We start from the raw sequence: 72089 nt of genomic DNA, 5'->3' as shown, positions 1-72089 counted from the left end.
CTCAGTTCAGAGATCAGAGAGAGTTTGATACAGCTACTCAAAGAATTCTCAGATGTCTTCGCTTGGTCTTATCAAGATATGCCAGGGTTGGATACCAGTATAGTGGAGCATCACTTGCCATTAAAAGCAGAATGCCCTCCGGTCAAGCAAAAATTAAGAAGAACTCATCCGGAGATGGCCATGAAAATCAAAGAGGAAGTTCAAAAGCAGATCAACGCAGGTTTCCTCGTCACTTCAGAATACCCTCAGTGGTTAGCTAACATTGTTCCCGTTCCTAAGAAAGACGGAAAAGTCCGCATGTGCGTCGACTACAGAGATTTGAACAAAGCTAGCCCTAAGGATGATTTTCCTTTACCACATATTGATATGTTGGTAGACAGTACAGCAAAATCCAAAGTTTTCTCGTTCATGGACGGATTTTCAGGATACAACCAAATCAAAATGGCACCTGAAGACATGGAAAAAACAGCTTTCATCACCCCCTGGGGCACGTTCTGCTATCGTGTTATGCCTTTTGGACTAAAGAACGCAGGGGCAACTTATCAAAGAGCCATGACTACGCTTTTCCACGACATGATGCATAAGGAAGTGGAAGTCTATGTGGACGACATGATTGCCAAATCAGAAAATGAAGAAGATCACATACAGAATCTGACAAAGTTATTTCAACGCTTACGGAAGTTTCAGCTTCGCCTGAACCCCAACAAGTGTACCTTTGGTGTCTACTCAGGAAAACTCCTTGGTTTCATTGTCAGCAAACGAGGAATTGAAGTAGATCCAGACAAAGTCAAGGCAATTCAAGAAATGCCTTCGCCCAGAACCGAGAAACAAGTTAGAGGATTTCTTGGACGTCTGAATTACATCTCGAGATTCATATATCTCATGACTGCAACTTGCGCTCCTATTTTCAAACTTCTACGGAAAAATCAAAGTTGCGTCTGGACAGACGATTGTCAGAAAGCGTTCGACAGCATTAAGGAATATCTGCTCGAACCACCCATCTTGTCTCCTCCAGTGGAAGGAAGACCTTTGATAATGTACTTAACCGTCTTAGAAGACTCCATGGGTTGTGTCCTTGGACAGCAAGACGAGACAAAGAGAAAAGAGCATGCCATTTACTACCTGAGCAAGAAATTCACTGACTGTGAATCCCGCTACTCCATGCTCGAGAAGACGTGTTGTGCTTTGGCCTGGGCTGCCAAGCGTCTCCGCCAGTACATGATTCGACATACTACTTGTTTGATCTCTCATATGGATCCAATCAAGTACATCTTTGAGAAGCCTGCTTTAACCGGGAGAATTGCCCGTTGGCAGATGTTGTTATCAGAATATGACATTGAGTATCACGCACAGAAAGCCGTGAAAGGAAGCATTCTAGCTGAGCACCTGGCTCACCACCCACTCAATGGTCATGAATCAACCAGTTTCGACTTTCCGGACGAGGACGTCATGTACCTCAAGATGAAAGATTACGACGAGCCACTACCAGACGAAGGACCTGAGATAGGATCCCAGTGGGGCTTAATCTTTGACGGAGCTGTCAATGCTTATGGACGAGGAATTGGGGCAATCATTGTTACACCTCAGGGTACCCATATTCCATTTACTGCCAGATTAACTTTCAAATGCACAAACAATGAGGCCGAATATGAAGCTTGCATCATGGGTCTCGAAGAAGCCATGGATCTAAGAATCAAACACTTGGATGTATATGGAGATTCTGCTTTGGTCATCAATCAAATCAAAGGAGAATGGGAAACACGCCAACCAGGGCTAATTCCTTACAAAGACTACGCGAGAAGATTATTACCATTCTTCGACAGGGTAGATTTTCATCACATTCCTCGTGAAGAAAACAACTTGGCTGATGCATTAGCCACACTCTCTTCCATGATTAGGATAAATCATTGGAATGACATTCCTCGGATCGATGTTATGCGCCTGGATAGGCCCGCTCATGTGTTCACAGTAGAAGCAATCATCGACGACAAACCGTGGTATCACGACATCAAGAACTTTCTTCAAAAGCAAGAGTACCCTCTTGGGGCGTCAAAGAAAGATAGAAAGACTTTGAGAAAGTTAGCTTGTAGATTCTTCCTGAATGAAGATGTTCTGTACAAGAGAAACTTCGACATGGTTCTGCTCAGATGCGTTGACAGAAAAGAAGCAGAAATACTCATGAGAGAAATACATGAAGGTTCCTTTGGTACTCACACCAATGGACATACCATGACAAGGAAAATACTGAGAGCAGGATATTATTGGCTGACGATGGAGTCAGATTGCTACCAGTACGCAAAGAGGTGTCACAAATGCCAGATCTACGCCGATAGAATTCATGTGCCACCATCTCTGCTCAACATACTCTCTTCCCCTTGGCCTTTCTCCATGTGGGGAATCGACATGATTGGAATGATCGAACCAAAAGCGTCCAACGGACATCGCTTCATCTTGGTAGCCATAGACTATTTCACCAAATGGGTTGAAGCAGCTTCATATGCAAACGTTACAAGACAAGTTGTCGTCAGGTTTATCAAGAATCACATCATCTGTCGCTACGGCATTCCTAGCAAGATAATCACTGACAATGGGTCAAATTTGAATAACAAAATGATGAAGGAGCTTTGTGAAGAATTCAAGATCGAACATCACAACTCATCTCCTTACAGACCAAAGATGAATGGAGCTGTAGAAGCAGCTAACAAAAACATCAAGAAAATCATTCAGAAGATGGTCATTACTTACAAAGATTGGCATGAAATGCTCCCGTATGCTCTTCATGGTTACCGTACATCAGTACGTACTTCGACTGGAGCAACTCCTTTCTCCCTTGTATATGGCATGGAGGCAGTCCTACCTATAGAGGTTGAGATTCCATCAATGAGAGTTTTGATGGAGGCAAAATTAACAGAAGCCGAGTGGTGTCAAAGCAGATTCGATGAATTGAACTTAATCGAAGAAAAGCGCATGACAGCTTTATGCCACGGACAGCTATATCAACAAAGAATGAAGAAAGCTTTCGACAAAAAGGTTCGACCTCGCACAATCAAAGAAGGCGACCTTGTACTCAAAAAGATTCAATCTTTTCTCACAGATTCGAGAGGGAAATGGACTCCCAATTATGACGGCCCCTACGTGGTCAAGAGAGCTTTCTCAGGAGGAGCCTTAATACTCACGACTATGGATGGAGAAGAATTCACCCGTCCTGTGAACGTCGACGCAGTCAAGAAATACTTCGCCTAAATAATTAAAAGAACAGCTCGCTAAGTTGAAAACTCGCAAAGAGCGACTTAGGCAAAAAAGAGCGTCTCGGTGAATCGAAAACCCGAAAGGGCGATTCAGGCAAAAATTAGAGACATAAAAAAAAAAATAATCAATCCCGGTAAACTTAAAACCCGAAAGGGGTAGTTTACGCAAAAGTTAGGGATATATGGCAAGTAACTGTGTTCAGGACAAACTTGATCATTCAAAATCCATAGCGGAGTATTCATCAGCAGCAGGTCATCTTCTACAAAGCACGAATACAGCGCAACTCGGAGTGGAAGGGAAAGATAACGGTCGTCACGTTTCATCGTAGCCCTTTTCCCGAAAATTACCAATTTCCAACTTTGTAAATACTCCATGGAATCAAGCATTTGGCTGATTACCATTCCATATATAATAATTTGAGCCTTGTGCTTTTCCTTTGCAATCTAGTCTTATTCAGTTTCTTGGAATGCATTTTAAGTTTAAACAGTCATTTTCTTGAAACAAATGTTTTCATAAAATAAAAATGAATTTACTTGCAAAAATAAAGGTGAAATTTCTTTCTAAGGTTTACAAACAATAGGAAGAATGCAAACAGTTGCTCCGAGAACGGTTGAGACTCCGGGAACCAAGTTTTCCCCATGAGGTCGCTTTGCGAACATCTCCCGATGACGGATCTTTACTTCAATTCATATTACTCATTTCGGACAGCGGACAACTGATAACCAGATATTCCCAACAGAGTTCGAACTACAAGAAGAGGACATCTTCTGATCAACAAGAATTCAAGTCGTATCATAGGATTTTACATCTGCGACAATTCTATTCACATTCACTTTACATTTTATCATTGTCATAACATTCATGCATACATTACATCATAACTGCATAGTCAAGTCAGGCTTTGATCCTGTGAATGCCTAAGTCATTAAGGCATGAACTCAAGTTTCCCCTGCAAGTTCCTGGAGAAACTTTTTCCTTCAAGACAACAGATCCATGTAGAAGAGATTTCCCCAAGCAAGTCAACAGATGGTAGTCTCCCTCAAAGAGATAGTTTGTTCACTTTTGGAATTCCTCAGCCGAGAATCTCCTGCAGAGCGACATTCGACAGTCTTCTTCAGATAAGATAGTCTGCTTCACATTCCGGAATTCCCTAGAGGTTTGGTATTTCCCCAGCAGGGTCAAGAGGTGCCACTTCTTGTCAGAGGAAAATTCAGAATCTCCCAGCAGATCGACAAATGATTCCCCAGCGGAGTCAGCGAATGATAGTCTTCATCCAGAAGATAGTTCAGATTCCCCAACAAAGTCAGCAAATGGCAGTCTCTTTCAGCAGAAGACAGTTTGCTCACTTTCTTTCACAACAAAGTCAGCAAATGGCAGTCTCTTTCAGCAGAAGACAGTTTGCTCACTTTCTATCAGCAGTCAGCAAATGGCAGTCTCTTTCAGCAGAAGACAGTTTGCTCACTTTCTATCACAACAAAGTCAGCAAATGGCAGTCTCTTTCAGCAGAAGACAGTTTGCTCGCTTTCTTTCATGACAGGGTCGACAAATGGCAGTCTCTTTCAGTAGAAGACAGTTTGCTCCCCTAGCAATTGGCAAATGGCAGTCTTTTCCCAAGAAAAGACAGTTTGTCTGTTAAATACTCAAGAGATCGACAAATGGCAGTTTCTTCAAACAGTTTGTCTGTTTCTGGGATGTTTAACTCCCCACAGAGTCGATGAATGGCAGTTTTCCTCTTAGGGAAACAGTTCGTTGATTCCCCAGGCATCAGTTGACGAATGGCAGTTTTCACCCCGAAAACAGTTCGTCCGCCTTCAAACAAAGTCATTAGCCCCTCAAAAGATCATGAGGCCATATGACATTCTTTCAAAGACGTCAAGTCAAAAGGGAAGATGGTGAAGTTTCTTTACAGCCGTCAAATGGCATCTTATCTCCAAGCGCTGATAAGAAGTTTGATGAGGAAACAAACCTTTGAAGTTTCTTTACTACCATCAAATGGCGTCTCGTCTCCAAGTGCTGATGAGAAGTTTGATGAGGAAACAAACCTTTGGAAATTTTCTCTTTATCTGAGATATTGTCCAAACGCAACCGAGACCAGTTTCGAGATATGGACATCCGAAACGAGGAGGGGTTGTTTACCTTTTTCTAAGTATCAGCACTTAGTTAAAGAAGATGGATTGCGCATCCTACATTGCCATCCATTCACCAGAATCCACATCAAGTATTTCTGCAGGAGTTTGTCTCCTCATCCCCCGCCAAGCGCGACAACGGGATCAAATCATGCAAAGACTATGTCAATTACAACATCTCAGGAGCGCCCAAAATTCGGGCATTCTTTGATATTTAAGTCTCTTTTACGCAGGAGAGATCGAGATCTCAATCTCTCTCCCTCCAGATAAAAGAAACTTAAATAGGGGCATCTGTCATACCCTAATTTTTGACCCCCCTGAGATGACATATCTTCAGGATTTTTCATCAGGTCAAGACAAGTACCCAGAGCAGTCACTTCTCCATCTGGTATCCAATCGAGGATGCTCAAAGACAAGAAAGCTCAGGCAAAGGATCAATCAATACAAGGATTAGTCCCTAATACAATCATGGGGCTCAAAAACTTCATTTTTCTCATCTATGATTGATTAGACATCCAGTCATCTGAGTACAGGTTTACTCAGGTCACCAGACTAGGGTTTTGAGCCTATCAAGGACTAAAATCAGGGATCACTTTTGGGAAACCCTAAAAAGCCCCAGGGAACCATTCAAAGACATCAATCATCTTCAAATAACTCATATGACAAGATCCACTGGACATTACACCTCAATTCAAAGTCTACAGTCATTATTTTCACATGGTCGACAAATTAGGGTTTTGACCTAATTCACCAAGATGGTTGACTTTTAATCAGGGCATGAATCCAAAACTCAAGACATGATTCAAGGATCTCTACTACCTCCATATAATCCATTTATATCATCCATTTGGGGAGAAGATCTTATTTCTACACAAAAGCCCAAAAATTCACTTTGTCAGGAAAAAGTCAACTGTGAAGGATCATCATTGACTTTTAAGGTTTTTGGTCAAAAAATGACTTTCAAAGATCAATATCATCAATATATGGATGTCAAAGTCATTTGGCCAAAGAAATTCAAAGAAATTCATCAAGGAGCGAAAAGTCGGGAATTAGGGTTTTTGAAGGCATGGTGAGAACTCAAAATTTCACCTACACAACTCAAAAAACTTCCAACATGAAAGTTGTAGATCTTGCAAAATAAAACAACATCTTACAAAGGAACTTTTTTCAAAAGATCAACCATTTATGAAGTTTTGGAAATTTTGAAGTTTAGGTCATAAACACTTAGAAATTTTTCTAAGTGTTTTAACCTAGTTTTCATCCAACTTTGGGCTCATTTTTCACAAATTTCCCAAATGATTCTGAAGAAGACATAAACTAATGATTTAAAGTAGATGTTTAGGGCTTTCCAAATTGTGTTCAACCTTCTCCAAATTCAATTTGAGCTAGGAGTTATGCTTGTTCAAAGTTGGCCTCATGAAGTGAAATTATAGGTCATGGACACTTTTGGACTTTGCAAATTTTGTGCAAATAACCTCTCTTATGGATGCTACACGACCCATAACACATCTGAAAACATGCCATGCATTCATTTTCACCATGCCATAAGAATTGAAGAAGATTCTAAAAACAAGAACATGTGATTATGTAATGATTACATTTGTGAATTTATGGCAAATTGATGAATCACCCAAGGAATCTTCTCACCAACCAATTAGAGCTCATTTCTGGCTCAGAATTGTCCCCTAAGATCAAGCAAAATCGAGGGCTAGGGGATTGATCAAATGGAATCAAAATTCTCATCATTGCATAAGAGATATTTGCAAACTTCCTTCATGGCTAAGAAAGCAAATCAACTTCACTAAGGAAGCTCACTCCTCTGCAGCTATACTGATCCATTTGCCTATAAATACAGATGCATTCCTCATTCAAAAACACACCAAAGCAACCATATTACTTGCTTTCTCTTTCTCTTCTCTTGTTCATTGTTTTTCAAAGTTCTTTGGCAAGAAGAATCGATTTCTTCAAACCAGAGCTTATCTTTGGGAAGTGAGCATTCTAACATCTCAAGGGAGGTCATTTGAGGTGATCCAAGCACCTGGATCACTTCTGTAAGTGGAGGAACACCATTGTTGCTCTCACTTTGGAGCATTTGCAGTTGGAGGTCCATGGAGTAATTCAGGAGGTTTCAAGCCAAGCCAATCATCCAGGCACGCTCCTCAGGTCATAGTGAAGCTAACCAGATGGCTGCAGCTCATCTGTAACTCAAGAATCAACACCCTCCATGTTCACTTGAAGCTGAAATCGAGGGAGGTCCATAGAACAATTCAGAAGGATTCAGGCTGTAATAAGCATTCAGTTAGCATCATTGAGTCTCAGGGAAGCTATTGAGATCATTCATTCAAGCCCAGGTGCTCTCCATCATCCTCACGACCTCCATTTTCAGAGGTAAGTTTCTGAACTCCACCTCTTTAATTTAAGTACTCTTAGTGATAAAGCTCGATTCTATCTTGTTCAGCATCATCAGAGGATTGAAAACCCTCTATCATCATTCATTTATTCATCTTGTGCATCATTTAATTTTAAAATTAGGGTTTATGTGTTCTTCGTGTTCATAATGAAATTCGTTAGTTACACTTAGAATAAATGAATTCTGAGCCCATAATCATGTTCCTTGTCCAAAAACGAGTGAGATTGATGTTTACATCATGCCATTTAGTTGAGAAACCAGAGAGTTAGGAATTTGAAAATCTGAAGCTCGAGGAAGAAGATGAACATGGCGCGCGTAAAATTTGAATTTCCTGTTTATTTTATTTTGCTTATCTGAAAATATAATATATTGAGGGTATATAGTTAACAAGCTGCGCGCGCAGCTCAGTTGGTTAAGTTTTGAAATGTGATCATGAAGGGCGTGGGTTCGAACCTCTCTAGGGCCAAACCAATTTTTTAACATCCATTTTCATTCTTTTTTTTATACAAACTTCACACAATTAATAAACTTATCAAATTAACTCATTTTCATTTCATTTTTCACACACTTGCTATTTAATATACCTACTTTGTGAATAATCAAAAAAAATCATAAAAATATTATTTATTTCATATATTTTTATTAGGTTTAAAATAGTATGATTTAAGTGTTATATTAAAATGTTTTAAATACATATATTCATTTTGTTTTAACTTAATTACTTTGTGAATAATTTTATGATAAAACCCTAATTGTTTAGGTCTTAATTAAGTAAAAATCTTTATTTTTACTTTAATTAAGTTGACTTTTGTCAATTCTTAAAACTGTTTTCAATCTCTGTTTAAATAAAATGATTAAGGTTTTCAAACAACAAAACCTTGTATCATTCAAAATCATTTTCAAATTGCTCTCATAACCAGTACTGTAAAGTACTGGGCCTCTAATAGAGTGTAAGTCCCAAAAACCTTCTCTTCTTAGCTTGTTTTCAAAACTGTATTTTCAAAATCTTCTTTCTGTTTTCAAAACATTCTTCTGGTATTTGAAGGGCATTATTCCCGGTGAAACTCTTCAGATGCCTATGTGACCTTTGTCCATCTTCACTTCTTCTGTTTTCAAAAACCATTAACTGTTTATCATATATATATATTCAACTGTTATCAACAAAACAACAAAAATACTGTTGAGGCTCTGTACATACTTCTTCAATGGCCTCCACTCCATCCAGGTTAGGCTTTACAAGCTTTCCATTTACAGTCTTTATTTAAATTACTGTCAAATATAAACTGTGCATATATTAGTTTAGAACTACGTTTGAGTATAAACCTTAGGACAGTTAAACTATATATATATATTATAGGAATATGACCTAGGATTGAGAATGTCTTCCCGGTGAAGGCTCTTTCCTAATTAGAGATCTGTAGTTCAAACCCCCAAGATGAATTATTCCCGGTGAAACATCTTGGCAAAAACCTTAGAATCCAAAAATAATAGGACACATCCACCCAAAGAGGAATTATTCCCGATGAAACCTCTTACCCATTTGCTTAGAGCCAAAATAAGTTCAAAACTACATAGCTTTCTCTTGTGCTATAACAAGGACCCTCGATTAGCCTCCTCTTGGGCTTTGTACAAGGACCCACAGGCTTCTTAAAAGCATTTCCAGCTTCCTCTTGAGCTTGTATACAAGGACCCATCAGGTTTCTTATAAACATAGGAACAGGTCTTTAGTCACCTTCTAGCCTACCCTGGTGAGTTTCTTCCAATTTAAACCAGACTTTAAACAAGCTAAGTTTGTCTCAATTTTGCATTGAGTACATTTTTGGAATGAGAGACATGGACAGTCTCTGTCACCCTTATCTTCATCAATCTTCCTTAGCAGAGTCTAGGATCCATGTTTGGTCACCCTCAGCATTGAGTCAGCCTTCATCTTGGGCTTTAAACAAGAAGTCTCACTAGATAATCTTTCTGCCATTCTTTTCAATAAAAATCCCTGGAAAGGGTTAGCTTCCACACATTCTTTCATTTTCAATAAAACCCCGGGAAAGGGTTAGCCTCCAACATCTATCTAAAATGTCAAAACCCCTGGAAAGGGTTAGCCTCCAACATCTGTCTAAAATGTCAAAACCCCTGGAAAGGGTTAGCCTCCAACATCTGTCTAAAATGTCAAAACCCCTGGAAAGGGTTAGCCTCCAACATCTATCTAAAATGTCAAAACCCCTGGAAAGGGTTAGCCTCCAAAGTCAATTAATAAATAATGTCATTTCTCTTAGGAGATAGTTTCCCCAAAAGAGTCAAAACCCCTGGAAAGGGTCAGCCTCCAAAAACATGATAAAAGTCAGTCTTTTAACATACAAATTCACCAGCTGAGTCAAAATCCCTGGAAAGGGTTAGCTTCCAAAGAAAAACAGTCTTTTTAATCTCCAGTAGAGTTAAAACCAACAAAAACAGTTAGCCTCAACCTTGGGCTTCATACAAGGCACCAAACAATAAAACTCCCCTGTCAAGAGTCAGCCTCAACCTTGGGCTTTGTACAAGGCAGATAAACCATACTTTCATGTGTCAAAGATTCCTAACACCTAGGATCTTTCCCCATATAGTCATCCATACTCAATTCATTTATTTAAGAGTCCGCCACAACCTTGGGCTTTGTACAAGGCAGAAAATAATGTTTTTCATAGCTAGAGTCAGCCACAACCTTGGGCTTTGTACAAGGCACATAAATAGAGTCTCCCTCAGTAGAGTCAGCCTCAATTCTGGGCTTTGTACAGAACACCAAATAAAATCCATCAAATAAACACTCTCCAAGTAGAATCAGCCTCAATTCTGGGCTTTGTACAGAACACAAAAATACCCTGTAATTAATTCCCAGTGGAGTCATCTCCCAGAGTCAATAATATTAATTAATCAATCAAAAAGCCTCAAGCTTGGGCCTCATACAAGCCAGTTAAAGTCAAATCTTTTATACAGTAGATAGACATAGCTTATCTCTATAGAGAGATATTTTTACTACTCTACCACATTCAAACAAACAAACATTTCAATTTCAATTTCAATCAAAGTCTCCCATTTAGGACTCTGAAAGACATGCTCTGGCACATCCCCAGACTTGTACACTTTCCCTAATTTGGACGAGCATCTTTCTTTCATTTAAGAGGCATCTGACTGGCATACTTGCACACACAAGTAAGGTCCCCCTCTTGAATGAAATGAATTCAGTTATTCTGTCACTCCTTTAAATGTTTGTGGTAGAATAGTACAAATACCTCTCTGTAGAGATAATTTCATGTCTCTTTACTGTAAACAGAGATTTAATTCCAAGCTTCAACCTTGAGCTTCAAGCAAGGCACCAAAAAACATTAATTTCCCTAGTTAGTTCCCCGAACTACATTAAGCTCTGACTTCCACTAGGGATATGTAGGCATGAGGTTCACAAGGAATCTCAGCGAGCTAATAAAATACCAAAAATAGTCAGTCTGTCTATCTGTCTGTCTTTCTTTAATCAATTCAATTCCTTCTCCTAACACAAAGGAGAAACTTTCCCAATCATTAGCAATAAACACAAACACAATGACACAGAGAAGGTTCCTGTAGAGTACTACAGATATGTAGGGTGTTTAAACACTTCCCTATGTATAACCGACCTCCCGGACTCCAGAATTTCTAGTCTAGGTGTAAATCCCCACACTTAGCAAACTCCTAGGGTTTAGTTGAGATCTTTTTTTCCCTTTCCTACTCGTAGGACAAATAAGAAAGTTCGTGTGATATCGTAGGAAGAACTGAAATAAAATTCATCCCACCACAGGCGCATTCTCCTTCCAAATTTCGCGTGAAGGGTTTAGCGTGCCGTCCTCCCAAGTGAAACGGGGAGGTAAAAGAAAACGACACCACACATGCACATGATATTAGGCTCACTTCACATGCACAGAGTTTTAACACTGTTCACACCAAGAAGCATGTGACACATCCTAAGAAATATCATGCTGACAAACCTAAAGAATATCATGTTGTTCCTCCTGTTAAATATTTTGCTAAACCCAAGTTCAATCAGAACTTGAGGAGAACTAACAAGAAAGGACCCAAGAAATTGTGGGTACCTAAGGAGAAGATAATTTTTGTTGCAGATATCCTTGGCTGCAAAGAGGACAAAAAGCAAAATGTCATGGTACCTGGACTCTGGGTGCTCGCGACACATGACGGGAAGAAGGTCTACATTCCAAGACCTGGTGCTTAAACCAGGTGGAGATGTCAAGTTTGGAGGAGATCAGAAGGGCAAAATCATTGGCTCTGGAACCATAAGTCTTGGTAACTCTCCTTCCATAACTAATGTACTTCTTGTAGAAGGAATGACGCATAACTTATTGTCCATAAGTCAATTAAGTGACAATGGTTATGATATAATCTTCAATCAAAAGTCTTGCAAGGCTGTAAGTCAGAAGGATGGCTCAATCCTATTTACAGGCAAGAGAAAAAACAACATTTATAAGATTGATCTTTCAGATCTTGAGAAGCAGAAGGTGACTTGCCTTATGTCTGTTTCTGAGGAGCAATGGGTCAGGCACAAAAGATTAGGACATGCTAGTTTGAGAAAGATTTCTCAGATTAACAAACTAAATCTGGTCAGAGGACTCCCAAATCTGAAATACAAATCAGATGCTCTTTGTGAAGCATGTCAGAAGGGCAAGTTCTCCAAACCTGCATTCAAGTCTAAGAATGTTGTTTCTTCCTCAAGGCCGTTAGAACTCTTGCACATTGATCTGTTTGGCCCAGTCAAAACAGCATCTGTCAGAGGGAAGAAATATGGATTAGTCATCGTAGATGATTATAGCCGCTGGACATGGGTAAAATTCTTAAAACACAAGGATGAGTCTTGAATTCTGCACTCAGATCCAATCTGAGAAGGAGTGCAAAATCATAAAAGTTAGAAGTGATCATGGTGGCGAATTTGAGAACAGATTCTTTGAGGAGTTCTTCAAAGAAAATGGTATTGCTTGTGACTTCTCTTGCCCTAGAACTCCACAACAAAATGGAGTTGTAGAGCGAAAGAATAGGACTCTACAAGAAATGGCCAGAACCATGATCAATGAAACCAATATGGCTAAGCACTTCTGGGCAGAAGCAATAAACACTGCGTGTTATATTCAGAATAGAATCTCTATAAGACCTATTCCAAATAAGACTCCTTATGAATTGTGGAAGAACAGAAAGCCCAACATTTCATATTTTCATCCTTTTGGATGTGTGTGTTTTATTTTGAATACTAAAGATCATCTTGGTAAGTTTGATTCTAAAGCACAAAAGTGTTTCCTTCTTGGATATTCTGAACGCTCTAAAGGCTACAGAGTATACAATACTGAAACATTGATTGTAGAAGAATCAATCAATATCAGGTTTGATGATAAGCTTGGTCTTGAAAAACCAAAGCAGCTTGAGAATTTTGCAGATATAGATATTGTCATATCAGAAGCTGTAGAACCAAGAAGCAAAGCTGCAGAAGCTGATAGTCTCGGAAGCAATGGATCAGAAGATCAAGTTGCTGCATCTTTAGAGAATCTCAGGATTTCTGAAGAGCCAACAGTCAGAAGATCACACAGACTTGCATCAGCTCATTCAGAAGATGTGATCCTTGAGAAGAAAGATGATCCTATCAGAACAAGATCATTTCTAAAGAATGACTATCAGAAGTGGTGATCAGAATCAGAAGATGTACAATTTTTTTCAGAACAATACAGGTGTCATCTATGAGTTTCTAATAATGAACGCGTGTCTGTACGGTTAGTACTAGCGTGCAGTTGAAAAGACGCCGACCTAGGTAACTGTGTTAAATCATTTCATTTACCGTGTTCTCTCTCCTAATGTCATTTCTCATTAAATGCATAATGATGTCTTTTTCTTGTAATCAATTTCTTTCAAAACAGTTTTTTTTCTTTTTATTTTAATTTCTTTTTTCAAATCGTTGAAATAACACGCTTCATCTTCATTTCTTCTTTTTCTCTCTCTCTCTCCTTTGTGTATCTCTTTCGTTGCAATTGTTTTCAAACCCTAGTTTCTGATTTGATCTCAAAGCATAATCATCATGAACTCATCTTGAAGTTCATCAAACCCAGTAGAAAGACTCACCTCTACTCAGATTCTTCTACGCAAATATGGGTATGCTCCTTTGAAAACATGCATGATTCCCACAGACGAACTGGAAGTTCTTTGTGAATCTGCTGTGGACTTCGACAATCTTAGAGCAAATGGTTTTCAGTGTGACGTCAGAATTTTGGAGCAAGGATGGTCGAAATATCTTGATAGATTGGTTGGACCAATTTATCCTGAACTTGTGAAGGACTTCTGGGTACATGCAACGGTTACCCCAACTGCTATAATTTCCTTTGTGCTAGGGCATGAAGTGGTTATTACTGAAAAACTCATCAGGAAGCTGTACAATCTGAATGATGAAGAAGGTTGGTCTGGTTTTCGACCTGGAACGGTTAACTGGCATCAAGTTGAAAATCAAATCTCTCTTGCCTTCGGATCTGATTCTCATAGAATGGGCACTTTGAGGCCGTTTTATCAAGTATGGGCTGAGATTATTCTGGGTTCTCTTCACCACAGAAAGAAGATGTTCTCACCCTCCGCCTACATCAGTCCGGATCACAAGTACACTCTCTTCTGCATTGGCAGAAAGATAGAACTCAACTTCTCTCACATTCTATTTGAGAATCTGAAGACTTCTATAGTTGAATCAAGAGAAGATGAAAGGGCGAAGTATCCTCATATTCCTAGAAAGACTATTCCTTTCGGAAGAATGATTTCAGACATTCTGATTGAAAGCAAATTGCTGGATTCCATCAGAACACTTGACGCATCCCATTTTCTTGGAGTAGTTCAAGGTCCCATCTTCAATGGTGTGGATTTGTTCAGACTAGAGCTCATTCAGAATGTATCTTCTGTGTGCACAAGCTTTCCTGACATTCTGTCAAGAAGAGTTGCTGTTGAAGGTTTTGTCTCCTTGTTTCATAAAGAACTTCATCAGGCTGTCAAGCTTCACCTGGAAGATTGTGTTAGGAAGCAATCAGATATTGATCCTGCTTGGATCCGTGGCAGAGTTCTTCTGTCCAAAGCCGATCTTCTGAAGAAGGATCAGAAGGAACAACAGGCTAGGCTAAAAAGAAAGGCCCGAGAAGATGAGGCCAATAAAGCCAAGAAGCTGAGGGTCACCTATGATCCTGACAAGGTGTACTCTCCTGAATACAGGGAGCAAAGGATCAGAGACTCTTTTCACACCACCAGATCTACACGTGCTTCTTCTGAATCCGTCTCCAGGCATGTTTTTACTCCACCTCCTTCTGTTCCTAAACCTTCTCTCCAATCACCTCCTTCTGAACCAAAAGTAAACTTCACTATACCAAATCCTTCTCCATCATCTCTTTCCACTCCCTTTCTAAACCCCACACCTCTAAGTATTCTTCCCCCAACTCCTTCTGATAAATCTTTCTCACCAATCCCCTTCAGAATATCTCCATCCTCTTCACAACCTATTTTTTCTAATACTCCATCCACATCAATCATTCCCTCAGATGTTCCTTCTTCTTCATCCACCGCACCTCCACCTTCTTTATCCCATCCCTTACCTATCAGAAAATCCAAACCCTACTGCCTTCTCTACCCTGACTACAAATTCACCTTCAATCCACCTGAACCCGAACCCTATGCCTACCTGGAACTGTTCAGACATGAGGTGATTAGCATTCTAGGCCGTCTGAAGGATGCCTTCCTAAATGGTCTGGATGATGTTTCTACAAGAAATCTCTGGAGAAGCTTTCGCCAGGATTTTCAAGTAGGAGCAATGGGAGTACAGAAGAAACTAGTGGCTGCTGCCCCTGGTTACCTTCTGGAGGGTGATAATGGTATATACTACCATCGTCTCAGAAATTGTGTTGCTGCTGAGGAGAAGCCCTTTGTGGATGAACTGGAACAAGCAAGACTGGCTGCTGCATTAGAAGCAAATCCTTGCAGAAAAATTGTGGTTTGGAAACCTCATTTCTTTATCTTGGTTGGAGATTCTGGGTGCTGCACACCTTAATCATCTGGATGAGTATGCTACCTGCAACCTCTGGGAAGCCTTTCGCCAGGATTTTATGTTTAGGGCTAGGGATGTCCAGAGAAGGATCATGACTGAAGCACCTGGTGCTCGTGGTCGTCTTTTGGAAGTTGGTGAAAGCAGCTATCACCATCTCATCAGGAACAGAAGAGTTTTTGAAGAGAGGATTCCTGCAGATGAGATGGAAGAAGGAAATCCCTGCAGAGACATCGTGGTATGGAGACCATGGTATCCAGTGCTGACTGGAGATTTTCAATGGTTGTTCAATTGGTTCAGAATGAACCCTTCTGAAAGTTCTCCTCACATGGTCTTTCCAGAAGTGGTTTATCCTGCAGAAGTTGCTGGTCCAACTCCTCCAACAAACCTAGCAGCTATTCTTCAGGTGTTGGAAGTTGGAGCTTCTGTGTTGCCTGAACCAAAATATGCTGACGCTGCTTCTGAGTCTGACTCAGATGTTGAGATGGAAGGTGCAGAAGCTGAAGACGTTCCAGAAGATCGCCCTGCTGAGATTGCTGTCCCTGTTGGCAGAAGTTCTGGCGCTTCTTCTTCTGGTGAACCCTCAGCTCTGATGAACACTTTGGAAGCTCTACATCAGAATCAAGCCATGCTAGCTTCTTGTTTGGACATGCAAGAAGCAACAAATGCTGAGTTTCGCTCCTTCATGGCAAGGCAAACTGCAAGCACTGACGAGATTCATGACATACTGGCGCAGATTTTGTCTAGGCTAGGGTCTTAGTCTTTGGTCATTGTAGTTTTCTTTCCTTGTTGCATCTGCTTATTCTGCATACATCTTTTGTAATCCTGTTTGTTCAATCAATGAAAAGTTATTCTGTTTCTTTCCTATTGTCTTTTGCTTTTCATCTGAAGCTTTTATGTTTTTGATGTTATGACAAAAAGGGGGAGAAATATGTGATAAATGATCTGATTAATATTATTGGTTACCGGGTAAAAAGGCCCCACATTACTAACAAGAACTTGTAAGTTCTGTGTTTTTTAAGTGTTTTGCACGAATGAAGACATCTTTCAAAGCTCAACATGAGAAGCAAAACCATGAGGAGAAGCAATTTTAAAGAATCAAGCTCTTGGATTCTTCAAGCAAGCTGAGTGCTATGAAGCTTCAGAATCAGAAGCAAGAAGCAAGAAGGAAGAATGTTCAGATATTCTGATGATAGAATATGCTCTGAAACATTATGTCTATTTGTTCTGATACATATTATGTAGCTCTGATACATATTATGTGTTCTGACTCATTCATGCTGACTTTTGTCGTTTAGCTTTGTTCTGTAACATTTCAGGATGTAGAGATGCTCTGATGATGCTCTGGTACATTCAACAATGTTCTGATACAATCTAGCATGAAGTAATGTAAGAAGAAATTCAAGCTCTGAAGCTGTCCTAATGGAAGCAGAAATCAGAAGCTGTGAATGTTCTGAGGATCTAAAGAAATTTAAGTTCTGAAGTTGTCCGATGGAAGCAGGAATCAGAAGTTGTGGATGTTCTGAGGATCTAATGAAATTCAAGTTCTGAAGCTATCCGATAGAAGCAGGAATCAGAAGCTGTGGATGTTCTGAGGATCAAAGAAATTCAAGTTTTGAAGCTGTCCTATGGAAGCAAGAATCAGAAGTCATGAATGTTCTGAAGATCAAGCACATGTGAACGTCTCTACTGAAATACTCAGGGAAGTCTTTTATTATTAAAATTCTTCTAGTATTTATTTCAGGGGGAGATTATTCATCTCAGGGGGAGAATGTTCATCTCAGGGGGAGACATACTCACATGCTTATGCTATAGCTGTGTAATTGTCTTTAGCCGTCTGCTCTTTCTGATCGCAAATTCATATCATTTATATATGTTTTTGTCATCATCAAAAAGGGGGAGAATGTAAGAACAAGATTTGTTCTGATCAATATTCTTAGTTTTGATGATAACAAGGATATGAATTTTGTATGAGATAATGTGGTACTCTAATACACTGCAATTTCCCTTTCAGGAAATATATAGAGTATGCACAAATCAGCGCTCAGAAGCTTTGACTCAGAAGGTTCAGCATGCAACATCAGAACATGGTCTGGCAAGACATCAGAAGATGGTCAAAGCAGAATCAGAACATGGGACTATGGAAGCATCAGAAGAACTTGAGTTCAGAAGCAGAAGCACTGAAGTTCTCATGGTATCACGCTCAGAAGCACTTCAAGGTCATAAGACAAGAAGATGCTCTGCACCAAGCTGTTTGACTCTGATGATATTCAAACGTTGTATACACAAACGTCAGATCAGAAGCTAGTACAAGATGGCAGGCTTCGCTGACTGACAAAAGGAACGTTAGAAGCTATTAAAGGCAACGTCAGTAGACACAGCGTAAACAAGGCTCGAGGTATTTGACAAAAGAGTGAAACATTAAATGCAATGCTGTACGGAATACGCAACGCATTGAATGCTCCCAACGGTCATCTTCTCAAGTGCCTATAAATATGAAGTTCTGATGAGAAGCAAAGTAACCGAATCTGCTGAGAACTAACTTGCTGAAACGCTGTTCAAATCAAAGCTCAGAAACTTCATCTTCATCAAAGCTCACTACATTGCTGTTGTAATATATTAGTGAGACTAAGCTTAAACTTTAAGAGAACTATCACTGTTGTGATTATAGCTTTTCAGAAGCATTATAATACTCTTAGAATTGATTACATTAATTTGTAAGTAACTAGAGTGATCAAGTGTGATCAGGATACTCTAGGAAGTCTTAGCTTGTGTCTAAGCAGTTGTAATAAGAGTGATCATGTGGTGGTCAGGATACTCTAAGAAAGTCTTAGCTTGTGTCTAAGCATTTGTTCCTAGAGTGATCAGGTTGTGATCAAGATACTCTAGAAGACTTAGTCGTGGGCTAAGTGGAAAACCATTGTAATCTGTTGCGATTAGTGGATTAAATCCTCAGGTGAGGTAAATCACTCCGTGGGGGTGGACTGGAGTAGTTTAGTTAACAACGAACCAGGATAAAAATAACTGTGCAATTTGTTTTTATCGTTCAAGTTTTTAGACTACACTTATTCAAACCCCCCCTTTCTAAGTGTTTTTCTATCCTTCAATTGACATCAGCCGGTTCTAAGGTGCAAGCACTTAACCGTGTTTAGAAAAGATTCAGGAAGAGAAAAACACTTCAGTAAAAGATGGCTGGTGAAATTCCAACAAATCCACCTGCATCTACATCTGGCTCTGCTGAGCAATATAATGGTAACAATGGTTATACTAGACCACCAATATTTGATGGTGAAAACTTTGAATACTGGAAAGATAAACTGGAAAGTTACTTTCTTGGTCTAGATGGTGAACTATGGGATCTTCTGATGGATGGTTACAAACATCCAGTAAAAGCCAGTGGCGTAAGGCTTACAAGGCAAGAAATGGATGATGATCAAAAGAAGCTTTTCAAGAATCATCATAAATGTAGAACTGTTTTGCTGAATGCTATCTCTCATGTTGAGTATGAGAAGATATCTAACAGGGAAACGGCCTATGATATATATGAGTCATTGAAAATGACCCATGAGGGAAATGCTCAAGTCAAGGAGACTAAAGCTCTTGCTCTAATCCAGAAATATGAAGCCTTCAAGATGGAGGATGATGAAAACATTGAGAAGATGTTCTCAAGATTTCAAACGCTAACTGCTGGATTAAGAGTTCTGGATAAAGGCTACACCAAGGCTGATCATGTAAAGAAGATCATCAGAAGCTTACCCAGAAGATAAGGTCCAATGGTGACTGCATTCAAGATTGCAAAGAATCTGAATGAAGTTTCTTTGGAAGAGCTTATCAGTGCCTTGAGAAGCCATGAAATAGAGCTGGATGCAAACGAGCCTCAGAAGAAAGGTAAGTCTATTGCATTAAAATCTAATTTTAAAAAATGCACTAACGCTTTTCAGGCCAAAGAAGAAGATCCTGAAGAATCAGAATCTAAAGAAGAAGATGAACTATCCATGATCTCCAGAAGGGTAAATCAACTCTGGAAAAGCAAGCAAAGGAAGTTCAGAGGCTTCAGAAGTTCAAAGAGATTTGAACGAGGAGAATCTTCTGGTGACAGAAGATCTGACAAGAAGAAGGCTGTCTGCTATGAGTGCAATGAGCCTGGACACTACAAGAACGAGTGTCCAAAACTTCAGAAGGAAAATCCCAAGAAGTTTCATAAGAAGAAAGGTCTTATGGCAACATGGGATGATTCTGAATCAGAATCAGAATCAGACTCTGAAGGAGAACAAGCCAACTTCGCGCTGATGGCTACAGAAGATGATGGATCAGAATCTACATCAGAATCAGATTCTGAAGAGGTATTTTCTGAACTATCTAGAGAAGAGTTAGTTTCCAGTTTAACAGAACTTCTTGAACTCAAGGCTCATCTTAGTATCAAATACAAAAAGCTGAAAAAGCAGTTTGAATTTGAAACTAAGAAGCTGGAAGTGGAAAATTCTGAACTGAAGGAAAAAGTTTTAAATCTATCCAAAGATAGTGGATCTCCTTCTAAAACAGAAAAATCCATTCCAAGTCTCAATCATATTCTGAAAGAATATGACTCGAGCTTCAGAAAGTTCTTATCTAGAAGTATTGGCAGAAGTCATCTTGCTTCTATGATATATGGTGTTTCTGGAAACAGAAGGTTTGGTTTTGGCTATGAGGGTGATACCTCACATAAATTTGCACCTATTGATGATCTGAACATCACATACAAGCCATTGTATGATCAGTTCAAATATGGCCATGCACATGATATTAGGCTCACTTCACATGCACAGAGTTTTAACACTGTTCACACCAAGAAGCATGTGACACATCCTAAGAAATATCATGCTGACAAACCTAAAGAATATCATGTTGTTCCTCCTGTTTAATATTTTGCTAAACCCAAGTTCAATCAGAACTTGAGGAGAACTAACAGAAAGGACCCAAGAAATTGTGGGTACATAAGGAGAAGATAATTTGTGTTGCAGATATCCTTGGCTGCAAAGAGGACAAAAAGCAAAATGTCATGGTACCTGGACTCTGGGTGCTCGCGACACATGACAGGAAGAAGGTCTACATTCCAAGACCTGGTGCTTAAACCAGGTGGAGAAGTCAAGTTTGGAGGAGATCAGAAGGGCAAAATCATTGGCTCTGGAACCATAAGTCTTGGTAACTCTCCTTCCATAACTAATGTACTTCTTGTAGAAGGATTGACGCATAACTTATTGTCCATAAGTCAATTAAGTGACAATAATTATGATATAATCTTCAATCAAAAGTCTTGCAAGGCTGTAAGTCAGAAGGATGGCTCAATCCTATTTACAGGCAAGAGAAAGAACAACATTTATAAGATTGATCTTTCAGATCTTGAAAAGCAGAAGGTGACTTGCCTTATGTCTGTTTCTGAGGAGCAATGGGTTTGGCACAGAAGATTAGGACATGCTAGTTTGAGAAAGATTTCTCAGATTAACAAACTAAATCTTGTCAGAGGACTCCCAAATCTGAAATACAAATCAGATGCTCTTTGTGAAGCATGTCAGAAGGGCAAGTTCTCCAAACCTGCATTCAAGTCTAAGAATGTTGTTTCTTCCTCAAGGCTGTTAGAACTCTTGCACATTGATCTGTTTGGCCCAGTCAAAACAGCATCTGTCAGAGGGAAGAAATATGGATTAGTCATCGTAGATGATTATAGCCGCTGGACATGGGTAAAGTTCTTAAAACACAAGGATGAGTCTCATTCAGTGTTCTTTAAATTCTGCACTCAGATCCAATCTGAGAAGGAGTGCAAAATCATAAAAGTTAGAAGTGATCATGGTGGCGAATTTGAGAACAGGTTCTTTGAGGAGTTCTTCAAAGAAAATGGTATTGCCCATGACTTCTCTTGCCCTAGAAATCCACAACAAAATGGAGTTGTAGAGCGAAAGAATAGGACTCTACAAGAAATGGCCAGAACCATGATCAATGAAACCAATATGGCTAAGCACTTCTGGGCAGAAGCAATAAACACTGCGTGTTATATTCAGAATAGAATCTCTATAAGACCTATTCTAAATAAGACTCCTTATGAATTGTGGAAGAACAGAAAGCCCAACATTTCATATTTTCATCCTTTTGGATGTGTGTGTTTTATTCTGAATACTAAAGATCATCTTGGTAAGTTTGATTCTAAAGCACAAAAGTATTTCCTTCTTGGATATTCTGAACGCTCTAAAGGCTACAGAGTATACAATACTGAAACATTGATTGTAGAAGAATCAATCAATATCAGGTTTGATGATAAGCTTGGTCTTGAAAAACCAAAGCAGCTTGAGAATTTTGCAGATATAGATATTGTCATATCAGAAGCTGTAGAACCAAGAAGCAAAGCTGCAGAAGCTGATAGTCTTGGAAGCAATGGATCAGAAGATCAAGTTACTGCATCTTTTGAGAATCTCAGGATTTTTGAAGAGCCAACAGTCAGAAGATCACCCAGACTTGCATCAGCTCATTCAGAAGATGTGATCCTTGGGAAGAAAGATGATCCTATCAGAACAAGATCATTTCTAAAGAATGACTATCAGAAGTGGTGATCAGAATCAGAAGATGTACAGTTTTTTTTCAGAACAACACAGCTGTCATCTATGAGTTTCTAATAATGAATGCGTGTCTGTACGGTTAGTACTAGCGTGTAGTTGAAAAGACGCCGACCTAGGTAACTGTGTTAAATCATTTCATTTACTGTGTTCTCTCTCCTAATGTCATTTCTCATTAAATGCATAATGATGTCTTTTTCTTGTAATCAATTTCTTTCAAAACAGTTTTTTTTCTTTTTATTTTAATTTCTTTTTTCAAATCGTTTAAATAACCCGCTTCATCTTCATTTCTTCTCTCTCTCTCTCTCTCTCTCTCTCTCTCTCTCTCTCTCTCCTTTGTGTATCTCTTTCGTTGCAATTGTTTTCAAACCCTAGTTTTTGATTTGATCTCAAAGCATAATCATCATGAACTCATCTTCAAGTTCATCAAACCCAGCAGAAAGACTCACTTCTACTCAGATTCTTCTACGCAAATATGGGTATGCTCCTTTGAAAACATGCATGATTCCCACGGACGAACTGGAAGTTCTTTGTGAATCTGCTGTGGACTTCGACAATCTTAGAGCAAATGGTTTTCAGTGTGACGTCAGAATTTTGGAGCAAGGATGGTCGAAATATCTTGATAGATTGGTTGGACCAATTTATCCTGAACTTGTGAAGGACTTCTGGGTACATGCAACGGTTACCCCAACTGCTATAATTTCCTTTGTGCTAGGGCATGAAGTGGTTATTACTGAAAAACTCATCAGGAAGCTGTACGATCTTAATGATGAAGAAGGTTGGTCTGGTTTTCGACCTGGAACGGTTAACTGGCATCAAGTTGAAAATCAAATCTCTCTTGCCTTCGGATCTGATTCTCATAGAATGGGCACTTTGAGGCCGTTTTATCAAGTATGGGCTGAGATTATTCTGGGTTCTCTTCACCACAGAAAGAATATGTTCTCACCCTCCGCCTACATCAGTCCGGATCACAAGTACACTCTCTTATGCATTGGCAGAAAGATAGAACTCAACTTCTCTCACATTCTATTTGAGAATCTGTAGACTTCTATAGTTGAATCAAGAGAAGATGAAAGGGCGAAGTATCCTCATATTCCTAGAAAGACTATTCCTTTCGGAAGAATGATTTCAGACATTCTGATTGAAAGCAAATTGCTGGATTCCATCAGAACACTTGACGCATCCCATTTTCTTGGAGTAGTTCAAGGTCCCATCTTCAATGGTGTGGATTTTTTCAGACTAGAGCTCATTCAGAATGTATCTTCTGTGTGCACAAGCTTTCCTGACATTCTGTCAAGAAGAGTTGCTGTTGAAGGTTTTGTCTCCTTGTTTCATAAAGAACTTCATCAGGCTGTCAAGCTTCACCTGGAAGATTGTGTTAGGAAGCAATCAGATATTGATCCTGCTTGGATCCGTGGCAGAGTTATTCTGTCCAAAGCTGATCTTCTGAAGAAGGATCAGAAGGAACAACAGGCTAGGCTAAAAAGAAAGGCCCGAGAAGATGAGGCCAATAAAGCCAGAAAGCTGAGGGTCACCTATGATCCTGACAAGGTGTACTCTCCTGAATACAGGGAGCAAAGGATCAGAGACTCTTTTCACACCACCAGATCTACACGTGCTTCTTCTGAATCCGTCTCCAAGCATGTTTTTACTCCACCTCCTTCTGTTCCTAAACCTTCTCTCCAATCACCTCCTTCTGAACCAAAAGTAAACTTCACTATACCAAATCCTTCTCCATCATCTCTTTCCACTCCCTTTCTAAACCCCACACCTCTAAGTATTCTTCCCCCAACTCCTTCTGATAAATCTTTCTCACCAATCCCCTTCAGAATATCTCCATCCTCTTCACAACCTATTTTTTCTAATACTCCATCCACATCAATAATTCCCTCAGATGTTCCTTCTTCTTCATCCACCGCACCTCCACCTTCTTTATCCCATCCCTAACCTATCAGAAAATCCAAACCCTACTGCCTTCTCTACCCTGACTACAAATTCACCTTCAATCCACCTGAACCCGAACCCTATGCCTACCTGGAACTGTTCAGACATGAGGTGATTAGCAGTCTAGACCTTCTGAAGGATGCCTTCCTAAATGGTCTGGATGATGTTTCTACAAGAAATCTCTGGAGAAGTTTTCGCCAGGATTTTCAAGTAGGAGCAATGGGAGTACAGAAGAAACTAGTGGCTGCTGCCCCTGGTGTCATACCCCAATTTTTGACCCTAAGATCATACATCATTTGCATCTCAATCATTAATCAAGATCACAATCTTGAGATTTCATTTTTCGGTGTTATGTACGCTTCGTCTTTGAGGGGAACTGTCAAGCACCTAATTTTCTTTAATTTGTTTTATACTAACCAAAATACAAAAATATGCATTTTGTTTCCCTTGTTTGTGTTTTGTAGGAAAAAGATCGAGCAAAAATCAAAAAAGTGCAAGAAAGGGAATTTTTGAAATTTTCAATATGGAAATCGATTTACCTCTGTAGGAAATCGATTTCCTGTGCGCAAAATTCAAAAAAATATAAGGAGGGAAGCTTGACATCATTTTGGCACCTTTTTATTTAATCATTTTATCAATTTTCCACCTCATCAAAATTAACTCATTCATTAAACCCACTTTAACCTCATTTTACCAATTTTACCATTTAATTGCCACTTTAATCACCAATTAAACACAAGTTAATCACCAAACACAAAAAGACCAATTTGCCACTACTCTTGCTCCAATTCTATAAATAGAGCCTTCTACTCTCTCATTTCTCAAGCTTTTGATAGCCAAAAAAAGTTCTTGCAAATTCATTTCTCAAGCTTGGAGAGCCAAAAAATTGCTTGCAAATTCATTTCTCACCCTTTCCAAAACCCTCACCCAAAGTTCATTTTCATAAGATTGGTAAGGTTCACATTGAATCTTGCTAATTTTGAACTAAGCCTCCTACATTTCACTCTTTTCTTTGATTGTTCATCTCCATACTTGAAGGATCTACACTTTGTGCTTGTTCTTGAAGCTACTTCAACACTTTAATTCAAGAATTGGTAAATTTCTCAATTCTAAGATGTAGATCTTTGTTTCTTGTGTTCAATGCATCTTTGATGCTATATTGGTGCTATTTGATGGTGATTTGATGGAAAATTCGTGCTCCAATGGATATGTGATCATAAGGTGTTTGTATGTTTGCTTAAGTCAAGTTTTATGCCTCCTAATGCTGATTTTTTGAATGCTGCGTGCAGGAAATCGATTTCCCTCTGTAGGAAATCGATTTCCACCTTATTTTTTTTCAAAATTTGAACTCTGCACTCAGGAAATCGATTTCCTACAGAGATAAATCGATTTCCTGCTGGCAGAATGTGTTTTTTTGCCTTTTTTATGCTTGTTTTGGCTTCCTACTTCCTCCACTTCATTAATATCATTGGATCTAGGATGTTGATAGGTTTGAAATGACCTAATCCATAATATTAGATGAATGATATTAATGATAGTGTGAGTTGATTATCTTTTTGTGAATTTTATTCTTCTTCCTCCATTTCATTAATATCATTGGATCTAGGATGTTGATAGGTTTGAAAGAATTAAATCCATAATATTAGATGAATGATATTAATGATAGTGTGAGTTGATTATCTTTATGCATTTTATCTTCTCCTTCTCCTTTTTTTCTTTTGATCGATGAAAGTCTTAATACTTTGAGAATTCTTATGGATTCTTAGTAAAGACTAGATCGTTACCTATTTTCTTTTCGTGCGGTATTGCTTTCGGAAGGCGATCTACATATCGTTCTTCTCGCATGCATTAGCACATAAAGTTTTGACCGGCCTCGTTGTAGGGTGATTTCTACATAAATCACTTGGCGATCTGCTTAACATAGCGCAATATTTCGTGTCCCGAATAAAAAGATCAAACATGGAAGAGAATTGTATGCGGTTGATTTAAGACTTGTGGAGGTTTTTAACGTGTAGTCGCTATGATTCTATCAAGCTTCTGATAAACCCCATTGAATTTAAATCCGAGTACATCATTCACTCACCATAGATCTTCCTACTAACTTTGATAACATACTTGACAAGTTTCAAGATGGTTATCTTTAACACTTAACAACTAACTTTAATTTCCGCACCTTTACTATACCGCTCTTTATATTACCGCTCTTTATATTTCTCGCTTTATCGCTTTACTTTATCATTTCATCATATTTACTTTCCGTCATTTTCTCTTTGTCCACTTGGACATATGTTTATGCTTCTGTTATTTTTCTTTTGTCCACTTGGACCATACTTTACTTTTTCGCTAAAACACTAATAAATAACCAAAATCTAAAAAATACATAAGGTTCTCTTTGGACTATCGGTTACTATCCCTAGCACTTTGGAGATTCGGACTTATGGACCTAGTACCTCTGGACTCATTCTATTACTATCCTGTGATTGTTCTGTCTGTCTGGCATTGTTCTGTTGTATGTTTATGTGTGCAGGTATTTCCTTGAAAGCCCTTGATGGTTAATTCCACGGCATTGATATAAGGATTTTACCCGAAAAACAGCCGTTACTCTGCCCGATTTTCGTCAGAATCTTAACGTGCTTAATGCAAAGTGGTTCTAAGACAATAAGTTCATGTGGATCCCCAAGTGTTAATGTGTTGGTATTGATAAATCCAAAAGATGGGAAAACTACCTTGGCTCTTAATGTCAAGTGTTGGCTTCTTATTCGGTTAGACCGTTTCTTTCCTTAGCTTTTATTTTATGCATTAGGTTAGCCTCTTCATCTCCTCCCATTCTTAAATTTTCAAAATCTTCTCCCTTTTTCCAAAATATTCTTATGTTTGCAAATCTTTTGAAAACTTTTTTTTAAAAAATATCTTTCGCCCTTAGTGGCTTTTCTTCAAAAAGTTAGACACCGTTAATTGTCGAAACGAGTGGTTATACCCCACGATTTTTAAATTGATTGATAATAACGAGATCTTTTCCGCGTGAGAGAGCTAGTGGCATACTCGTTGATTTTATCCGAGTTGGAGCCCTTCTTTCATTTGCGATGCAAAGAACTTGTTTGTTCTCATGCTCAAGATCAATGGCTGAGTATTTCTCTATAACGACAACAAAGTGTTTATTCGTTTTAAAGACGTTTTTTTTCCAAAAGCGGAACTACATTAGCTCTGACTTCTCCATTGCACCGAGGAGGTATGTAGGCCCAAAGCTTAACGCTTTTCCGAGCTTATTTTGAAAATAAAACAAACCGTTTTTTTAGCACACACACACAGATTTTCAAAAAGGTTCCCGTGGAGTACCACGGATATGAGGGGTGCTTTAAACCTTCCCCTCATATAATCAACACCCGTACCTGAGATCTCTTTCTTGTTTTAAAAACAAAACTTTGGGTTTTACGTTCTTTTCCCTTTTCCTTTGAAAAAATAAAGCGCGGTGGCGATTTCAAAACGGAATATTGATTCGAGTCAATCCCATGGCTTCGATGTCAGATTTTCCCCGCTACAGAAAAATGGTGACTTCACTGGGGATCCAGTTTTAAGTGTGTTAAGCCTATTTTTGTTTATCTGTGTGTTTTATTTGTATATATTATTGTGTGCTTTGTTTGTTTTTTTTCTTTTTTTTCTTTTGGTGCTCGATGGTTCCTCTGTGATGAGATAAAGTTCTAACCCGAACTTTGGTGAGTAACTTGAGATAGGAGGTGGTAAGACCAATAGTCGCATGTCAGGAGCAATCCTTAGCATGAGCGTCATATGGTGGAACCCCAATCAGTGGAGGCCTCATGGAAGGTAGTAGAGGTTGTTACGAATCATCGTGATAACGCTATTACTTTTAATAGTGAGTGTCCGTAGAAGCTGAATGACCTAGAACCCTTTTAACCAATCTAAGCTTTTTTAGGATGTAGTGCAGAAACAAGATCAAGTACCAATTTGAGCTTGTTGTCATGAGATACTACGCTCAGACGAGGTCTTTTTAGGCATATTATTGGCGCCCATGAGCAATTGTGCGTGCCGGTAGTATCCAATAGAAGATTGAAAACTCTGGGAACCTTTGTAGAACCCGTTCGGCAGGTACAAAATTCCCTAGTACATACCTTTGTGGGTGGTTCTTAACCTTGACTCCATGCTCGTGACGTCGAACCTTTGAACCCTGTTTGTGCGACTGTGTGTGATCTTGATTGTGATTGATGCATAAACCATGCATCCATGCATTCATTTGATTTCCAAGGAACTCATAGGTCTTTCTTTGTAAACATCATAAGTTTCATCAAACTCAATAGATCTTGGGTGTCGATAGGGTGAAAACCTTAATCCACCCAAAATGGATGATTGATCTTGATGATAACTTGATCAAAGCTTTGATCCAATATAGGATTTACCTCCTTCATGTTTTGATGTTTACAAGTTCATAACTTGAATTCCTTGAAAATCAAATAAAACAAAAAAAAAAACAGCAATTGCATCATTTGCATACATACATCCAGGTTGTCCAGAAAACTTATCCTTGTCTGTCTCCATCTTCAGAATTTGTCTGTCTACCGTCAAGCTGATTCCTCGACACATTGAACTAGAAGCATGTATCTAAAGAGTATGGAAGAACTTAAACAAGACCAAGAGTTGCTAAGAGCAGAGGTTAGCCAGTTGAAAACTCAGATGAATCAAATTATGGAAATCCTGCAAGTCTTGTTGAAGAAAGAATGCAACATTCCTCCGATTATCACAAAGCAAGTGAATACTCCTTTAGCCTTTTCTGTTGCTACTCCAACTCAAGGGAAACCATCTGTTATGTCATGTGATTCATATTTTGAAGTAGAGAAGGAAACACCTGTTTGCTTTTCTCAATCAGTGCTTCATAGGACTCTGCATCAACATCCATTGTCTGTTCCTTCTCAAGGTAACAAAAAGCAGAAACAAGATCAGAACCGTAATAGGGTCGACTTCGATCCTATCCCCATGACTTATACGGAACTGTATCCTGCTTTGGTCCAGAAAGGGTTGATTACAACAAGAGCTATGCCGCCTCCTCGAAATCCTCTCCCTGATGGTTTCAGATCTGATCTTCATTGTCCTTTCCATCAAGGTGCAGCAGGCCATGATTTAGAAAGATGTTTCCCTCTGAAGGAAAGAGTTCAAGAGTTGGTGAGATCAAAGATGCTCTCTTTCAAGGATATGGGTCCTAATGTCGTCACTAATCCTTTGCCAGATCAAAGTGGCTGAAGATAAGTCAAAGCCCAATTTTCCTAAAGCCAAGTGTTTCAGACAGGATAGCTCATCCTTGTTGCTGATTAGTCACTAGGCCTTGTTTCTGTACTATTTGTTTTTCCTTTATTGTACTGTTTACTTTTAGACTTTGTTTGTTTCTGAATGGTAATTTTAATGAAATGAGCATTGCATATTTTGAATTCATTCACATCTGCTATGTTTATGCTTATGCTTTCTTTTACAAAACTTTTTCTTCCATTTGCTTTCTCTATCAAACTTGTGTTTTATGCAAAGATTGGAGGGAGGATGATGACAACGAAATACCCAAGTTGTTGAACTGTATGCTTTCGAATAAAACTTTGCTGATGATGTACAGGCATTGTTTCAATTCCCAAACACTGGAGAAATAAGGAAGTTAATCCCTTGTCAACCCCTCTGAGCCTTCGAAGTTGGTGTTTCTTTCTGTATGAAAAAACCCGCATTTTAAACCTGGGGCAGGGTAGTTCTCAATTAATTTGGTTGTGCATTCTATTTTAAGAGAATCATTCAATACACCTTTCAACAAGTGCTTCAATCGCAAGCTTTCCTCCGCATACATCAAAGAAATGTTGGAGATGTCAATCAAAAGCCAAAGATGGTTCATCTTAATCATTAAGCAAGGCAGTCACTATCTTTCAAAAAAATGTATCAAAATATATATATATACAAAGAAAAGCCTGCTAAGTCAAAACCAAAAACGACTTAGGCAAAAATAAAGGCATCCCGCTGACTGCAAGTACAAAAATAAACAGTTCAGGTAAAAGTTAGGGATATATAAAAAGAAAAGATGAAAAAGAGAAGTCAATAAATTCCTGAACAACACAATGTTGTGACTATCAAAAGGAAGAAGTGATCGCCATCTCAAAAGTTCTCTTTGCTTGTGAAATATCATCATTATCAAAGGTGCAATTCCAGAAGTCTCTTGGAACCTGAATGCATAAGTTGAATTAACTGAGTTTTAGGACTGGAGATCATCACGAAGGTGGTGGGTACAATCAAATTTTGAGCCTTATATCCTTTGTTTCTGAAACCGTGAACCTGGCCACGTTACAACCTTTAAAAGACCTAATTGAGGCAAGGTTTGTTTGAAAGCATACTACAACAAGGTTGCGTGTGTAGCAACCTTCCTAAAAATTATAACTTAGAGAGTCGCCACCTATTCTGAAGGGCGAATAGGAAACCCTACGCAGTATAGAGATCAGGGTAAGATACTATATTCAGGTCGAGGGAAGGTGTTAGGCACCCTCAACCCTTTCCTAAAGGCTAACATTCAAAGATAAAGGCGTATGGCAAGGTTTATAAAGAAAGGTGACAAACAGTTAATAGGGTTAAAGACATGATTAAGATTTGGAGGAAGGGGACTCGCCTTGTTGCCAAGTGCCTACGTACCTCCTTAGGGAGGATCAGAGTCTACGTAGTTCGGGGAAGGGTTGTACGCCTTAGAATTAGAATTGAAGGTGTTTGAAATTGTTTGTGCTTTGAAAAGCGTTTTTGAATTGGCTAATTGTTGAGGATGAAAATCCATAGTTTAGTATTGTGGTTTTGAAAGGTTTTGAGAAGTGTTTTTTTTAGATTTGGGCGTACAACCCTGGTTTTTAGTTTGTTACCGTTAGTTGCAATAATCAATAGATTTGATTACCATGGCTAACGGATTAAAGGGAGGATTGCTAACCACTATAATCGATAGATTCAATTATCGCGAATAGCAAATGTGCATATTTTAATTATCGTTACCCCTCATAATCGATAGATTCGATTACAAATAATAACGAATTTGATAAAAGGAAAATGCTAATCATCGTAACCAATAGATTTGGTTAAAACCATTTAGCAAAATAATGTGTATTTTAATTTATAGGATTTGATTAATTAGATTAATCGATTATTAACCATCGCGACCAATAAATTTAGTCGAAACGAATAATAATTTTAATCCTAATATTTCGATATTTTGGACAAATGGGATGGAGCAAACCCTAATATCTTAATATGTTTACATAGGGTTTTTATGGTTTTTATAATTAATATTAATTAAATAATTAAGTCGAATAATCAGGAAAGATAATCGGGGAAGATAATCGTAAAGATCATAACCCTAATCCTAATTATTATCCTAATTAGCAATTTAATTTTAGAATCAAATCATATTTACAAAAAGTATTAAGACTTAATTATACAAATAATATAAAAGGAAAAATAAAAGAATAATAAAACCTGGGCGCAAGATCAGATGTGGTTGTTGTGTGGCTCTATGGTATGCACCTCCTTTTCAGGTGCGTTGGATCTCAGCTGAGGGAGATCCTATGGCCTGGATGTGAGAGTACGTGATGAACTCCCTTGGCCAGCGCGTATTGGATCTGCTAGTGGGTCTTGATATAACAAAGGCATAAAATATATTGTCTGAGACGGGGATCGAACCGTCTCTCTCACGCTTTGGAATCAACGCACGCACCAATGGAACACGCTTGCCTTGCTGTTAGTATCATGCATGAAATAAAATAAATAAAAGAGTGTTACCTGGAAATTTAAAACCAACGCGCGGCAACTGGGGTCATCTCCCCCATTCGATTTTCTGCAGAAACAAGGACGTTTTGCCCACGGTTCTAAACTGTGGCCGTAGCTGTTCCTTGCTCTAACCTTCAATTCTTTGCCAAAAAATCCAAAAAGATAGCCCAGGTAAATCATCATAAACCCCCCGACTCCCATGACACCTTTAATTTATCCTAAAACTGCCCCTAAACAGAATCCCCAATTTCAAAAGTCCAGAACCCTAACTATGGTGGTTCCTTCAAATGGCAACCAAAATTAAATTAAATACGCAGAAAGCTTTGGCACATCGATATCAACCATTATATGTGATTAACATCAATTTATAATACGCGAAGAGGTGTAATCGAGTTTGAAACAGAACCAAGCAAACCGTAGCCTATAGGACGCGAATCCGGATGCTCCAATTGATGGTAGCGATGCGAATGGCTTCAGAGAGTGACGAGGGACCTTCTGGGATGCGTGGGATGACTCGAATTGTCCTTAAACTCCTTCTTCCATGGCCACTCAATTCATGATTTTTGGAACTCGGGAATATGCTCTTCTGCGGCAAAAAACCAACCCCTTATCATTAGGATTCTCAGTGTATATATAATAGGTGAATTTAGGTCACTAAAAGTGAAGTAAATCTTGATGAATCTTGAGAATGCATTTTGAAAAATATGATTTGTAAAACCTTCTAATTCTATCCAATTTCAACCTTTTCTTTCCAATCTTGTCTTGCACGATTTCCATGATATTATATGACATAATCTTGATATTTTGACCCCATAATAGATTTAAAATCAAATATTTAATTTTCCATTAATTATTCTAATTAAATTGAACTTAAAATGAATTAAATCAAAATAAATAAAATAACTAACAAAAAGGCATGGGGTTGGGCCAAGAGACTTCTACCAAGAATAAAATCTAGTTTGGATCAAGAATTATGGGCCCATTTGAAGAACAAAGCTTCTTTCTCTTTTCCTTTTTTATTATTTTTTTTATTTGTTTCATAATTTTTTGTACTGTATTTAATATTTCAAAAGATAATTAAAACTAATAAAAGAATAAACCTATTAAAATTAATAATAACAGAAAATAATCAAACCAAATATTAAAATTAATAATCAGACAATACTAATTAATAATAATAATAGTTAAAAATGATCAAATCAAATATTGAAATTAATAGTCCAACAAAAAATCATAAGCTATATGATCAACTGTGAAACGGACTAAAAATCTCGAAGATGGCTGAGCCCAAACACCTTTTAACCTTAACCCTCATTTTAACTCAGGATATTCTATAAGAACTCAGGTTTGACAATAGGAATGTCAAACCCCATGATTCTTAATTTTGATCCTTGATGAATTAAAACACATAAATCGACTGAGCAAATTTTGGGGTATGACAGCTGCCCCTCTTCAATCTTCTTAAACCTGAAGAGTCTGATAGGCACGTCTGCCTATCGTGATCTAAAGGTAGAAGATGATTGGACACTGAAATGCCCTAAAATTTGCATGGGAAGAGATTCCGTAGGAGATGGGCTTATAGATGCCATCCAGGGTAAACACCCTTTTTCAAAGTGTGAAGCAGATGCTTTCTGGAAGGGACCACTGTGTTTTGATTGTAGCATGGCCTGAAAAGACAACCTGGATTTTATGCAATGTTTATGATGCATGCGATGCATGATGCAGTGCGCTTCTCAAAATAAATGAGAGCCATGTATGTATTTGCGTAATGTATGAAAGAGGTTAGTTAGTTGAAATGATGCATGATTGTTAGTTACGTTAATCGAAGTATGTTAGTTATTCTGAAAAGAAAGATAGCACCTTTGATTGTTTGTTGATGATGTTTTGGAAGATATCACTGCCGAGGGACTAACGTGATAAACACAATTGGAGAACGGTTTAAAAATCTTATGTGCCTGAAAAAGCTCCTAGAAAGGATGGAATACGCTTTAAAGAAGACTGCCTGAAAAGGCTCCTGACAAGGAATAGCGAGGACCTTCTGTTGGTTGTGTAATTGGCTTGCTATGATCAGCAAGCTTCCGCAGTTTGTGAACCCCCACTTACTATAGTTCTAGTAAGTTTCCGTAGTTTGTGAACCCCCACTTACTATAGTTCTAGTAAGTTTCCGTAGTTTGTGAACCCCCACTTACTATAGTTCTAGTAAGTTTCCGTAGTTTGTGAACCCCCACTTACTATAGTTCTAGTAAGTTTCCGTAGTTTGTGAACCCCCACTTACTGTAGTTCTAGTAAGTTTCCGTAGTTTGCGAACCCCCACTTACTATAGTTCTAGTAAGTTTCCGTAGTTTGTGGACCCCAATAGGATTGCTTGCTATAATTCTAGCAAGTTCACCTGCACCAACAGGGTTATCTGCGAATATTATCGCAGAATTTACCTGTGTCACCAATAGGGTTATTCGCGAGTGTTATCGCGAAATTTACCTATGTCACCAGGGTTATCTGCGAGTGCTATCGCAGAATTTACCTGTACCACCAATAGGGTTATTCGCGAGTGTTATCGCGAAATTTACCTATGTCACCAGGGTTATCTGCGAGTGCTATCGCAGAATTTACCTGTACCACCAATAGGGTTATTCGCGAGTGTTATCGCGAAATTTACCTATGTCACCAGGGTTATCTGCGAGTGCTATCGCAGAATTTACCTGTACCACCAATAGGGTTATTCGCGAGTGTTATCGCGAAATTTACCTATGTCACCAGGGTTATCTGCGAGTGCTATCGCAGAATTTACCTATACCATTTTAGGCTAATTTGCCATGCTCATAGCAACTTCGCCTACACCAAAGGAATTACTTGCCATGGCTCTGACAATGTACCTGCATAAGAGTGATCGCCTGCTATAGTTCTAGCGAACTTACCTGCATGAAAAAGATTCACCTGTTTTGGAGACTCACGACTATAGGGTCGGAGAAAATACACCTTTCATAACACGATGGTTGGAGACTAGGCTTTTGTAGTGTGATTTGGATTTTGATGTAATAGTCAGACGGGAACTGACTACCAGACGGGAACTGGATTTAATGATTTTCCAGGACGAGAACTGGACTTTGAACTGGTTTGGATTGCCAATAAAAATTGGGCTTTTGTGATATGTATATGCTAATGCTAATGCGTATGTATGTATGCTAATGCCGATGCAACCCCGAGATTTTATCTCCTTAAACCTATTGAACTTGTTTAATCCATGCTTGCACCTACACCATGACTATGCTTATGTTGGCTTTGTAATGTGGATAATGCTTATGCATATACGTATGTTTTGTTGACGTAATGAGTGGAACGAAGTAATGTCTTCTGTAAGATTACCTGAAAAGGTCTTTTGAATGGATGTGAATGTTTGTCTTAAAGAAGACTATCTGAAATGATTTTTCGACATGGTAGCAATTTGTCTTAGAGAAGACCACCTGTAAAGGCTCTTAGCGTAGATAGAAATTTGTCTTAAAGAAGATCACTTGAAAAAGTTCTTAGCAAGGGATGAAGAATGTCTTTAAAGATGACTACCTGAAAAGGTTGAAAGATGTCTTAAAGAAGACTACCTGAAAAGGAACTTAGAAAGAAGGGAACGTCTTGAAAAAGACTACCTGAAAAGGAACTTAGAAAAGTAACGTCTTGAAGAAGACTACCTGAAAAGGTATTTAGAAAAAGAATGTCTTGAAGAAGACTACCTCAAAAGGTACTTAGAAAAAGAATGTCCTGAAGAAGACTACCTGAAAAGGTACTTAGAGAAGGAATGTCTAAAAAAGACTACCTGAAAAGGTACTTAGAAAAAGGATGTCTTGAAGAAGACTACCTGAAAAGGTACTTAGAAACAGAATGTCCTGAAGAGGACTACCTAAAAAGGTTTTTTTTGGAAATGACGATGACTGTCTTAGAGAAGACTACCTAAAAAGGTATGGAGTAATGTATTGACCAATGTATGTAATGCATGATTTGTATGTATTTGTATGATGCTCCAATGGTAGGTTATTAATAACCAAAGCGTATATAGTTCGCTGGAGTTGCAGGTTTGCTTGATAAGATGGGGGGTGATGCTAGCACGATTTCCCAATACCTGTTTTGTTTGAACTTTGGAGATCGTAGTTAGGAGAAATATTTGATCGAGGTCGTAAAGTGCGAGAACGCCTTTATCTTATGATGTGTGTCTTGCGGATTTGATATCCATTGCCCCAGTATTTTCATGGAGAAAGATGCTTATGAAGGAAGTGCCCCAGGGAATAGCCTTGTCATATGCTTCGATGTTTAGATTGAAGGGTGTGCCCCTGATCTCCAGGTCATGGAAGGTTATCCATAGTGTTCTATCCTTTGAATTTGAATTCTTCCCATGTCTGACATGCCCCTGTTTGCGATTGCTTTGAGATGTGCCCCAAGTCGATTGAACCTTAGGAAGACTGCCCCTAGTTAATAGGATGTTCGATTGTATGCCCCTGTGCTCCTTGAAATTTTTGCCCCTGTTTAGGAGAACCCCCTAGATGTGGTTCCCCCGACTCCAGGGTCTTTATTAGAAATGATCACCTTTGATTAACCCATTTCGAGATTTCCTCGATGCTAAGTGTATACTCGTAGATGGTGTTGTACCTTTTGAGAAGTAGCTCCAATGGAATACGTATGCAAGTTTTGAAATCGAAGTCCGTTATGAATTAGGACTGGATGGTTTTGGAAAGAATGCTTGAAGAAGCACATTGGTTAGAGATAGTTTTAACAAACATAGGAGTCAGTATAACAAATCCTGCTTAACATGCTTTCATGGTTAACCTTGCCTCAATTAGGACTTTTAAATGTTGTAACTTGGCCTGGTTCATGTTTTAAGAAACAATGGATATAAGGCTCAAAATTTATTTAACCCACCCCTTTCTCCTTGATGTTCTCCAGATCCTATAAATTCGCCTAATCCAATGAATGTGCTTTGTTTACAAGAGAATTGTTTCAGTTCCAATGTTGAGCAAAAGCCTTAGTAGAGATTCAAGCATTGACGGACAAAAGTTGTAAAGATCCAAGCATAGACGAGAAGCTTCGATGATTTAGCAGTCACAAGATTGTACTTTGTATTTTGCCTTTGTTTTATTTATCCCTTATTTTTGCATGAACCAACTCCTTGAGTTTGATCCATCGGGATGCCCTAATTTTTGCCTAAGTCGTTCTTTTGTTTTCATGGAATTTTCCATTTTGACTTAGCGGGCGTTTTCCTCCTTTTCTTTCGAATGCTCCTTTTGAAGTACTTGATCCTTGGATATTGAATGTTGTGACTGCCATGTCGATTTTGATTTGTAAGCTTCGCCTTTGATACTTCCTCGATCTTGAATGATGTAATGAGGAAGAAGATTGTTGTGAATGTTATCTCCATTACTTCCTCAATCTTTGATGAATGCGAGGAAGAAAATATGCTTGAACCTTTGCTTTGCTTGATCCTTTGCTTGGATTGAGTGATTCTCTTGACAACCAAAATACACCATTGAATTAATTGAAATCTACCCTGCCCCTGGTTGAAATCAAGGTTTATTTAAAAAGTAGAAGAAAACTCCAACTCCTGGCTCGAGGGGGTGACGAGGGATTAACATCCTTATATCTCCACTGTTTGGGAATGGAAACAATGCCTGTACATCCTCAGCTCGGTCTTACCTTGAAAGCATATATTTAGCTGGACTTAGTTATTTGTATTCGTCATTCTCCCTCAAGTTTGTTAATACTCTTAGATTTGAAATTTGAAATAGAATAGAAGTGTACGAGTGAAAACTCGTAGTAGTGAGTGAATGAAGCGGATGAATTGATTTTAAAACATGCATGATTATTTTATTGAATTACTATTTGAAAGATACAATGTTTATACACGGTAACACTTAGCGATTGTAGAGTTTACAATTTTGACATGATAATCATCTATTAATCCTAGGGACAATCTCCTTTGTTGATCCATTGACCTTGTTTTATTCCTTAGTTGATGAACTTGTAGATGTGAAGGGTAACCTCGAGTGCTCCTTGGGCATGTCAAACCTGTCGGGAATAAATTGTTAGCGGTGGGTTTTCGTCGTATCGGAACTTCATGAGTTTCTCTTGACTGAACCTCTTTTGCTTTTCCTAAGGATAGTATCACACCATTGCAACCTTCAAGGTTTGTAGATTCATAGAAAAACCTGTGACTCTTTTGCCCCTTGGTGTGGAGTTAACACACGGCGCCTTCTCTCCATTGTATTTACGCATCTTTGTTCAGGATTTTGCCCCAGTTGGACTAATCCTTGCCCCCAGGTTATCGTAGAGCATCCTTGTAAATTTGATATGTTCTAAGATGAACCCCTTTACGACTAGATACATCTTGAGTGTATCTATGAGGGAACTCTTTGTTGAACTAATCCTTGCTCGATGAAAACCTTTATTGTATTTATAATCCTGTTTCGAAAAAGGCATGAACACGCGGTTGGCATAGCGGAAGACATCCTCTTTTTTTTAGCAAGACCAAGATCTTTAATTCTCCTTTCTCCATAGTTTTTTTTTTATCCTTTGATTTTTTTTGGAAGTTTCGGGAAACCGGCTAGCACGGTTGGTATGGTTGCGGGCGAAGACAGAAATGCAAATGTGAATGTATGAATGCATGAAAATGCAAATGCACGCGTAAGCGAAAGACTCCTTGTATTGTAACTCCGTGTATGCAATGCAGACGTGTAAGATATGATCCTAGGGATAGCCTTAGAGGCGACATTAGACCCTCTTGGAATTTTTGCAGGATAAATGTTATGACACGCTAAGGGAAATCCCTTGGATTCGAGAGTATGCAGAAGATAACGGCTAGTGACCGTTCAAGACAGTCACTAAATCTCATGACCATCGAGAGGCCAATCAACGTGTACCAATGAATTTGTCCCTCGTGGGAAGGTTCTCTATGCGGAACACAATCTATCTAAGGACGATATCGAATGAAGAGACATCCCTACAGGCTAGGGATGTAATGTGTAAATGGAGATCCAAACCCTACAAGTTAGAGGGTGCGCGGGAGTAAGCATGGAGTGACCGTTCAGGACAGTCACTAGATCTCATAGCCATCGAGAGGCCAGTCGAACGCATGCTAATGAAGTTGTCCTTCGGGGAAGGACGCGTCGTTGTGAAAACACACGGGTGTGAAAGAAAATCCCTATAGGCTAGGGAGTGCGTAGGAGTAGGCACGGGGTGACCGTTCGAGACAGTCAATAGATCGCATGGCCATCGAGAGGCCAATTGACGTGCGTTAATGGAAATGTCCTTCGTGGGAAGGACGCGTAGTTGTAAGAATACAAGGATATAAAAATAAAATCCCTATAGGCTAGGGAATGCATAGATGGTGATGTCCTTCGTGGGAAAGACATGGTCTTTAGAAATTTGAGTCCCTACAGGCTAGGGACCATTTAGGAGTACCTGCAAAATTGCAACGCATAGATATTCGAAGTATATAAATTGCAAACATATAAAGAGCACAGCAGCACAAAAGTCCTAGGTTCATAGGTTCGACGTAGAGGCTCTAGGGAGCCTACCCTTTTTTTGGGAGTGTTCTAGAAGGTCTCATGGGGTCGTTCGTAGCCTCCGAGACTTTTTGTCTCTTCGGATTTTGGAACAACTCATTTTATCCATGAGGTTCGAATTTTTGGGGTAGGTTCCCGGAGAGATCAGCTAAGTATCCAGTCCAGCCCTCCACAAAGTCAAGCTTCGTTTCGGACCTTTCCAAATACCTAACCCACTCCAAGTGGAGTTATCAGTGAGACTCGTAAGGCGATTCATGTCCCCTTTTGGTCTCAAAGTTAACTCCCACACTTAGGTTTAACAACAATTTTATATATCCCAGAAGATGCAATAGAAATAAAAATATTCATTTAAATAAATATTTAATTAAATTGCAGTAGTGAAATTGCAGAGGAAAATAAATAAATAAAATTTAAATATTTACTAACCTCGAAATCCGGCTGCTTATGATACAAAAGAATGCAATACACAGCAAATATTTAAATAAACAGATAAATATTTTAAATGATATAAATAGTTGAAATTACAGATAAATAAATAAATAAAAATTAAATTTTATTTATTTATATTTTTTTTTTAAAGATAAATCTTCCTCCAAATCCTAAAAAAAATGGCAGATTTGCCAAACCCTAAAATGCGCCAAACCTAAACCCTGCCAAAACCTAAAACCTATAGGAGCATAGTATTCACCGTTATGGTTATCCCCAGCAGAGTCGCCAGCTGTAGCAACCTGCCTAAAAATTATAACTTAGAGAGTCGCCACCTATTCTGAAGGGCGAATAGGAAACCCTATGCAGTATAGAGATCAGGGTAAGATACTATATTCAGGTCGAGGGAAGGTGTTAGGCACCCTCAACCCTTTCCTAAAGGCTAACATTCAAAGATAAAGGCGTATGGCAAGGTTTATAAAGAAAGGTGACAAACAGTTAATAGGGTTAAAGACATGATTAAGATTTGGAGGAAGGGGACTCGCCTTGTTGCCAAGTGCCTACGTACCTCCTTAGGGAGGATCAGAGTCTATGTAGTTCGGGGAAGGGTTGTACGCCTTAGAATTAGAATTGAAGGTGTTTGAAATTGTTTGTGCTTTGAAAAGCGTTTTTGAATTGGCTAATTGTTGAGGATGAAAATCCATAGTTTAGTATTGTGGTTTTGAAAGGTTTTGAGAAGTGTTTTTTTTAGATTTGGGCGTACAACCCTGGTTTTTAGTTTGTTACCGTTAGTTGCAATAATCAATAGATTTGATTACCATGGCTAACGGATTAAAGGGAGGATTGCTAACCACTATAATCGATAGATTCAATTATCGCGAATAGCAAATGTGCATATTTTAATTATCGTTACCCCTCATAATCGATAGATTCGATTACAAATAATAACGAATTTGATAAAAGGAAAATGCTAATCATCGTAACCAATAGATTTGGTTAAAACCATTTAGCAAAATAATGTGTATTTTAATTTATAGGATTTGATTAATTAGATTAATCGATTATTAACCATCGCGACCAATAAATTTAGTCGAAACGAATAATAATTTTAATCCTAATATTTCGATATTTTGGACAAATGGGATGGAGCAAACCCTAATATCTTAATATGTTTACATAGGGTTTTTATGGTTTTTATAATTAATATTAACTAGTCAGAGACCCGTGTTGTCGCCCGGGTGCATTATTTGTAGTGTAGTATTTTTTCAACGATACGAAAAAATGTGAAGGAAAGAAGTTTGACCAAATTATACATATAAAATAGAAATTAACCATTTAAAAAAAATACCAAAAAGATATTAGTAGTATGAAAATTATGTTCTAAGTTAAAATAATGATCCACAAAAAAATTAGATTCTAAGTTAAAATGATGATCCACAAAAATAAAATTTACTAATAAAATATTAATATTATGAAAATTAGGTTCTGAATTAAAATAATTTCACATGTGAACATTTCAGAAAGATATGAGAATCTACTTTGTTCATTCAGAAAAAAAATCATCTATCAGTGGTGAAAAGATTTTATTCAATTGTGCACTCCTTTCTCCTTTCTCAAACGGGTGAATTTATTTTAATTTTGATGTAATAATTATTTTAGATATACATATCAAAAACTCATTTTTATTGAGAAAGTACAATGAAAAATTATGAAATCAAAATATTACAACAAATAATATGATTTACAAAATATAATGGTAAACTTGACAAATGATGTATTCAAATACACATGCGAATTTAAATAGAATTACATAATTGTAAAATAATCAATTACTATATAAAGTATAAACTCAATTGTAATAAATAATTTTCGATCAAGGCCATTATAGTTTCGATGAGGTGTCATATAAGGTTATGTTTTACTCTTGGAGTTGGTTAGCTAATAAGGACATGTATTCTCCTTCCTCTAGCTTCTTTGATTGGTACATGGCTCCGCTCGGTTGTTTCAAATCTGTGTAATCTTGTTGTAAAGGTTGCACCTCTAGTGCGATTTCTTTAATTCAATTGGCTTTTGAAAAAAAATTGTAATAAATAATAATAAAAAACTTGTTACATGGAGAAAGAAAAAAATTGTCATTTGAAAATAAAAAATTTATCTTCAAATAAAGATAATAATTTGATAGTGACCCGTAAGATAAAAAGTTAGTTGTTTGAATGATTATGTAATATTATTCAATTTGAAAAATTCTTAAATTATTATATTTTAAAATATAATATAAAACCAATTACAGTACTATAGAGGCCATACATGTAAAGTGTTTTCTTCATAATGAGGAATAGAATACTTGAACCTACTATAGAGGCCATACATGTGAAGTTATTAATAGGTATAACAGCATGCTTGTGCGATTGAGTTTAATTTCTACGGCAATGTAAATCAAACAATAATTGCAGAGAAAGTCTACATTTTTTTTTACAAATATAATAGAAAAATGATGCAAAACAACTTGATATAGAGTACTGTGGAACAATTAGGATGTCAAAGTTGTTTAAAATATACTAAAGACACTACATAATAGTGTCTATAGAGAAAGATGTACTATGTGGAGTAAAAGAAAAGTTCAGCTAATGTTTGCTATGTTACCCAAATATCCAACTTTATAGTATATTGATAGTACTCTATTAATGACTATTATATGGATTGATGACCAAACAGGTTCAGAACCTATTGCTTTAGTTCCATTTTCACAATGTTCTAATTGTTTATATGTAAATATATTTGTAACCATTTGAGTTCCATTATATATATATATATATATATATATATATATATATATATATATATATATATATATATATATATATATATATATATATATATAATGGAACTCAAATGGTTACAAACATATTTACATATAAACAATTAGAACATTGTGAAAATGGAACTAAAGCAATAGGTTCTGAACCTGTTTGGTCATCAATCCATATAATAGTCATTAATAGAGTACTATCAATATACTATACAGTTTGAAACTTGAAAATGAAAAAAGATACAGAAAGTGTAGGTAAATGTAAGAAGAGTTTTAGAGCTAATTTTCAATATGAAAAAATAGTTATAAAGCTAATAATACAATGGAATTATAGAACCGAGGCTACATTCTAGCTTATTCTCTTTTATCTTCTTCTAAATCATCATTTGATCTAATGATAATGTGGAATTATAAAAATAAATGGAACTCAAGAAGTTACTTATATTTCTTAACCCACTGTATCCATGAAAGAAAGATAGAAACAAACCACATTGGAATAAGACAAAATTATAATTACTGCTATAATAGATGCTTCTAAGTTCTGTATGGCCACAGCTCTGTAAACAAATTCCACAAAGATGCTTCTTACTTGTCTAAAAGGAGATAAAAACCTTATGTTGATTTAAGCCAGGAAAATATGTTTTGCATAGAAAGCATGACAACCAGCAATAATTTCTTGTCTATTTGCTAGTGGTAACCAAGACGAAACATCATACGCATTGAACCAAAGCATTGTTCCCTCATCTCATACTCTTACAAGTAACCTTCTCAACAGTTCAAGAATTCCAAAACATGCACCGCATCTGTTTGGAACTCACGCTCTTCGCAATTCTGACAGAAAATGCAATTAGGACTGTGCTTGGAACTCACACTCTACGCAATTCTGTTATTAACTCCCTCATGAATAATTTCAATCATTCTGATCCACAAAATTTGTAGTTTGTGTCATTACTTGAGCTATGTATTATCTTGGTCAGGTGATATGCGTGTTTTCACTGTCATGAATGAGAAGCTAGTTAAGACTAAATCACCAGTCTTATCCGACTTGCGGGTTGTTGCAGAGGTGGAAAATTTGGAAGAGCTCATTAAAGCTAAAGCTACCAGCCTCTTATAAATCGGTAAACTCAAATTTGTAACATTCTCATACCAACAATCTAAACTTGTATTCTTTGGTCTTGCCCCGGTACTTCTACCATTCCATAAAACACTTCTACCATTCCATAAAACACTTCCACCAAGACTCTGCAATAGGCGTAAGGAAAAAGTATAAAGAGATCGAGAACATATCACATAGGTTTAAAGAGATTTTTTGCTATTTTAATATCTCTTGCATAAAATCAAATGACAATTGTGTCCAAGTCATAGAATTTTGAATTACTCTTCATAAAAACCCACACTACAACAACATAAGCATAAAGTTAAAGTAGAGTCCAGTAAAAACATACAGAATGGTTTGTAAAACATGCTACATTTTCCCTATATGTTGCATTGATGACTACTTCCTCACTGATCTTGAACAACTCCATAATTTATATTCGTTAGTGTTATGAATAGCAGTGAATAAATTTTCAATGTTATCAACAATCATGAACCTGTATAGATAATACAGGCATTTGAACCAAATATAGGTCTTAAAAGAACATAGATGGAAATATGGAGAACAACGGAATCAATCTATTGTCTACTCAACCACACCATGATTCAAACTGCTAACACATTAAAGTATAATAAGAGTTTAGTGAAATTTACCTCTGTTTGCATAAATTTGAAAACATCCGGAATGAAAACACCAAAACTAAAGTTAATTAGTTACGAAAACAAATGAAAAGTGCGTAGATAGACCAGAAATAGAATTGTAAAAAGAACACATACTTAAGGGATCAAACAACTGTGTCGGTGGCTGAAGCATCTCATAATGCTTGAAGGGAAATCTTTTGAGCCACTTCTCTCACCCATGTGTATAGATACCTGTAGTGTTATGAAGAGAAAATACAGCAGCTTGGATCTATATAAAAGTTATGAATAAGAATTTTCATTAGAAGTCAGGTTGGAGCAGAAGTACACATGTATGAAATCAAAGATTAAAGATTGTACCTCGGGAAATCTCATTATCACTTGATTTGCACTATCAGGATCGAGCGGAAGAACATTGAAAGGGACTATGATCTCCATCTTTTCACCAATTTTATCTCGTGTCTCCAAAGTCTACTACAATGGCAACACAAATCAACCAAATAAATAATACAACAGCAAGTATAAAGCTAACATGATATTGAATACATATAAGCCAATAAAAAAGAGTGAAAAAAATTCTTAGAAGCCATAAAAAATAACCTCTCCATCAACTTCCATAGATTGGGTCATGTTAACAGCCTTTAAAACTTCAAAAAGAACATTAGCAGTCTATATGCCTTGGTAAGTTGTGTTCTGAAAGAAGAGACAAACTGTCATTATTCATCATACATTTTTTAGAAAACATATCAAACTGAAACGGAGAAAGATGTGATTGAAGTTATAAACGGAGAAAGGAGTAGCAGGGGAAGGAGAAACAAAGACGAGGGAGAAAGGTGGTGGCGGCGATATTAGGGTTTGATGGGAAAAGAGTTGAAGGTTTGAGAGAGAGAGAGAGAGAGAGAGAGAGAGAGATGAAATGAGGTTGTGTGAAATATTGTAGAAAGTGTGCAAGAGGGATTTCGAGACCTGTGTTGTGGGAAATAGAGGGGATTTTGAAATAAAGAAGGATTTGAGTTGCCAAGTGTCTCACACTGATTGGATAATAGAAAAGTAGTTGGGTTATTTTGTTAGTTACAATATTGTCCAAATTATAGTGTAAAAGTTTTTTTAGGGAAGGGCATTTTTGGAAGTATGGTCAATCTCTTATTAATGGGTAGATAGTAGATAGTAGATAGTAGATTAAATAATTAAGTCGAATAATCAGGAAAGATAATCGGGGAAGATAATCGTAAAGATCATAACCCTAATCCTAATTACTATCCTAATTAGCAATTTAATTTTAGAATCAAATCATATTTACAAAAAGTATTAAGACTTAATTATACAAATAATATAAAAGGAAAAATAAAAGAATAATAAAACCTGGGCGCAAGATCAGATGTGGTTGTTGTGTGGCTCTATGGTATGCACCTCCTTTTCAGGTGCGTTGGATCTCAGCTGAGGGAGATCCTATGGCCTGGATGTGAGAGTACGTGATGAACTCCCTTGGCCAGCGCGTATTGGATCTGCTAGTGGGTCTTGATATAACAAAGGCATAAAATATATTGTCTGAGACGGGGATCGAACCGTCTCTCTCACGCTTTGGAATCACATACGCACCAATGGAACACGCTTGCCTTGCTGTTAGTATCATGCATGAAATAAAATAAATAAAAGAGTGTTACCTGGAAATTTAAAACCAACGCGCGGCAACTGGGGTCATCTCCCCCATTCGATTTTCTGCAGAAACAAGGACGTTTTGCCCACGGTTCTAAACTGTGGCCGTAGCTGTTCCTTGCTCTAACCTTCAATTCTTTGCCAAAAAATCCAAAAAGATAGCCCAGGTAAATCATCATAAACCCCCCGACTCCCATGACACCTTTAATTTATCCTAAAACTGCCCCTAAACAGAATCCCCAATTTCAAAAGTCCAGAACCCTAACTATGGTGGTTCCTTCAAATGGCAACCAAAATTAAATTAAATACGCAGAAAGCTTCGGCACATCGATATCAACCATTATATGTGATTAACATCAATTTATAATACGCGAAGAGGTGTAATCGAGTTTGAAACAGAACCAAGCAAACCGTAGCCTATAGGACGCGAATCCGGATGCTCCAATTGATGGTAGCGATGCGAATGGCTTCAGAGAGTGACGAGGGACCTTCTGGGATGCGTGGGATGACTCGAATTGTCCTTAAACTCCTTCTGCCATGGCCACTCAATTCATGATTTTTGGAACTCGGGAATCTGCTCTTCTGCGGCAAAAAACCAACCCCTTATCATTAGGATTCTCAGTGTATATATAATAGGTGAATTTAGGTCACTAAAAGTGAAGTAAATCTTGATGAATCTTGAGAATGCATTTTGAAAAATATGATTTGTAAAACCTTCTAATTCTATCCAATTTCAACCTTTTCTTTCCAATCTTGTCTTGCACGATTTCCATGATATTATATGACATAATCTTGATATTTTGACCCCATAATAGATTTAAAATCAAATATTTAATTTTCCATTAATTATTCTAATTAAATTGAACTTAAAATGAATTAAATCAAAATAAATAAAATAACTAACAAAAAGGCATGGGGTTGGGCCAAGAGACTTCTACCAAGAATAAAATCTAGTTTGGATCAAGAATTATGGGCCCATTTGAAGAACAAAGCTTCTTTCTCTTTTCCTTTTTTATTATTTTTTTTTATTTGTTTCATAATTTTTTGTACTGTATTTAATATTTCAAAAGATAATTAAAACTAATAAAAGAATAAACCTATTAAAATTAATAATAACAGAAAATAATCAAACCAAATATTAAAATTAATAATCAGACAATACTAATTAATAATAATAATAGTTAAAAATGATCAAATCAAATATTGATATTAATAGTCCAACAAAAAATCATAAGCTATATGATCAACTGTGAAACGGACTAAAAATCTCGAAGATGGCTGAGCCCAAACACCTTTTAACCTTAACCCTCATTTTAACTCAGGATATTCTATAAGAACACAGGTTTGACAATAGGAATGTCAAACCCCATGATTCTTAATTTTGATCCTTGATGAATTAAAACACATAAATCGACTGAGCAAATTTTGGGGTATGACAGCGTGAGCTGACTCCCATGAGATTTTCCAATCATTTGTTTGATATCATGCCTTTGCTTTATCTTTCACTTTGAATGTCTTAACCTTTATGTTTTGACCAGTGATTCCATTTGCTTTACATCAATAGCATCTTTCCAAAAATGATTTTGATTTCAAAAATATTCTTTGAGCATTGCATTAAAATTACCATTCTTGAATGAACATTTTATTTTCAAGTAGGCACTCATTTTTCAGGAAGTTCAAACAGTCGAGAAACTTGATCAGTGATCCTATCAGGGGCACGTTATTTCAAGATCCTGTTGTTCATTCAAGATTTGTTTATCAGAATACCATTTCAAGACTTGTAATGGGGCAAGCCATCCCAACAATCATTTAAGAACTGAAGCCATGATCAGTTCATCCCCAATACATTCCAGCTGAAGCCATGATCAGTTAACTTGCAACAATTAGTGAATCAGGGGCAATCTTCTTCAGCAATCCCCAAGCAGTTTTATCAGCCCTTCTCAAAGGATCATTGTTTTGATACAGTTACCAGTGTAATAGAAGTATGTCCAAGCATCTTCTTCGTAAGCAGAATTGGCAGAGTTCTCGTGTTGAGAAATCAGAGTTTTAATCATGCCTCACAAAAGAGTCTCCCTCAGTTGTAACAAACAATTGCATTGCATTGATCATATATCATGCATAGAAAAATTCAACATCATGCATTGAAACAAATTTCATACTCATTTGCATTTTCCAAGGTCCTGTTGCTATCAACATCTTCACCTTGAGATCAAAGTCCAACTTACTTGGCACCTATCCAAAACAGATACTTGTTCGTCTTGTCCGTCTAGTGTTGTTCCTTGAGGTATCCTTTCTTCAAGGACCTTCCAGAAGCTGAAGACCTTCCAGAAGATCGCCCTGGTGAGATTGCTGTCCCTGTTGGCAGAAGTTCTGGCGCTTCTTCTTCTGGTGAACCCTCAGCTCTGATGAACACTTTGGAAGCTCTACATCAAAATCAAGCCATGCTAGCTTCTCGTTTGGACATGCAAGAAGCAACAAATGCTGAGTTTCGCTCCTTCATGGCAAGGCAAACTGCAAGCACTGACGAGATTCATGACATACTGGCGCAGATTTTGTCTAGGCTAGGGTCTTAGTCTTTGGTCATTGTAGTTTTCTTTCCTTGTTGCATCTGCTTATTCTGCATACATCTTTTGTAATCCTGTTTGTTCAATCAATGAAAAGTTATTTTGTTTCTTTCCTATTGTCTTTTGCTTTTCATCTGAATCTTTTATGTTTTTGATGTTATGACAAAAAGGGGGAGAAATATGTGATAAATGATCTGATTAATATTATCGGTTACCGGGTAAAAAGGCCCCACATTACTAACAAGAACTTGTAAGTTCTGTGTTGTTTAAGTGTTTTGCAGGAATGAAGACATCTTTCAAAGCTCAACATGAGAAGCAAAACCATGAGGAGAAGCAATTTTAAAGAATCAAGCTCTTGGATTCTTCAAGAAAGCTGAGTGCTATGAAGCTTCAGAATCAGAAGCAAGAAGCGAGAAGGAAGAATGTTCAGATATTCTGATGATAGAATATGCTCTGAAACATTATGTCTATTTTTTCTGATACATATTATGTATCTCTGATACATATTATGTAGCTCTGATACATATTATGTGTTCTGACTCATTCATGCTGACTTTTGTCGTTTAGCTTTGTTCTGTAACATTTCAGGATGTAGAGATGCTCTGATGATGCTCTGGTACATTCAACAATGTTCTGATACAATCTAGCATGAAGTAATGTAAGAAGAAATTCAAGCTCTGAAGCTGTCCTAATGGAATCAGAAATCAGAAGCTGTGAATGTTCTGAGGATCTAAAGAAATTCAAGTTCTGAACCTGTCCGATGGAAGCAAGAATTAGAAGTTGTGGATGTTCTGAGGATCTAAAGAAATTCAAGTTCTGAAGCTGTCCGATGGAAGCAGGAATCAGAAGCTGTGGATGTTCTGAGGATCAAAGAAATTCAAGTTCTGAAGCTGTCCTATGGAAGCAAGAATCAGAAGTCATGAATGTTCTGAAGATCAAGCACATGTGAACGTCTCTACTGAAATACTCAGGGAAGTCTTTTAATATTAAAATTCTTCTAGTATTTATTTCAGGGGGAGATTATTCATCTCAGGGGGAGATTGTTCATCTCAGGGGGAGACATACTCACATGCTTATGCTATAGCTGTGTAATTGTCTTTAGCCGTCAGCTCTTTCTGATCGCAAATTCATATCATTTATATATGTTTTTGTCATCATAAAAAAGGGGGAGATTGTTAGAACAAGATTTGTTCTAATCAATATTCTTAGTTTTGATGATAACAAGGATATGAATTTTGTATGAGATAATGTGGTACTCTAATACACTGCAATTTCCCTTTCAGGAAATATATAAAGAGTATGCACAAATCAGCGCTCAGAAGCTTTGACTCAGAAGGTTCAGCATGCAACATCAGAACATGGTCTGGCAAGACATCAGAAGATGGTCAAAGCAGAATCAGAACATGGGACTATGGAAGCATCAGAAGAACTTGAGTTCAGAAGCAGAAGCACTGAAGTTCTCATGGTATCACGCTCAGAAGCACTTCAAGGTCAGAAGACAAGAAGATGCTCTTTCTTGATGTATCCTTTCTGACTCGGATGTTGAGATGGAAGGTGCAGAAGCTGAAGACCTTCCAGAAGATCGCCCTGGTGAGATTGCTGTCCCTGTTGGCAGAAGTTCTGGCGCTTCTTCTTCTGGTGAACCCTCAGCTCTGATGAACACTTTGGAAGCTCTACATCAAAATCAAGCCATGCTAGCTTCTCGTTTGGACATGCAAGAAGCAACAAATGCTGAGTTTCGCTCCTTCATGGCAAGGCAAACTGCAAGCACTGACGAGATTCATGACATACTGGCGCAGATTTTGTCTAGGCTAGGGTCTTAGTCTTTGGTCATTGTAGTTTTCTTTCCTTGTTGCATCTGCTTATTCTGCATACATCTTTTGTAATCCTGTTTGTTCAATCAATGAAAAGTTATTTTGTTTCTTTCCTATTGTCTTTTGCTTTTCATCTGAATCTTTTATGTTTTTGATGTTATGACAAAAAGGGGGAGAAATATGTGATAAATGATCTGATTAATATTATCGGTTACCGGGTAAAAAGGCCCCACATTACTAACAAGAACTTGTAAGTTCTGTGTTGTTTAAGTGTTTTGCAGGAATGAAGACATCTTTCAAAGCTCAACATGAGAAGCAAAACCATGAGGAGAAGCAATTTTAAAGAATCAAGCTCTTGGATTCTTCAAGAAAGCTGAGTGCTATGAAGCTTCAGAATCAGAAGCAAGAAGCGAGAAGGAAGAATGTTCAGATATTCTGATGATAGAATATGCTCTGAAACATTATGTCTATTTTTTCTGATACATATTATGTATCTCTGATACATATTATGTAGCTCTGATACATATTATGTGTTCTGACTCATTCATGCTGACTTTTGTCGTTTAGCTTTGTTCTGTAACATTTCAGGATGTAGAGATGCTCTGATGATGCTCTGGTACATTCAACAATGTTCTGATACAATCTAGCATGAAGTAATGTAAGAAGAAATTCAAGCTCTGAAGCTGTCCTAATGGAATCAGAAATCAGAAGCTGTGAATGTTCTGAGGATCTAAAGAAATTCAAGTTCTGAACCTGTCCGATGGAAGCAAGAATTAGAAGTTGTGGATGTTCTGAGGATCTAAAGAAATTCAAGTTCTGAAGCTGTCCGATGGAAGCAGGAATCAGAAGCTGTGGATGTTCTGAGGATCAAAGAAATTCAAGTTCTGAAGCTGTCCTATGGAAGCAAGAATCAGAAGTCATGAATGTTCTGAAGATCAAGCACATGTGAACGTCTCTACTGAAATACTCAGGGAAGTCTTTTAATATTAAAATTCTTCTAGTATTTATTTCAGGGGGAGATTATTCATCTCAGGGGGAGATTGTTCATCTCAGGGGGAGACATACTCACATGCTTATGCTATAGCTGTGTAATTGTCTTTAGCCGTCAGCTCTTTCTGATCGCAAATTCATATCATTTATATATGTTTTTGTCATCATAAAAAAGGGGGAGATTGTTAGAACAAGATTTGTTCTAATCAATATTCTTAGTTTTGATGATAACAAGGATATGAATTTTGTATGAGATAATGTGGTACTCTAATACACTGCAATTTCCCTTTCAGGAAATATATAAAGAGTATGCACAAATCAGCGCTCAGAAGCTTTGACTCAGAAGGTTCAGCATGCAACATCAGAACATGGTCTGGCAAGACATCAGAAGATGGTCAAAGCAGAATCAGAACATGGGACTATGGAAGCATCAGAAGAACTTGAGTTCAGAAGCAGAAGCACTGAAGTTCTCATGGTATCACGCTCAGAAGCACTTCAAGGTCAGAAGACAAGAAGATGCTCTTTCTTGATGTATCCTTTCTGACTCGGATGTTGAGATGGAAGGTGCAGAAGCTGAAGACCTTCCAGAAGATCGCCCTGGTGAGATTGCTGTCCCTGTTGGCAGAAGTTCTGGCGCTTCTTCTTCTGGTGAACCCTCAGCTCTGATGAACACTTTGGAAGCTCTACATCAAAATCAAGCCATGCTAGCTTCTCGTTTGGACATGCAAGAAGCAACAAATGCTGAGTTTCGCTCCTTCATGGCAAGGCAAACTGCAAGCACTGACGAGATTCATGACATACTGGCGCAGATTTTGTCTAGGCTAGGGTCTTAGTCTTTGGTCATTGTAGTTTTCTTTCCTTGTTGCATCTGCTTATTCTGCATACATCTTTTGTAATCCTGTTTGTTCAATCAATGAAAAGTTATTTTGTTTCTTTCCTATTGTCTTTTGCTTTTCATCTGAATCTTTTATGTTTTTGATGTTATGACAAAAAGGGGGAGAAATATGTGATAAATGATCTGATTAATATTATCGGTTACCGGGTAAAAAGGCCCCACATTACTAACAAGAACTTGTAAGTTCTGTGTTGTTTAAGTGTTTTGCAGGAATGAAGACATCTTTCAAAGCTCAACATGAGAAGCAAAACCATGAGGAGAAGCAATTTTAAAGAATCAAGCTCTTGGATTCTTCAAGAAAGCTGAGTGCTATGAAGCTTCAGAATCAGAAGCAAGAAGCGAGAAGGAAGAATGTTCAGATATTCTGATGATAGAATATGCTCTGAAACATTATGTCTATTTTTTCTGATACATATTATGTATCTCTGATACATATTATGTAGCTCTGATACATATTATGTGTTCTGACTCATTCATGCTGACTTTTGTCGTTTAGCTTTGTTCTGTAACATTTCAGGATGTAGAGATGCTCTGATGATGCTCTGGTACATTCAACAATGTTCTGATACAATCTAGCATGAAGTAATGTAAGAAGAAATTCAAGCTCTGAAGCTGTCCTAATGGAATCAGAAATCAGAAGCTGTGAATGTTCTGAGGATCTAAAGAAATTCAAGTTCTGAACCTGTCCGATGGAAGCAAGAATTAGAAGTTGTGGATGTTCTGAGGATCTAAAGAAATTCAAGTTCTGAAGCTGTCCGATGGAAGCAGGAATTGAAGCTGTGGATGTTCTGAGGATCAAAGAAATTCAAGTTCTGAAGCTGTCCTATGGAAGCAAGAATCAGAAGTCATGAATGTTCTGAAGATCAAGCACACGTGAACGTCTCTACTGAAATACTCAGGGAAGTCTTTTAATATTAAAATTCTTCTAGTATTTATTTCAGGGGGAGATTATTCATCTCAGGGGGAGATTGTTCATCTCAGGGGGAGACATACTCACATGCTTATGCTATAGCTGTGTAATTGTCTTTAGCCGTCAGCTCTTTCTGATCGCAAATTCATATCATTTATATATGTTTTTGTCATCATCAAAAAGGGGGAGATTGTTAGAACAAGATTTGTTCTAATCAATATTCTTAGTTTTGATGATAACAAGGATATGAATTTTGTATGAGATAATGTGGTACTCTAATACACTGCAATTTCCCTTTCAGGAAATATATAAAGAGTATGCACAAATCAGCGCTCAGAAGCTTTGACTCAGAAGGTTCAGCATGCAACATCAGAACATGGTCTGGCAAGACATCAGAAGATGGTCAAAGCAGAATCAGAACATGGGACTATGGAAGCATCAGAAGAACTTGAGTTCAGAAGCAGAAGCACTGAAGTTCTCATGGTATCACGCTCAGAAGCACTTCAAGGTCAGAAGACAAGAAGATGCTCTTTCTTGATGTATCCTTTCTGACTCGGATGTTGAGATGGAAGGTGCAGAAGCTGAAGACCTTCCAGAAGATCGCCCTGGTGAGATTGCTGTCCCTGTTGGCAGAAGTTCTGGCGCTTCTTCTTCTGGTGAACCCTCAGCTCTGATGAACACTTTGGAAGCTCTACATCAAAATCAAGCCATGCTAGCTTCTCGTTTGGACATGCAAGAAGCAACAAATGCTGAGTTTCGCTCCTTCATGGCAAGGCAAACTGCAAGCACTGACGAGATTCATGACATACTGGCGCAGATTTTGTCTAGGCTAGGGTCTTAGTCTTTGGTCATTGTAGTTTTCTTTCCTTGTTGCATCTGCTTATTCTGCATACATCTTTTGTAATCCTGTTTGTTCAATCAATGAAAAGTTATTTTGTTTCTTTCCTATTGTCTTTTGCTTTTCATCTGAATCTTTTATGTTTTTGATGTTATGACAAAAAGGGGGAGAAATATGTGATAAATGATCTGATTAATATTATCGGTTACCGGGTAAAAAGGCCCCACATTACTAACAAGAACTTGTAAGTTCTGTGTTGTTTAAGTGTTTTGCAGGAATGAAGACATCTTTCAAAGCTCAACATGAGAAGCAAAACCATGAGGAGAAGCAATTTTAAAGAATCAAGCTCTTGGATTCTTCAAGAAAGCTGAGTGCTATGAAGCTTCAGAATCAGAAGCAAGAAGCGAGAAGGAAGAATGTTCAGATATTCTGATGATAGAATATGCTCTGAAACATTATGTCTATTTTTTCTGATACATATTATGTATCTCTGATACATATTATGTAGCTCTGATACATATTATGTGTTCTGACTCATTCGTGCTGACTTTTGTCGTTTAGCTTTGTTCTGTAACATTTCAGGATGTAGAGATGCTCTGATGATGCTCTGGTACATTCAACAATGTTCTGATACAATCTAGCATGAAGTAATGTAAGAAGAAATTCAAGCTCTGAAGCTGTCCTAATGGAATCAGAAATCAGAAGCTGTGAATGTTCTGAGGATCTAAAGAAATTCAAGTTCTGAACCTGTCCGATGGAAGCAAGAATTAGAAGTTGTGGATGTTCTGAGGATCTAAAGAAATTCAAGTTCTGAAGCTGTCCGATGGAAGCAGGAATTGAAGCTGTGGATGTTCTGAGGATCAAAGAAATTCAAGTTCTGAAGCTGTCCTATGGAAGCAAGAATCAGAAGTCATGAATGTTCTGAAGATCAAGCACACGTGAACGTCTCTACTGAAATACTCAGGGAAGTCTTTTAATATTAAAATTCTTCTAGTATTTATTTCAGGGGGAGATTATTCATCTCAGGGGGAGATTGTTCATCTCAGGGGGAGACATACTCACATGCTTATGCTATAGCTGTGTAATTGTCTTTAGCCGTCAGCTCTTTCTGATCGCAAATTCATATCATTTATATATGTTTTTGTCATCATCAAAAAGGGGGAGATTGTTAGAACAAGATTTGTTCTAATCAATATTCTTAGTTTTGATGATAACAAGGATATGAATTTTGTATGAGATAATGTGGTACTCTAATACACTGCAATTTCCCTTTCAGGAAATATATAAAGAGTATGCACAAATCAGCGCTCAGAAGCTTTGACTCGGAAGGTTCAGCATGCAACATCAGAACATGGTCTGGCAAGACATCAGAAGATGGTCAAAGCAGAATCAGAACATGGGACTATGGAAGCATCAGAAGAACTTGAGTTCAGAAGCAGAAGCACTGAAGTTCTCATGGTATCACGCTCAGAAGCACTTCAAGGTCAGAAGACAAGAAGATGCTCTTTCTTGATGTATCCTTTCTGACTCGGATGTTGAGATGGAAGGTGCAGAAGCTGAAGACCTTCCAGAAGATCGCCCTGGTGAGATTGCTGTCCCTGTTGGCAGAAGTTCTGGCGCTTCTTCTTCTGGTGAACCCTCAGCTCTGATGAACACTTTGGAAGCTCTACATCAAAATCAAGCCATGCTAGCTTCTCGTTTGGACATGCAAGAAGCAACAAATGCTGAGTTTCGCTCCTTCATGGCAAGGCAAACTGCAAGCACTGACGAGATTCATGACATACTGGCGCAGATTTTGTCTAGGCTAGGGTCTTAGTCTTTGGTCATTGTAGTTTTCTTTCCTTGTTGCATCTGCTTATTCTGCATACATCTTTTGTAATCCTGTTTGTTCAATCAATGAAAAGTTATTTTGTTTCTTTCCTATTGTCTTTTGCTTTTCATCTGAATCTTTTATGTTTTTGATGTTATGACAAAAAGGGGGAGAAATATGTGATAAATGATCTGATTAATATTATCGGTTACCGGGTAAAAAGGCCCCACATTACTAACAAGAACTTGTAAGTTCTGTGTTGTTTAAGTGTTTTGCAGGAATGAAGACATCTTTCAAAGCTCAACATGAGAAGCAAAACCATGAGGAGAAGCAATTTTAAAGAATCAAGCTCTTGGATTCTTCAAGAAAGCTGAGTGCTATGAAGCTTCAGAATCAGAAGCAAGAAGCGAGAAGGAAGAATGTTCAGATATTCTGATGATAGAATATGCTCTGAAACATTATGTCTATTTTTTCTGATACATATTATGTATCTCTGATACATATTATGTAGCTCTGATACATATTATGTGTTCTGACTCATTCATGCTGACTTTTGTCGTTTAGCTTTGTTCTGTAACATTTCAGGATGTAGAGATGCTCTGATGATGCTCTGGTACATTCAACAATGTTCTGATACAATCTAGCATGAAGTAATGTAAGAAGAAATTCAAGCTCTGAAGCTGTCCTAATGGAATCAGAAATCAGAAGCTGTGAATGTTCTGAGGATCTAAAGAAATTCAAGTTCTGAACCTGTCCGATGGAAGCAAGAATTAGAAGTTGTGGATGTTCTGAGGATCTAAAGAAATTCAAGTTCTGAAGCTGTCCGATGGAAGCAGGAATCAGAAGCTGTGGATGTTCTGAGGATCAAAGAAATTCAAGTTCTGAAGCTGTCCTATGGAAGCAAGAATCAGAAGTCATGAATGTTCTGAAGATCAAGCACATGTGAACGTCTCTACTGAAATACTCAGGGAAGTCTTTTAATATTAAAATTCTTCTAGTATTTATTTCAGGGGGAGATTATTCATCTCAGGGGGAGATTGTTCATCTCAGGGGGAGACATACTCACATGCTTATGCTATAGCTGTGTAATTGTCTTTAGCCGTCAGCTCTTTCTGATCGCAAATTCATATCATTTATATATGTTTTTGTCATCATCAAAAAGGGGGAGATTGTTAGAACAAGATTTGTTCTAATCAATATTCTTAGTTTTGATGATAACAAGGATATGAATTTTGTATGAGATAATGTGGTACTCTAATACACTGCAATTTCCCTTTCAGGAAATATATAAAGAGTATGCACAAATCAGCGCTCAGAAGCTTTGACTCAGAAGGTTCAGCATGCAACATCAGAACATGGTCTGGCAAGACATCAGAAGATGGTCAAAGCAGAATCAGAACATGGGACTATGGAAGCATCAGAAGAACTTTAGTTCAGAAGCAGAAGCACTGAAGTTCTCATGGTATCACGCTCAGAAGCACTTCAAGGTCAGAAGACAAGAAGATGCTCTTTCTTGATGTATCCTTTCTGACTCGGATGTTGAGATGGAAGGTGCAGAAGCTGAAGACCTTCCAGAAGATCGCCCTGGTGAGATTGCTGTCCCTGTTGGCAGAAGTTCTGGCGCTTCTTCTTCTGGTGAACCCTCAGCTCTGATGAACACTTTGGAAGCTCTACATCAAAATCAAGCCATGCTAGCTTCTCGTTTGGACATGCAAGAAGCAACAAATGCTGAGTTTCGCTCCTTCATGGCAAGGCAAACTGCAAGCACTGACGAGATTCATGACATACTGGCGCAGATTTTGTCTAGGCTAGGGTCTTAGTCTTTGGTCATTGTAGTTTTCTTTCCTTGTTGCATCTGCTTATTCTGCATACATCTTTTGTAATCCTGTTTGTTCAATCAATGAAAAGTTATTTTGTTTCTTTCCTATTGTCTTTTGCTTTTCATCTGAATCTTTTATGTTTTTGATGTTATGACAAAAATGGGGAGAAATATGTGATAAATGATCTGATTAATATTATCGGTTACCGGGTAAAAAGGCCCCACATTACTAACAAGAACTTGTAAGTTCTGTGTTGTTTAAGTGTTTTGCAGGAATGAAGACATCTTTCAAAGCTCAACATGAGAAGCAAAACCATGAGGAGAAGCAATTTTAAAGAATCAAGCTCTTGGATTCTTCAAGAAAGCTGAGTGCTATGAAGCTTCAGAATCAGAAGCAAGAAGCGAGAAGGAAGAATGTTCAGATATTCTGATGATAGAATATGCTCTGAAACATTATGTCTATTTTTTCTGATACATATTATGTATCTCTGATACATATTATGTAGCTCTGATACATATTATGTGTTCTGACTCATTCATGCTGACTTTTGTCGTTTAGCTTTGTTCTGTAACATTTCAGGATGTAGAGATGCTCTGATGATGCTCTGGTACATTCAACAATGTTCTGATACAATATAGCATGAAGTAATGTAAGAAGAAATTCAAGCTCTGAAGCTGTCCTAATGGAATCAGAAATCAGAAGCTGTGAATGTTCTGAGGATCTAAAGAAATTCAAGTTCTGAACCTGTCCGATGGAAGCAAGAATTAGAAGTTGTGGATGTTCTGAGGATCTAAAGAAATTCAAGTTCTGAAGCTGTCCGATGGAAGCAGGAATCAGAAGCTGTGGATGTTCTGAGGATCAAAGAAATTCAAGTTCTGAAGCTGTCCTATGGAAGCAAGAATCAGAAGTCATGAATGTTCTGAAGATCAAGCACATGTGAACGTCTCTACTGAAATACTCAGGGAAGTCTTTTATTATTAAAATTCTTCTAGTATTTATTTCAGGGGGAGATTATTCATCTCAGGGGGAGATTGTTCATCTCAGGGGGAGACATACTCACATGCTTATGCTATAGCTGTGTAATTGTCTTTAGCCGTCAGCTCTTTCTGATCGCAAATTCATATCATTTATATATGTTTTTGTCATCATCAAAAAGGGGGAGATTGTTAGAACAAGATTTGTTCTAATCAATATTCTTAGTTTTGATGATAACAAGGATATGAATTTTGTATGAGATAATGTGGTACTCTAATACACTGCAATTTCCCTTTCAGGAAATATATAAAGAGTATGCACAAAACAGCGCTCAGAAGCTTTGACTCAGAAGGTTCAGCATGCAACATCAGAACATGGTCTGGCAAGACATCAGAAGATGGTCAAAGCAGAATCAGAACATGGGACTATGGAAGCATCAGAAGAACTTGAGTTCAGAAGCAGAAGCACTGAAGTTCTCATGGTATCACGCTCAGAAGCACTTCAAGGTCAGAAGACAAGAAGATGCTCTGCACCAAGATGTTTGACTCTGATGATATTCAAACGTTGTATACACAAACGTCAGATCAGAAGCAAGTACAAGATGGCAGGCTACGCTGACTGACAAAAGGAATGTTAGAAGCTATTAAAGGCAACGTCAGTAGACACAGCGTAAACAAGGCTCGAGGTAGTTGACAAAAGAGTGAAACATTAAATGCAATGCTGTACGGAATATGCAACGCATTAAATGCTCCCAACGGTCATCTTCTCAAGTGCCTATAAATATGAAGTTCTGATGAGAAGCAAAGTAACCGAATCTGCTGAGAACTAACTTGCTGAAACGCTGTTCAAATCAAAGCTCAAAAACTTCATCTTCATCAAAGCTCACTACATTGCTGTTGTAATATATTAGTGAGATTAAGCTTAAACTTTAAGAGAACTATCACTGTTGTGATTATAGCTTTTCAGAAGCATTGTAATATTCTTAGAATTGATTACATTAATTTGTAAGTAACTAGAGTGATCAAGTGTGATCAGGATACTCTAGGAAGTCTTAGCTTGTGTCTAAGCAGTTGTAATTAGAGTGATCACGTGGTGGTCAGGATACTCTAAGAAAGTCTTAGCTTGTGTCTAAGCATTTGTTCCTAGAGTGATCAGGTTGTGATCAGGACACTCTAGAAGACTTAGTCGTGTGCTAAGTGGAAAACCATTGTAATCTGTTGTGATTAGTGGATTAAATCCTCAGGTGAGGTAAATCACTCCGTGGGGGTGGACTGGAGTAGTTTAGTTAACAACGAACCAGGATAAAAATAACTGTGCAATTTGTTTTTATCGTTCAAGTTTTTAGACTACACTTATTCAAACCCCCCCTTTCTAAGTGTTTTTCTATCCTTCACTAAGAAGCACTGACTCAGAAGGTTCAGGATTGCAACATCAGAACATGCTCTCGCAAGACATCAGAAGATGGTCAAGCAGAATCAGAACATGGTCTATGAAGCATCAGAAGAACTTGAGATCAGAAGCACTTAAGTTCTTATGGTATCACGCTAAAGCACTTCAAAGTCAGAAGACAAGAAGATGCTCTGCACCAAGCAGTAACTCTAATTTTGATTATTCAAATGTTGTATTCACAAAATCTGAGATCAGAAGTTAGTACTAGATGACAGGCTACGAAGTCTAATCTCTGACTGACAAAAGGAACGTTAGATGCTACAAAAGGCAAAGTCAGTAAAATCAGAGAAAAGCATGGCTCGAGGAAGTTGACAAAACAGTGAAAACATTAAATGCAAAGCTGTCCAGTCACGCAACGCATTAAATGCAGTTCAACGGTCATCTTCTCAAAATGCCTATAAATATGAAGTTCTGATCAAAAGCAATTACGAACAACTCTTGCAAGAATACCAAAACGCTGTTGAAATCAAAATATTCGAACTTCGTCTTCAAGCTCACATTCTTTGTAATATTTAGTGAGTGATAAGCTTAGAACTTAAGAGAAATATCACAGTTGTGATTATAGCTTTTTTAAGAAGCATTTGAATACTCTTGTAAACATTTATTTTACATTGATTTGTGAAAGGTTCATAGAGTGATCAGTGAGATCAGTAGACTCTAGAAGACTTAGAAGTTTCTAAGTGTTGATTTCCTAGAGTGATCAAAGTGTGATCAGTATACTCTAGAAGACTTAGAGTGTTTCTAAGTGGACAACCATTGTAATCAAGATTGATTAGTGGATTAAATCCTCAGTTGAGGTAAATCACTCTAAGGGGGTGGACTGGAGTAGTTTCGTTAACAACAAACCAGGATAAAAATATTGTGTTAATTGTTTTTATCTTAAGAGTTTTTAAAGTCACACTTATTCAAACCCCCCCTTTCTAAGTGTTTTTCTATCCTTCAATTTTTTCCCTAAATCCACCATCTCCATAAAGGTTGGAACTCACAGTTGAGCTTGGTCAGATGGAACATCAGAGATTCTATTCATCTCTCTTATCCCCAGTCAGGGTACATCAAGATCAATCATTCAAGGTACATCCATCCCCAAGCAGAAGTCAAAGATCTCCAACTAAATATCCTCGAGTATGAAGCGGGTGTTCCTACTAAGACTTGTACTTCGTATTCTCTGCAACAGTCAGGGATTTATTTTCCCCGCTAGACGCTAATACCATTTGCTGTCGTCGTTAACGACATTTTGTATTCATACATCATGTACCTCATGGCATATGTATAACAATCTCATTCATTTAAAAAAAAAGCATTACAATACATGCATCACAACATTGCATAAAACTAATGTTGCTTTTTCAGTATATTTCTACAAATCAAATGAACATTATCGTCTAGATATAGTACAAAGATAATCAAGTTAACCATTTAATTCTGACACTCATTCAAGATAGAGATTTAGTTATGATACTTAATTTTGGATATCTTCCAAAGATAGTTCATAGACAATCAAGACAAAGATTAAGTTCTGATACTTAATTTTGGATATCTTCCAGAGATAGTTAAGAAATAATCAAGACAATGATTTAGTTGTGATGCTTAGTTCCGGGTATTCTCCAGAGATAGTTCAGAGATAATCAAGAGACATTCAAAGATCTAATTCTATCATCACGAACAGTGTAGACACGATCCTCCTTCCAAGATCTAATTCAGTTACTACGAACGGTGCTGACACGATCAACATTCCAAGATATAATTCTATCATCACGAACGGTGTACACACGATCCTCCTTCCAAGATCTAATTAAGTTACTATGAACTGTGCTAATGCGATTTACATTCAAAGATCTAATTCTATCATCACGAATGGTGTAGACACGATCGTCCTTCCAAGATCTAATTCAATTACTACGAACGGTGCTGACACGATCGACATTCAAAGATCTAATTCTATCATCACGAACGATGTAGACACGATCATCCTTCAAAGATCTAATTCGGCCACCACGAACGATGTTGACACGATCGACCTTCAAAGATCTAATTCTATCATCACGAACGGTGTAGACACGATCATCCTTCAAAGAAAGAGGAAGATAAAATCAATACGAAAGTTCATCCTGACACTCATCAGTACATTGGATCCAGTCTAATGTATGACTCATCCTAAGTACATCCCTTCAGATATAGCCTAATGTACGGTTATTCCTATCAACTATATGACATTCCCTCAGACACAGCCTAGCGTACGACTTGTTCTGATCTCTATCTTATCTCCAAAAATAGATGGCATCTTTAAGCCCATCTCCAACAAACACTTTTCAATACTTCATGCTCGGATATAGTCTAATATACGACTCATTCTGACTTTCATAATATCAAGATCATCTCAGACAAACTTTCTGTCAACATCCAGATGGCATCTTCAAGCCCATCTCCGGCAAAGGTCCCTACTTCAGCAAGGGCAAATTTCTGGGTATTCTAGTGTTCAATCCTCTTCCACCTTCAGATTCCGATAGGCACACAAGCCAATCTACATCCTCAGGTTTAAGAAGATTGAACAGGGGAATCTATCAAACCCCAAAATTTGCCCATCATATTTTAAAATATTTTGGCTCAAGCACTGAGAAATGAGCTTGACTATCTCTCTCCTAAGCAACAAGCCCACAATTAGGGTTTTGCTTCTCTCAAGGTCAAATCAAGTTCTAAGACCTCAAATAGATCCCATGGCCTCTCATATGCTTCAAAATTATCCCCATGCCAATTTTCAGGCTCTGATTTACAAGATTGCTCAGTCAATGGCTCAAATGATCAACAATCAACTAGTTTGACCTAAAATTCAACTATGGTCAACATACAATCAAAACTCTTGATTTTTGGTCAGAATCAACATTTTGAAATAAAATTCATCATTCGATCAAGGGTTGATCATGATTCATGAAGGAAAGTTCAAAAATCAACAAAACCTAAAGTTTCTAAATTAGGGTTTTTGACCTAAAAGTCAACTGCACTTTGACAAGCCATAACTTCCACATGGATCATCAGAAATTTCCCAACAAAAGCTCATTTTGAAGGAAATTGAATTCTATACAACTTTGTCTCTCTAAAGCCAAGGCTAGCAATGCATCATTTGAGAGATATGAACCAAAACATTAAAGGTCCTCTAGAAGCTCGCAAAAAGCTATTTTTTTGTCAAGAGCAATATCATCAAGAAAAAATCCTCAAATGCAAAAAAGGTTCCAAAGTGGCTAGTAAAGGACATTTTGGGATTTCCAAAAAGTCCTAGCACATATCCATACCATGAAAATTGAGGGAGATATGAGGTTCATAAGTTGGCTAAATTTCAAGAAAACCATAAAACCCTAATTGATGAAATTGAAGATTTTGAGTAATGGGCTTAAATTTATGGATTAAGAACGTGACAAAGAGATCAAGAGAGGCCCATTAGTCATATAAATTTTATTTCATGATTTTATTTTATTTATATTTGATTTTATTCATTTGAATTCAAATTAAATCAAAATATAATCACACTTAAATGAAATAAATTTTTAAGATGGATTCTCCAAATATTTTCATCAATCCAAACAATCTTAGAGGCCAAGAAAAACGTGAAAAATATTGCAAGCAAGAATTTTCCAAATTTGGAAGATTTTTATACAAAAAACTTCAATCGAATTTCCTCATTTAAGGCAATATATTTCCTCACAATTCTTAACCTAATACCTTATATTATATATACAGAAGGCATCTAACATGTTTTTTCACGTTTGGCTTGCCTCAAGAAATAACTCATAAAGATTCACAAAATTTTTAAAACTAGGACAAGTACAAAACTCACGTTGCAGCCATTCTCAAGCGGTTTCAATCATTGTATCATCATCCTGAGGCGTCCAGGATTCGATCCATACCCTCATGCAAGCTCGAATAGTCCCAGAACACTCTCCCTCGATTACACCGGTTGTGTCATGTTCTTTAAATTCAAATCTTTTATCCAGGCTATTTAAATGAATGTGATGTATTTTTTCTTGTTCATGTTAATGTTTAGGTTTGTTCAGAACGTTCGTTCTCGCGTTTTGGTGTAGATATGGACATTCACCATTGTTAGGTCTTGAGGTCAGTGAAGCTCGGTTATCATGGTTGCAGGGATTTTCAGTCCAAACCAACAGTTTCATTGAACTCGTAGTGTTGCATTTAGTGTACCTAGGTGGTTTTGTGCTGTTGCTTCGTGCGATTTGCTCGTGTTGAAAAAAGGAATTGCCGGAGAAGAAGGCCCCAACCGCCGTGGACGGTGGTCTGACGCAAGCCAAGAAAAGTCAAAGCGCGCGTGGCAATTCCTGACGTTACCATTGGCCAGTCAAAAACCAACACTCACCCTCTCCAATTTTGATTCGCCTGCGTAGAATACAGGCGCCCATTATTGACTTGTATTTTGAATTTTTTATTTTTGTTCATGTTTCAAATTTATCCGTTTGAGGTTGTTAATATAAGAAATAAATGGCGCATCGTACTTGGCAAAATGTGGAGAACAACGTCCTTGAAGACTTGGGTTCGAATATGGCCCAGGTCATTTATTTTTAACTTCGTTTTGTTTTCAGATTCGGTGCACACACCTTCATGTATACATGATGCACTCTCGCATCTATGGTGTTAGATCTCCATTGATCCCAGATCAGAAGGGCCAGGATTGCGTGCCTATCATAGACTACATGAAGCTTCATCGCACCAAATTTTCGCTCCTAGACACATGTTTTAGCTGTTGGGCATAACTCTTCTGGCCCATCTCTCTTCTTACTGGTCACACCCCCTCCAGGCCCAGGTTTTTTTATTTTCTTTGTTTCTACTTCCTTTTTTTTAGTTTTTTTTTACTTACTTAAATTATTGTTTTTTTATTAAAATCAACCAGTTAAAAATCACCAAAAATATTTTAATTTTATTATTAGGTTTCTTTTGATTAAATATTTTTATCACTTAGAGTTTAATTTAATTATGTATTAACTAGTTAATTATTTTTAATCATTTAGTCATAAAATAATTAGTTTAAGGTTATTTAGTTAAATCTTAAACAAATTTTTAAATTAAATTAGGATTAGTTTTGTAATTAGATTAATTTAGGATTTCACTTAATTTCTTTAAATCAAACTTTTTCACTAACCTCCAATTTCTCGTGATTCTCTTCTCATCTCAAAACTCTTGAATGTCGCATGATTGTCTAAATTTTGTCTTTTTATTTAAATTACTCATTTATCCGTTTATTAATTTCTAGAAACTGTGTATAGGTCGTAAAAGATAATATAACTAAATCTAACACACATGATTAATGCACACACTCACCTCTAGGGTAACTCCTCTTCTACTGCCTTCTCGATTATAATAGTCAAGTTCCTTCGAGCGTAGGGATACCTTAGCACATGCTGCCTACGATTAAAATCATCATAGTCCCTCCGATAAAAGATCATATTCCCTTCGAGTTGCCTACGATTAAAATGATCTTGTCCCTCGATGTTGCTTCAATAAATGATGATGGTCCCTTCGAATGCTAAGGTATCCTTATTGGTTTCCTATAAATGACCATTCCATCCTTTCCTAAGACTTCCTACCTCTCATATGGTATGGATAGACTTACGGCAAATGATGATTCTCGATGACCTGACACATCCAATGAAAGGACTACCTACCCTCCTTATGGTATGGATAGCCCTTTCAAACGAAAGACTTAAAGAACAAGAAAGATGAACTTAGGGTAGGTAGCTCATAACTGCTTGCTCATAATAAATTCAAATTCAAATTACTTTTCACACCTCTTTTCAAAAAAAAATCCAAAAGGCTACACTTATTTACAAGTTAAAGTCCTTATTCAAAAATCTTTTCTAATCACACTAAACTTTATTTTCAAACAATCCAAACAAAAAGTGAGTTAAGCAATTAAGAGCCCATGGATAACCATAGATACAAAGGGTGCTTACACCTTCCCTTTGTATAACCTACCCCTCGAACTCAAAATCTTTCAAAGGTCTTTCCTGTTCTTTTTGCCTTTCCAATTGGATAAAATAAAAGTCGGTGGCGACTCTTGCTATACGCAACATTAAAAAAGTCATTTCTCCCACCGTATTACAGAACTAGCAACTCTGCTGGGGATTTTATTTAAAGATGGGTTACCTTAGAGCTAGGATCACTTTAAATTGTTTGTCTTCTTTGCTTTATTTGTAAGGGTACTGCTTGGGAATGTTCTTGTGTGAAAGATCCTACACCCGGATCTAGTGTACCTTAGGTATGTGGCAATAGACCAAGGAGACCGTATGACTTGTATCGATATGGTTGATCTGGTGGCCACCGTTAGTGTGACACTTTGGTTTGTCCTGATGGCCCTTGAACATGATCGAGGAGACATTTGGCTGCCATGTGGTGTTATTAAGCACTAATTTTCCCTTAGAACCCTAGTTGATCTTGACTTTGGCCTATTATGAAGTAGCGAGATGGCTGGCTTTGGATTTCTGACTGAAGCGGGTTGATACTCGAAGCTACACTCATTGAGATCAATCTTTCGAGATGTTTTCGGTCAACCGTTCGAGTGTTGACTGAGATAATGCTTTCGAGAAAGATCCGTGATATGAGATTCCCTAGAACCCGATCTTTATCTAGGACAGGTTGAACCAACTAAACTTCAGTGGGGAGGATACTTACCTATGGACTCCATACAAGCCTTTAAACCTAAGGACACTTTTGTGACTTGCTTGTGTGTGCTACTAACCCTTTTGATTTCCTTGTAGGAATTGTTTATAGGACTTATTCGTCTTTGTTACCTTCTGTTTTTCCTGATGCATTACATTCGCATGACATCATGACATCATAATATAGCATATTAACTAACCCTTTCAAGGATCATAGGGATTTAGGACGCAAAATTTCAGGTGCCCTTATCAAGGACTGAATTCCTATCTTAGGGCAAGAGGATTTATTTTTCTCTAGCCATATGCCTTCCAGTTCAGAGACACGATACCTATTAAGGGGAAGGACGATTTATTTTCCTCTAGCCATGTACTTTCAGATTCAGAGGTATCCCGAATCAGAGGCTATAACCCACTGGATATGGTAAGCTTGATTCCCATAGAAGAACATCCAAGAATCAGAGTTCTTCAAACGAAGATGCGACCAAATCATTTTCTAATGTTGCTAACTAAATTCCTTAAAGATCCTTGAAAACATTGCATCTGGATTCATAACATCGCGTAGCAGGTTTCTTACGAAGGGTTTCTCACCTCCTCGCTGTTTATTTCAGCATCATAAATCTCGAGTAATCAGTCAAAAACCTTCAAGCCCATAATGCCCAGTTCCAAGATATGATCCTGAACTTGGCCAAGGGGCAAGAAGAATTGAAAGCACTTTTGATCAAGAAGGAGAAGAATCAACATAAGCATCAAGGTAGTCAAGATAATCGAAAATCCAAACCCAAGCAATCAGTTTCTGCAACAACTACTCAATCATAACTTGATAACCCTATTTCCTCCATATTCAGTTTCTGACAACCCTGCTTATAGGTACAAGTATAATGCAAGATGTGTTATTCATTCGAACAGTCCTGGTCATGATACAGAGGATTGTGGACTATTGAAGCATATGATTCAAGACTTAATTGATGAAGAGGTCATTGATTTCAACTCACCTGAGAAGCCTCATATGGCTAATGTTGTGCACAACCAGAAAGGTCATAATAAACGTGACCAATATGTTGGGGCAGTTGTGATCTCCACACCGACGCCACAACAAATTCGTCAAAACAAGCAAAACACGCCTAGAAGGCAATTCACAAAGATCAACATGTCACTGGCTCAGGCGAACTTGATTACTCTGAGGGATCTTCCTGTGAAGCCCAACACTTCCTCTCCTCGATATAATCCTAAAGCGAGGTGTGCGTACCACTCCGATAGCCTTGGACATGCTACGAATGATTGTTGGCCATCAAAGAATAAGATTCAAGATATGATCGATGCTGGGGAAATTAAGTTCAACTCTTCTAAGACCCCTATGGTGATCACTGCTCCCATGCTTAGTCATGACAAGACTGATTAATGTCTAGAAGGATGGACTCTTGGATCATTAGATTTACTTTCATTTGCAATTTCTATTCTTTTTGTTTAAACATTTGACTTATGATATACATTATCTGGTTTAATAATCATCAATGCATTGCATATGTTTGTCTTGAATAAATCATTTCGCTATCACTCATTTAAACTGTGTTTTCACTTTATTTATGTTTTGTGATATTCAATTCCTGCTAAGCTTTAAGCCTTTCGAGGAAGGATGGCGAAAATGATACCACATCCTCATACGGTATGCTTTTGAACAGACTCGGCTGACGATGTACAGACATTATTTCAATTCCTAAACAGCAGAGATATGAGAATGTTAATCCCTAGTCAACCCCTTTGAGCCTTAGAAGTGGAAGTTTTCTTTCTCGTACAGATTAAAACCTTGATCATAACCTGGGGCATGGTAGTTACTCAGTTAAGTCAATTATACTAACCGTTGTTTAAACAATTAATGATGGGTTCCTGTAACCATTAAGTCACGCAGTCAACATCCATAAAAAAAACTGTTAAGTCCAAACCTATGAAGGAAACTTATCAAAAATTGAGACATCCCGCTGACTGTAACCTCAAAATAAACCGTTCAGGCAAAAGTTAGAGATAACAACGTCAAAAAGGAGGTTACTACAAATCCTCGGTGGCTACCATATCAACCATAGAGGTACATGTCGTACAGTCTCCTTGGACTATTGCCACTTACCTAAGGAATCATTAGATCCGGGTGTAGGACCTTTCACACAAGTAAATACCCAAACAACCCTCTAAAGATAAAGCAATCAAGTCAAACAGTTTACAACAAATAGAAGTGATCTAAACTCTAAGGTAACCCCTCTTTTTTAAGTTATCTCTATAACCCCGCGGCAATTAAATAAATATATCACAGTAACATGGAACAAGGGTGCCACAATTCAAATTTGAAAACAATATCATACGTCATTGCCATGCATTCATTGAGGAAATTCATCATAAAATATAATAACTCATATTAACACAGTGGAAAATAAGTCATACGGATAGTTCAACATCTTCGAAAACTATATCCCTCAAAACTCAAAATAAAACAAAATAGAGTCATAGAAACATAAACTTAAAACACGCGTTCCCCAGTGTTACAATATGAGAGCATGACACCTGACGCTAAACTAAACGCACTGACACATAAGCTAATCCTTACCAAGTCGAAAAGCCGCTATCCTCAATCTCAAAATGAAAACATGTAAGGGAGATTCTCATCGCAATTAACAAATATTATTGCATCATAAATAATAACACATCATAATTATATTATTCACCAATTGTATTATAGTCAGGCAATTCAACAAACACACAACCAGCACATCATCAATTCATAACACTGAAACACATTCGATCATGTTATGAAAATCATGCATATGAATGAACTGACACTATGCATGTGGTACCAACATCATAAATGGGAATAACCCACTGACCTATCCAACATCGTCAAGATACGGCCCTGCCAGCACAAATTCCACACAATAGGAATTATGCCCTTCACTGATCCAATACATCATCATGGATACAGCCAACAACAAATGATTATGAATGAATGCAAACGTATATGAAACATACTTATACCATCGTCAAGTCCATGAGTAACATCATCTAATACTCAAACCATCATCATCATCAAAGCATGTTTACATATATTAACATCATTTAAATATAGTCATATCATCAATCAACACAAAGTTTATTTCATCAGGTTCATCATACTCGAAACAGCACTCAAAACAGGTCAACGGTTCAAAAGTTACACGTCATCGAACTTTCAAAAAACAAAAAACAGCAAAATTCCGCACTCACGCTGGTCATGCACGTACCACACGCGTATCAGCAGAGGCTGATTTCCACACAAAAGCACACCATACGCGTACCACAGTGCCATAAGCGTATCATCACCCCCTCATACGCGTACCATACACGTACGGGCAGAAAGGCGTATTTTTTAAGGGACAGGGCGCGTACCATAAACGTACGGCCCCTGGGAAGCCCCTCATACGCGTATCATACGCAAATGGCTAGAGACTTCCAAAAACCTGCAACTCGTACCAGTTCGTCTTCCTCGCATTTTACACCATTACGGCCTACGATTTTGGATCTAAAACAGAAATTCCGCACTCTTTAACATATAGGATTCAACTATCTTCAATAATATATCACCCTATATCAATTTTACTCATTACAAACCTAACCTCTACTCAATTATTTAGGGACTTACATTCATAGATTCAATTCCATGGATGAACACACCAACACATCAAACAAACACTATATTCATACCACAACATCAAACCACACACAATTATGCAAAGAATTCAGTATGGATCATCATCAATCATATAATATATTTGAAATCATCCTAAATCCCAATCTAACATACAATCCAATTGACCTAAATAATATCCCTAATCAACATTATCATCTAAAAATGCGATAAGAGATGCTAACCGGAGAAAATAATGTGCGGAAAGTAAAAGCCCTAATTACTATTACATCCCATAAGCAGTTACATTATATAAAAATGCGAGGAAATTTTAAATAGCGAATAAATTAAAAATTCGGGAGACGATTGAAGTCTTGGAGGAAAGGAGATTTAAGCTTAGGGTTAGAAGAAGGAATCTTAATGTTAATATTAATTAAAATCTAATTCTAAGTTAATTATGAAAATAATCATGAATCTAATTAATTAATTATGTATAAATTAAATTAAAACCTAAATGTCTAATTGGTGTTAATTCTCAAACCCTAAATATTTAATTTAGTCCTAATTAACTAGGTTAAAATATCATGTCAATAATTAAATCAATTAAACCTAAAATCTAACTTTTGTATTTTTTATGATTAAATGAAAAAACTAAATTAAATACCCTAATTAAATTGAAACTATTATTAATTAAAGAAATTGGTTAAATTACTTATAAAAAAATTTAATTGATAAATTAAACCCTAATCCTAATTATTGGTGAATTATAAATGGTTAAGTAATAATTAAAAGGTAATTAATTAGAAAAAGAAGTAAAGTGGAAAGGTGAGAATTTGAGTAAAAAAAGTGAGGGACGCTTGGGACCGATCCCACGCCCTTGTGGTTACCAGCTTCTACGTGTTGCCATTTGTGCTACATTGTTAAGTTGTTAACAAATCAACCAACAAACAATAAATATTAAAACGTGAATTACTTGGCAAATTCAAAAACAAGTCAACCATGGCCCATGTATTATTGGATGGACGAATCGGAATGAGGCAATGTGCCACGCATTAGGTCAAAGAGTCAAAGAAATAGAGCCAACAGAGCTGTAGAGCTCCGTTCATCCTCTTCGGCGTGCACAAAACGTCAAACCTGCAAAAATCAAACAAAACGAGCAAGCCAACAACCCAGATCAACCAATTAGGATGCTGCGAGTTCAATGGTGGTGTTAGTTTCCATTAAAACGGCCTGTAGATAGGGTTTCGAAGAAGCAAGAGCTTCATGCCCTAACAATGGCAACTCTTCATTCCTGCACCAAAACTCACAAACGATGGTTCCAAACAACTCCAAACATCATTATGAATAGGCATGGCAACGATGCGGGTCGGGGACGGTTTTTACGCTCTCCAAACCCAAA

At 37.6% G+C, this 72089-nt stretch overlaps 1 long non-coding RNA gene across 3 annotated transcripts; it reads right to left on the bottom strand.

Annotated features, from left to right (window-relative positions):
- Window positions 1-43427: 43427 nt before the first annotated feature.
- LOC131620232 (uncharacterized) lies at window positions 43428-45603 on the bottom strand. 3 transcript variants are annotated; one of them, XR_009288998.1, is made up of 5 exons: window positions 45265-45603; window positions 45025-45138; window positions 44803-44935; window positions 44680-44725; window positions 43428-44172 (listed from the first exon to the last, which is right to left on the bottom strand). It is a non-coding gene; the product is annotated as an uncharacterized LOC131620232 (long non-coding RNA). The 3 variants fall into 3 exon arrangements; XR_009288996.1 differs by having other exon boundaries at window positions 45025-45135; XR_009288997.1 differs by having other exon boundaries at window positions 44803-44898; window positions 45025-45135.
- Window positions 45604-72089: the final 26486 nt, after the last annotated feature.

Source organism: Vicia villosa, linkage group LG1 (genome assembly GCF_029867415.1).
Source record: "Vicia villosa cultivar HV-30 ecotype Madison, WI linkage group LG1, Vvil1.0, whole genome shotgun sequence".
Classification (NCBI taxonomy): domain Eukaryota; kingdom Viridiplantae; phylum Streptophyta; class Magnoliopsida; order Fabales; family Fabaceae; genus Vicia; species Vicia villosa.
This window is presented reverse-complemented; position numbering and strand designations above follow the sequence as displayed.